The following is a 72,089-nucleotide window of genomic DNA, read 5'->3' as shown; positions in this document are numbered from 1 at the left end:
CTGAAGTCAGTGAACAGGCAAGTCCTCCCTGCTTCTATACCTTAATTCACTCCCAGAGGGACTAAAACTTTCATATATCTGGAGCTGGGGGGACAGAAAAGGGAGGTCACAATGGCTGACCATCCACAAGAAAAACAAAGCTAAAAATGTATTAGGGCATAAGACTAAACAAAATTTTGCTTAATTTACATAAAAACAAGGCTGGATGGACTCAGGGTGTGGACTAGGGCATCCTTCTTAGCGGGGTGGTGATGATGGTGGCTTTGGGGAGAAAAAGGGACTTCCTGTAGCCATGTCTTGCATGGATACTTGGAATGGCTTTTAAAATGAAACAAATAAAGAAAAATACTGTGCAAAGTCCTCAGCCACATTGAGCTTCAGAGATGCTTTCTCCATCCGACTCTTGTCACCTTCACTTTTTAAATCCCAAGTCCAAAAGCGACAAATCAAACAAACAACAAAATAAATATAAAAATAAAGAATAAACAAAACAAAGTTTTATTTGCCAACCTTTTCTCTTTCCCCACCATTCTTCATAAACCATAGCTCATGTACAAGACCTTCAACACCCTAGCCACGTATATAGTCATTGAAGTCGTGCTGTCCCTGTATGCCTCTGGTGATACCATATGTATAGTGATGAACTGCAGCAATGGGATCACCTACACTGTCAAAAACTGTCTAGAAGTGGCTGCAGTACATATGGATTCCTTCCAGACTAATGTGGTTTGATCAAGCCAGACCGCCTGAAACAGAGTACAAGGTGATCCTACATTCAAAACAGCTGGACAAAGCAGCCTTACAGACTACAGCCAAGATTTCTGCATCTTCTTAGAATCCCCCATGACAGCGCCCCTTCCCAGCAGGAAGTAGTTTGGAAAGAACGACGCCCAAATTCCCAAATATTGTTTATAAATGTTTGTTTTCATTTAATTGGACTTTGTTATATAAAATAAAATAAATTAATAAAAGAAAAAAGAAAATCTTGGTAAAGCACATTTCTGGGTGTGCCTGTGAGAGTATTCCCAGAGATGATTGGCATGTGGGTCCGAAAGCTTGGGGAAGACATGTTCTGAGATATATAACCTTCTATAGAATGCAGACCTGCATGAAACAGAGAAAAGAGGTACCATAATAGAGGGAGCCATTATAGATTGGAGGAGAGATCTGGCAGTAGGGAAATGGCCAGAGATCTACAAGAATGAATCCAACTAATAATCTAAACAATAGTAGAGAGTCTACCTTTAATGCCCTTCCCTGATGAGCAAAGGGGTCAAGACAGGCTGGAGAAACCCACAGAATCAGCTGACCTGAACAAGTGGGAGCTCATGTTCCCCTGTGTGATAGCTGCGAAACCAGCATAGGACTGACCCAGACCTTCTCAATGTGAGTGTTAATTAGGAGGACTGGGCAGTCTATGAGGCCTCTAGTAATGGATCAGTATTTATCAGTATGTATCCCTAGTATATGAATGGACTTCGGGGGCCATTTCACATAGATGGATACTCTCTCAGCCTAGACACATGGGGAGGGCCTAGGCCCTGACCCAAATGATATGACAGACTTTGAAGACTCCCCAATGGAAGGACTCATCCTCCCTGGGGAGCAGAAAGGGGATGGAATGGGGTTTAGTGGGGGTGATGGGAGGGTGAAGGAACTGGGATTGGCATATAAAACAACCTTGTTTCAAATTTAAATAAAAAGGAGAACTAATAATAATAATGAAATAGTAATAATAATAAGAAGAAGAAGAAAAAAGAGAAGAGCATTTGCTGGTCTCTGGAGGGACCAAGCTAGATTCATCCCATGCAGGTATATTCTTTCTTTCTGCCATGATCTGGAGACACCAGACTCCAAGTTTCACAGCTTCTCAATGCAGATTTGCTACAGCCTTCTCTACAGAGCTGCAAGGCTTTCAACCCCAGACTTAGCTGGGTCCTTGGTTACCCTTTTTCTGAGCCTTTCTTTTCTTGAATGATGCAGGAACTGGCTTTCTCAGCTTTCCAGAGTCAAGGCAGGCATTATAGGGCCGTCTAGCCTCTAATCATGTGACCCAATGAAGCTGAAAGTGAAACAGCTCCCCTTTCACTTAGTTGTTTTCTCACCATTTGCAGTCTGTGAAGCCCCAACTTGGCTCTGGCAAGGGCCATTGGCATTTGATTCATACTAGACAGACAGACTTGGTGGTTAATTTTTGTTTGACCATTTTTTTCTTTCATTAAAAAAAATCTACTTCTATAAAACAGCAGAATGCAGATATTTTCAGCATTTGACTCTGTTTGAATGCCTTTTCCTCCTAACAACAAGGAAATCATGTAAGGTTTTCTGAATATGTGTTCAATTTCCTCTTATTCCTTAATTTAACATTTACATGATTATGGGAGATGTCATTCTATAAATTTGTTTCTCATAGTGGTTAATGAATAAAGCACTGTTGGCCAATAGGAAAGCAAGATAGGCAGGACTAGGAGACAGGGAAGATTCGAGGAAGGAGTAAGGAGGAGTCAGCATGTAGAGACTGGGGAGAGCACAATGCCAGCTGCTCTCCGGCAAGATGAGACCATGTGGAAATACTTAGATTAATAGAAATGGGTTAATACTTAAGACAGAGCTAGCCGATAAGAAACTAGTAACTGGCAAACAGCATTATATTTAATACAGAGTCTCTGTGTGTTATTTGTGGCTGGCACCGTGGTTGGTCTAGGCCGGCGGGGGGGGGGGGGTGGAAACCTACAACATGATGCAAACCATTAAACTCAATGTAGATCTGCGACTGTGAAAACCTGTGCCAGTTTAATGTAGTGACTGAATACTGGAGAAGCGCATTCTTTTCAACTTTTTTATAATAGGCTTATGTTTTGATTTGCCGACCTGCCCATAAAAAGCCATTTACTTATTGAATATTCATGAGAAACATATTTTATGTGAATATAGTGAAACTGGTGATTAAAAATTGAATTTTGCATCATTGACAAATGAGATTAGAAAATATAAAAGACAAGGGTGGGTGTCAGTGAGTTATCTCTGTGAGTTAAAGGTGCTTGCAGCCAAAAGTAAATTAATGACCTGTGTTTGGTCCCTGGATCCTACATGGTATAAAGAGAACCAGCTCCCACATGTTTCTGATCACCACAGGCATATGTCATGGGGCCTTCTTCCAACTCTCACATACAAATAAACAAATGAATAAATAAGTATATCAAAGCAATGAAAAACACTAAAATAGATAATGAAATTTCACACTGTAGATGTAACCTTTAGCAACAAAACTTTTCACAGCAATAAGCTATTTATTTCCATCACTGTGATACAGCATTTTATGGAACAATAGACCATATCTGTAGGCATAAGAAGTCTTTTTTTCTGGGGTTCCATTCTAACTATTCCCCTGAAGTCAGATGTGGTTGTACACACCTCCATTGTCAGTCACTAGGATGGCGGAGGCAGAAAGACTGTAAGTTTGAGACCAGCCAGCAAACCTATCTCTCCTCTCCCTATATCTGCTTCTCCTTCCCTCTTGCCCTCTCTTCCCTCTCTCAGGTAGATATTGTATATGTGATGTTTGTTTCATTTTAGGCTACAAATGATTTTTCCTCAAAAACTGTTTAGAATTTGCCGTGACTGTTACATAATGAATTCTATAAAGCATGGGTAGATTAGAAATATCTGATTAGAGCAATCTCATTTAATGATGATCTCTCTACATAATAAATGGCAACAGTTCATTATTATAGTTTTAGAGGCTTACTTGTTCACAGATAGGAGAGAAAGAGCGGCATATAATTAAGTTTGAATACAGGATTCTAGGTAATCTAAAAATGTAATAATTTTGAACTTCCATATTTATAGTGCTTGTAGAGAACAGTGAGAATTTGTTGGATTTCTGTTGTTGTGAACATACTAATACGTAAGTGTGGCATAAGATGGAACACTACAAGAGTATAAACAGAAGATGCTCAACTACCACCCCTTTACCTCTTGACTAAGATGAAGTGGGGAGGGTTTACTAGCAGTCATTTTATTATTAATATTGTTATTACTATTATCACCACCACCATTGTTATTATTGTCATTCTTATTTTGCTGCAAGAAAAGCCACCACATAATGGCAACACTCACTGACATTCCCGTACTCAGAATTCTTCCTTTTTTCTTGTTGAGTGGCTGCAACTCTCAAATGGTGTTAACATGACCTCACAGACATTAGTAATACTGCTAGGTACTTTTTTATTGCTGTGAGCAAATACCCCACATAGGTAACTTAAAGGAAAAAGGTGTTTATGTGGATTCAGTTTTTCCTGACAGGAAGGCATGGAGGCTGAAGGGGGCCACGTCTGTGACAGCAGATGGCAGCTCCTCAAATCTTGGTGGATGTGGAAACAATGAGAGATGTGGAAACAATGAGAGAATGGGACCTAAACTGTGCTTTGCATTGCTCAGGTCCAGAACCTTGATTAGGGGTCATGATGAAATGAGAAATGACAGATACACAGTCATAGGAAATCTTTGATGGAGTGGTCTGGGTTCTCAGAGCAAGAAGCCATGGCACCCCAGAGGCTCAGAGTGTTTATTATATGCAGTTGTACATGGAGGCTTGGTTATTACATATGTAGCTGAACAAAGAGGTAGGGTATTATATACAGACAAACAAAGAGGCAGGGCTATTATATACAAGTGAACAAGTAGGCAGGTTTAATTAACCTCAATGGAAGTGGTCTCTGTAGGGGTGCAGACTTTAGGCATTAAGTATGAGGAAGAGAAAGCTACAGTGAAAATTCTCTGTACACACTGTCAACATTTGCACTCAGACACAAGGAAGTTCATCCAGGGAAAGCTTTGCTATTTTTGTGGAGTTGAAGTTTTGGGGTCCTTGATGTGGCTGTGCCAATGTCAATGTCAGCAATACACATTCACTCAATCAATACAAGATTAAGTAGGGTTGTGATATAACCCTCAAAGGCTTGCCTTTGATAACTCACCATCACCATCCAGTCATACAATCTTCCCCAAATAATGCCTCCATTGGTGTTTAGACGGTCAAACACATGAGCCTGTGGGGAGCATTTCATACCCAACTCATAATGGCAACATATTTAAACTACAAACATATGGGACACATGCACAGGACCGTGTTTTATTTATATTTTATCCTTCTGGTCTTACTTTAATGTCTGAGGCATTAGGAGTGTGAAACGCCGTTATGAAGTGAAGAAAGTACATTAAAACAACTTTTCTTATGTATTAATATATGATATTTTATTTAACTTGTTACACTGTTTCACATTATATGACTTGGAACCTGGATTCGATTGTTTCTGGGTCCTTTCCAGTCAACATTTGAAAGCTTCATGATTCTCTTCTTCATTTGATTGTCATAGGAATGGAAACTCACTCCTTTCTTATTTGGTTGTTACCTCTGTAGGATGCATACAAAGGCCACTGGATAACAGGTCTCTTGCGTGTCACAGGCTATTGGTGGATCCTAAAGTTTGATGACAGAAATGGAGGTGGATGTTGACGGAAGAGGCATCTCACAGTTTCTAGTCCTTTGGTTCTATGGTGATTGTATTTTTACTGGAACATTTTCAGCACTTTCTCCTTTTTCTGCTGAGCCTTTCAGAGAGGGTAGAATGCTGAATGGCTCTTTCAATAGGCAGCTTTGTCAGGGAATTTATTCTAAGCTACCTGGCATCTCTTTAGAACTACTGTGCAATGGCTTTTCTCCTGCTCTGCCCTAAGGCTTCAATTTGCTGACTTAAAAAAAAGAAGACATTATATATAGAATTGGGCTAAGTTCCAGTTTTCCCATGACAGTTCTGGTTAATACCTGCTGCATGGCATAAATGTCAATGGTGTCTCTTTGACTTTCTTAATTCACCTTGATTGGGCAATAAAGTGTAATGCTGCCTGTTAATTTGATTCTTTCACTCCTAAGTGTTCTCTTGCCTAGCTATTGAAGAACACTTATTCCTCACAATGCTGTGCGTAGCTATTGACAATGCCCCCACATTCCTCAGTTTGCCTTCCTTCTATGGCAGCAAACATACAGGAAAACTGTCTACTCATGTTTAAATCTTTTGAAGAGAACAAAATCATTTGAATAAATGTTTTAAAAAGAGGTGACTTTTCTCCTCTGAGGTCCAGTAAGGGGTAGAGTAAAAATGATTATAATTATAAGTATATTTTTAGTGAAAAGGAACCTTACTAGTTTCTTGATGTATAAGGATCGGTGTAATATAACTGAAGGCATTATGAAGTACTGATGAAATTTCACTGTTCTGCAACTATCTTTCTTATGCGTTTCCACATGTGCTCTCTTACAGTGTACTTCAGGGATGGCTTGAGAAGAAAAGACTTGAGGCTGTGAAGGTCATATCAAGTGCACACATAATGCAGATGAACAGGAGCAAGGGCAGGGGAATACTGAAAGTAAGAGATACACCAAGTGTCGGAGCATCCTCAGGGATTTGTAATTGGAGGTAGGTATTGAAGTTTGGGTGTAATTTCTGCAGGTAGGCATGTCTGTGGAGGAGGGTGTGATCTTTTATCTTTCAGTGAGCCTGCCCAATTTAAGCCAGAATAGAGAAAGAGGGGAGGTAAGGTGACTGGGTCAGTAAAAGAATTTGAGATTCTGGAAGGTGAAGTGATTTGATCTTGCAGGTAACTGTTTTTCTATGACATGTGCTTTCATATCAGGTGTTTGAATATCACTTCAAAACTCAAATTTCTTTACAAAAGTTTTACCACTAGCGCAGGTAAGGATCAAATTGAAAGTAAAAAGGAATGTAATGATTCTCCAAGTCTCTCCCTTTCCATCCCTCCCCCAACCCCACTGGCAGCATACAAAGCATACAAGAATAGGGAAGAAAAACTATTGTACATTATGTAACTTGGCTACTTCTAGCTTGCTTGTACTGGCTGTGTTCCCATGAAAACTATAGGCTTTGACATAACTTGGAGACTCCAGTGTTAGGAAATGTCTCTGCCTTCTGTAGTAGACATGAGAATTCTGAAGGGACCTTCATTATAATCTGTAGTCGGGGTAGGGAGAGGATGGAGAATGAAAGGCAGCCCTGGGATGCTCCTTTTCAAACGGGCATGTTGGAACTGTTTAATCTAGTCAATTTGTGTAGCCTTTGGGCATTCATGCTGGAGTTTGGATAGCCCATCCCAGTGGACCTACTTAGCACCCAAATTGGGAATCTTATTTTTTTTTTTTTTTTGTTTTCACTACTTATATTTCCTTAAATTTTTCTGAGATCTTAGTCCTGTAGCTTCTATAGGAAAAGTTACTCTGAGCATTCTTGCAGTATATAGTTGTTTTTTTTTTTTACTCCAATTTATTTTATGGTTTTTCTTCATTTATCCTAACTGATGTTACAAACATGGATTAATATTGGCATACATACTAATAAAAAACTATAAACTTCCCTACTCAGCAAATGTTTGGGTAACCCCCATATTCCCATGTCTATTATAGGTGCTGAAAAAAATAAAGCCTAGATTCAGAGGATTCAGGAAGTGTGGAGTCAGGCAGCAAACAATAAATAGAGGAAGTGAATTATGCCTCATGCTAAATCAAGACAGGGGCTGGAGTAGAAAGAACATCTAGACCAGAGAAAGAGGGAAGAGGAAAGGAAAGGGAAAGAGCCAGATATAGCAGTGATTGGTATGATAAGGAGAGGCTCATTGGTGTGGTTAGAGTCAACAGACTGACCAATATGTCACCTCACAGAGAATATAGCAGGAAGATGAAGAGAAGCCCAGGGAGAGTCAGCCTTGTGTAGTCAAAGAGCCACAGGGAAGCCAGGAAGCTGGTGTGAGTAACTGAGTGGCACTGCTAAGGCTTGGAACAGAGGTACATCTAGGGAACCCAAAGACCTTTGTAGGGGCTGTGGCTGTGCTCTGTGAGAAGTGGGAGACATTTCAGAGTTTGTCATCACCTAATCATGCTCAAAAAAGGGCCACTTTGACTTCATGTTGCAGATGGACTGTGGATAGAGGAGGAATAGGGGCAGAGGCTGGAAGACTCATCAAGGGGTCTCCAGTCTTTTGTTGAGAGATATTGGTAGACTGGATTGAGGCAGTACAGACTTTTTAGATTTATTATTATTATTATCTCTCTCTCCCCCCCCCCCTCTCTCTCTCTCTCTCTCTCTCTCTCTCTCTCTGTGTGTGTGTGTGTGTGTGTGTGTGTGTGTGTGTGTGTGTGTGTGTGTGTGTGTGATGGTGCATGAGTGGAGGTCAAAAGACAGCTTGATATTTTCTATTTTCTCGTTTTGCCATGTGGATCTTGACAATTGAACTCAGGTCATCATGCTTTGTTGCAAATGCCTTTATCCTCTGAACATCTCACCAGTACTGGCAGATATGTTTTGAACCTAAAGATCAAATGTGTGTTTTGATGAATTCAGAAAGAAGTCAGGAAACTTTTTAGATTTTCACCTGTGTATTTGAGGTGGTGGAATGGACAAGTATGCTAAATGCTTTATTAATGTAATAACCTGGAAATATTTTAATGAATGTCTTCCCAATGATACTTCTGAGATGGAGACTGGGCCAGAATAAAAAGGTATGTGCAGGAGGGTGGTCTCTGGCTTGCTGAAGGTTGCATTTTTAGGGCTCTTTAGACAGTTTGCACTTCAAATATAAAGACTATGCATTCTTTTTGGTGTCTTTGCTACTGACCATAGTGGCTGTTAAATAGCTTAATTAAGCAAATTATTGATTTTAAGATTTCTATATTGTTTAGTACTTAAGTATGCCATCATTTATTTAAATGATTTCTTTATAATGTAATATGAAAACACAAAGATAAGATGTAATAATACTTTAGTAAATATATTATATTTTTAATATATGCATTTTTATTTGAGTTTTTTATTTTAGTTTTATGCCTATTATCCAGTAGAGATTAAACCTCTAATATCATGAATATTTTTTAAATTTTTATTATTATTATTTTTTCTTATTTTACATATAGGTCCCAGTTCCCTCTCCCTCCCATCCTCCCATGCTCTCTGACCCCCTCCTCCTATCCTATTCCCCATCCACTCCAGAGAGAGGGTGAGGCCTTCCAGGAGAGATCATCAGAATCTGTCAGGTCATTTGGAGTAGGGCCTAGGCCCACCCTCCTGCCTCTAGGTTAAGGGAGTATCACTCCATGGGGGATGTGCTCCCAAAGTCCTTTCGTGCACCAGGGATACATCCTAGTTCCATGGTCAGAGGTCCTTTAGACTGCCCAGGCCTTCTAATTAAGAACCATGTTCAGGGGTCTGGGTCTGTTCAATGTTGTTTTCCCAGCTATCAGTCTGGGGTCCATGAGTTCTGCCTTGTTCAGGCCAGCTGTCTCTGTGGGTTTCTGTAGCCTGGTCTTGACCCCTTTTCTTATCACTCCTTCCTCTCTGCAACTGGATTCCAGGAGTTTGGCTCAATGTTTAGCTGTGGGTGTCTGCTTCTGTTTTCATCAGCTACTAGATGAAGGCTCTAGGATGGCATATAAGTTAGTTATCAATAGCATTATCAGGGAAGGGCATTTAAGGTAGCCTCTCCACTGTTGCTCAGATTGTTAGTTAGGGTCATCCTTGTAGGTCTCTGGACATTTCTCTAGTGTCAGTTTTCTCTCCAAACCTATGCTCCCTCTATTATGGTATCTATTTTCTTGCTCTCATCTATTTGTTCCCCAACTCAATCCTCCCGGTCCCTCATGTTTTCCTCACCCCTCCTCTTTTCCCCTTATCTTTCTCCTAGCTCCCTCTCCACTTACTGCTCCCCCTTGTTCTCCCAATATTCTCAGGAGATCTTGACTTTTCCCCTTCTGTGGGTGACCTTGTATGAATCTCTTAGGGTCCTTCTTGTATCCTAGCTTCTCTGGCAGTGTGAATTTGCTCTATATCTAAAATCCATACCATGTTCCTCTTTTTGTGACTGTGTTACCTCACTCAGGATGGTTTCTTCAAATTCCATCCAATATTTTTATAAATATAATATTTTAAATATATAGATTTATTTGATTTTTGTGTCTATTATCCAGTGATGGAGATTAGACCTCTAACCTCATGAATTCTTAACATGTTTATATTTTTTTACCATTAAACTCTACCTATGATTTTTATTGACAGAGGTGTTTTGAACTGTGTAGACAAGTAGTCACCATTTCGTGTCAATTTTAGGGATATTGCTTGACATGTGAGAGGACATATTTTTTCATGCACCAGAGAAAATCTAATATCTAATATGATTTTATTTATATGCAGGTATCATCATTCAAACAGCAATCAATTTTACTCACCCAAAAATATAAGAATTGATTGCAATTATTCCTGCAGCCATGAGTATCATCTATATTTTAAGCAATCTTCAGATTCTACAGGTATAGTGTTAACCACACACATAACTCATTTGAAAAGACGACAATTGGAAGAACTCTGACTGAGTTCTGTGTAGACTTTGAAGACAGTATCAAAGCTGCCCCCCTGACTGGCAGCAACTGTAGAATGTCATTCATGGTAGGAAGCATTCTGATAACTGAGTTGTTAATGTGTGAAATAATTCTTAGGAACAGTGAGATATCACAGTTGATATACAACAAATGTTGGGCTGCTTCAGGTGTGTTTCCCACTTCCCACTCCTGACCCCAAGGGGCTGTTTTTGCAAACAAGTCATGCTGTTGGCTTTGACACACTAGCTCTCTTTCATTAATATATATATATATATATATATATATATATATATATATATTTTTTTTTTTTTTTTTTTTTTTTTTTTTTTCCTGACCAGAATCCCTTCTTCTGGGAACCATTCTTCCTATCAATGCATTGCCCACATGGCTCAATTTCAATACTAATACTTTCTGAGATAGGATCAGGGAGGCCATGCAATGGAGTCAGCCTATTCCATCAAATGACTGTGACTAGTTTAGGGATAGTTACAGTGTCCAAGCCAGACCAGACCCTGACTTGCATCACAGCAAGGAGGATCTGAGCTTCCTCTGGGGGAACAATAATCTTTTATGGCCTTGAGAGCTGGCAGCTTTGGCAGCTTCCTTTCTGATGCAAGAGCATTCCAGCAAGCAGGACTGAGATCTAGAGAAAGCACACCAGCAAAGCTGTGCTCTATATCTAGTTAACACAGAAACAAGGGTTATTCCTGTTACACAGTTAATGCATTTCTTTCTAAATTAGACAGATCAGTCACTTTAGTAAAAAACTGAAGATGTCCTTATTCACATAGGTCCAGGAACATTTTCTTTTCTATCATGCTCTCCTGCCTCCACAGGAAACATCCCCTGCAGGATATGGGCTGACATTCCATTGTGGTCCTCACTCTGCATGTCTCCAGGCCTTCAAAGTCTCACTTCCACCCTTGACCCATTTCTCTGAATTATTCCCTATTGTACACTGATTTTATAGCTCATTTCAAAACTGGATGACTATGACTCCATCTTTCTTCTGGGCTGGTCCTCAGTGCTTTCTTGGGTCCTTTGACAGAAACAAACGTTGTTCCTTAGAATCACCATGTTTCTTGAGTCTTCCAAAAGGGCTCTATCCCAAAGGGGCTCTATCCCTGGCAGAATGAGCACCTTAAACACTCAGTTCATTTGCAAAGCATGGAGACTTGTGATAGGTATAACATCTCAAGGTCAAAACTCTCAGGTCAAGTTATTCATTCTGGCTCTTTTTCTAACTTTTCTTTGATGATGTGAGTTTTTCCACTGTAAGAATCTTGTTTTTTTTTTTTTTTTTTTTTTTGGAATGATGATAAGGAGAAATTCTGAAGACAGAGTGGATGTTCCTAGCTTAGACAATCTTCTGACTTTCTTTCTTCCTTCCTTTCTTCCTTCCTTCCTTCCTTCCTTCCTATCATCTGTCTGTCTATCTGCCATCTATCTTTTATCTATATATGTTTATATCAATAATCTATCTCAATTTATTTATTTGAAGTTTATCCCTTTAAATTTCTCATCTTTGAAATGAAGTTTTCATAAGTTGTGGTGACATCTTGCCTGTACAAATAAAGCTTGTCTGAATATCAGAGGATGGAACACACTACTAGCTTACCATAGAGGTCTGGAGGTCTGTATAGACAGACAGGAAGTGAAAAGGCATGGTGGAAACAGGAAGTGAGATGGTTGGGTAGTATAGGACGTGAGATGGCTGGAAAGTATAGGAAGTGAGTTGGCTGGGCAGACAGAAGACAAAACAGGAAGCAGGAAGAAACAGGAATTTGCTCTCTTTTCCACTGGGAAGCTAATATGAAAAGGTGGCTTTGGCTTGTTCCTTCTTCAATCTGAACTCTCAGTATTTTCCTCTATATCTGACTCTGGGTTTTTATTATTTAGACCAATTAAGAACTCCCTTTACAATAAGTGGCAATTATCATCAGATAGTTGAATGTCATTGTACTAAATGGTTTCCTGTGTGATTTTATTTTGAGTTTTATACTATTCATATTTGCTTACTATTACTTTTCTCATTTTTCCCATTAGAAAAATGCCCAAACTCAAGAACAGTCCTCCTTAATCTAAGGAGGAAAACTTAGGATCCTTTAAAAACTAAAATCCCTTTAATATTGCAGAGAAATCTACATATTTTTTCCTAAAATAAAAATAGACAAAACTCTGAAGGAAGAGTCAGAATAGAGGAACAATTTATTACCTAAAAGACAGAAGTTGGCCAGGTTCTGCCATCTCTTATAGGTTCAACACATCTCTATGGAATTCTCAGCTGCAGACAATGCAATCTTGTTTGATTTATACAGCCCTGGTTTAAGAAAAGTACAGAAAGAAAGGTCTACACAAATTCTTTATCTTAGGCAGTTTGTTGGCAGTGGCTTTGTGTTCAAAAAGATATAAGCTCAAAAAAAAAAAAAAAAAAAAAAAAAAAAGGAAGAACTAAAGAACTGCTCTCTATATACAGTTTCAATTTGCTCAGTTCCTTCCTCAATATGGGGTGGTATTTGCTGAGCTATATTAATCAAGAATTAAGAAACAGTTTTATTAATACTTGAGAAAAGTGCCAGATTGATTGCCAGGAAGTTTTAGTCTTCTGAATGTAGCATAATTAACTAAATTAAGTCTCTTCGTTGCTTGCGTCTTATACCTACCAGGATGGCACATGCTAAGAAGAACTGTAGCCAGACTGAGGAAGCCAGTCTTTGCATTTCTTATTACTAGGGAGGAGGAGAAAGATGATAAAAGATTTGAATCTGAGTTAAAATTATTAAAAATCACCATCCAAATTCATTCATTACATATCATAAATTCCTTTATCAAATTTATGAAAGCTGGGGACATATCACCAAAATGCAAAAACAGAATTGGGCAAGAGTTTCTAATTTCTGAGATGTTAGGAATCTTTAGAAACTTATTTTGGCTAAAAAACCTACCTGTGTTACAATGACAGTCTTAAAGAGCATGGCAGTAGAAGGCTCAGCCTTGAATTCAAACTCAGTGCTATGGACAGCTGGGTGGGATAATTCCTTGTGGGAGACTATCCCATGTATTGTGCATTTAGCAGCACCCTTCCTCTCACTAGGTACTTCGGTGCAGTAGGGATACACATGGCAACCAAAGATGTTTCCAGTCGAGAACTAATGATGAGACTTTAAATATTCCAACCATAATTTTGATAGCAGGTGACAGCCTGGTCTTTAAGGGTGTGTTTATTAACCACAACAAAAACACTTAAGACTTGAGTTTACAGAAACCCAAGCCTAACATGATGCCTTCAGGGATGGTATGCATTTGGGAAGTGATTTTTGGAAGTGCACATGGGCAAGTGGAGACATGAGGGGAGGAGAGGAGAGCAGCATGTTGTACCTTCATGAAAGGTATGTACTAGACTGTGTACTGCACAGGCAGTTGGAGCAGGGAACTCCTTGGAGAACAACAGAAGCATCACTTTACAATTGTTGTTCTAAAGGGAGATGCTGAGGTGTTTATTCCTCACTGACTGCTCAGTGAATTAGCCCCTAGCACTTCTAGGGAGCAGTTCAGGTGTGTGGTGCTGGCTTCTGTGGTTCTGGGGATGGCTTCCCAGTGAGTGGCAGTGCAGTAATATTTTAAACTGCAGAGGCCAACTTTTCACTGGTCTCAGTGTCACTCAGGGAATGTGATCAGGTCTCTAATAGTCCTGGCAAGGCATCTCCTGTTTTATCTAACTATTACTATTTTATTATTATTTGAGGTGACATTTGTTTTCTTGTAGCTAGGGCTTAATACCTTAGGTTGTCATCTATGGTAGAGGTTTGTCTTTTTAGTGTGTGGGCCAAATCTGGCCAGTCTGTTAGCTGAGAATATCTTTAAACAATTTGGACTGTTAAAAAAAAAGCACAAGAGCTCTGATATGAGGAAATTATATAAAATTTAAAATTCAGGTTTTATAAGGAATTTTTTTTATTGAAAATGCATTGCACATGCCCATTTTCCTGTCACAGTGTAAAAATAGAGTTCGTGAAAGACCCCACCTACCCTTCAAGGCCTAAAATAATTGCCTTCTATTCTGGCCTATTGCTGAAAAAACTGTCTAGGCCATGTTCTGTAGCAACAACTTATAGAGCTATTTTCCTTTAACATGACAGTGTGAAATCATTGCAAGATATTTTTTTCTTCCCTTTCTCTTTCATGATTCCCTGTCCTCTGAGTATGAGTGTGTATAAGTTTCTCTTTGGGTTTGTATGTGACTGGTGTATACTTGAGTATGTGTGAGCACATGTATATGTGTAGAGAAGCCCATGTACACATTTTCATGTAAGTGCAAGCCAGACATTTGGTATCTTCCTCCATTGCTTTCCATTTTCTTTCTTGAGACAAGCTCTCTCACGGAACCGGGAGGTCCTGATTCTGCAAGCCTAGTTGGTCAGTAAGGCTAAGGGATTCTTTTTCTGTTTCTCTGTCATTGGAATTACAGATGTGTACACTCATATACTTGGCTTTTAAAATGGGTTCTGGATGTCTAATCCCAACACCTTCTGCTTGCATTGCAAACACTTTACTAATACCATCTCTGTAGCCCATCCTTCCCTAATTTAAGATAAGCTTCCAAATTTCTTTAAATGTGTATTATGTACTATTAACCCAAGACCCTTCATTCTCTGGGTTGTCTTCCTATACCTGCATTTAATTTTATCAACCTCCTTTAAAATGTAGTTCTCAGAATATAATATGCTTTACAATATGTGACTTGAAAAGTTGGAATAATAGTGACAATATTTTCAGAGTGAAATATTCTGTTTTTTAAAATGCACCCTGACTCCATTAGGGTTTTTGGAAGGCTCATTACAGTGTCAACTTCATAATGAGCCTCACGTCAACCGAAATCCATTTTTGCATAAATTAGTTTCTGTGTATGTATATAATTTCTTATCATTAAGCACTTTTCCCTTTTCTTCCTCAAAAAAAAATAACTATTAACAACCACTTCAAGTTTCTTATTTAGTGATTTTCAGTATTTGTCAAAATTTAATAGTCATTGCTTTAAATGAATTTTTTTTGTGTTTGTATTCAACAGATCCAAATTTGGAGCCCAGTCGGTTTCTTTTTGAACAGCCTTGATGTAGGTTTAGTAGAGGTCAAATCTGGTTTTCTGTGTCCTGTACCATAAAGTCGGGTCCTTCTGCAGATCAAATGTCTGGCTCTGATGCTTTTCTTCTGTAATATGACTGCTTGCTGTTACCTCATGTCAGGTTCACAGTACAGTACTCCTCTGGATTTTGACCTAGGACTTGGCCACATGACTTGATTTGACTAATGGGATAGGAGGAGAAAATAGGCACCAGAAAAAGCAACAAAGCATGGTAAGTTACCCAGGAGGACATTACCCTCTGTCATGGAGCAGGATGAGAAAGCTCACATTTGCACCATATAATTTCAAATTGCCTGGGGGCCACTGATGTGTCTGCCATTTTCTCTGTTTCTGGATTGGAGCGTTTATTGCAGTTATCTTGTGTCCCTTTAATAGCACCAGGAGCAGTCTGTTTTACCTTTTAGATCTGCAGACCGAGTGCAAGTGAGGTAGGACAGAGCTTTGGTCTGATTGTGTGGGTGAACTTTTGAGTGCCATTGGGTGAGAAAGAATGTGTTTTGCTAACAGTAGGTGTCTTCCTGGTGTGTGTGCCAGTAACAGAATATCATACACTAGTAATTTATAAAGAGCCAGAGTTTGCTGTGCATAGTTGTGGGGCCTGGGAGAGCAGGACAATGGTGTTACCGTCTGGTGCCTGGAGAGAGCAGCCGTCCTGATGCTCAAGCTCCCTCACATGGGAGAGGAGCAGAAGGATAAGTAGGACCAATACTGTCCTCACTTGGCTGGAGAGTGAGAAAGAGAAAACCAACTCCCACAGGCCTTTCTACAACAGTGCTAATGCATTTAAATGGGCAGAGTCCTCATACACACTCACTGTTAAAGCTTCACTTGACAAACCATTGTTTAGGTGATCAAGTTTATAATACCTGAGTTTTGAAGGCACATCCAGATCACAGTGCCAGTGATTTTGGATTATTGCAGAGAAGATGAGTTGTGGAGATTAAAGCGGTTTTCCTATAAAAACAAAAACAAAACAAAACTTCCCTGCATGGCTTAATTAAATGGCAGACAAACTATATAGCCTGTGGGTCAAATCCAAGTGCAGCTTTGGTGTGAGATGTGTGGAGTAGAGGATCAGCTAATAATGCTAGTGTTTTTTTTCTGTATAATAATTATTTTATTTAACAAATCATGCATACTTTCCGTATTGCCACCCATGAATATGTATATTTCTTTGTACATATCACATTAATGATAGTGTTTTTTTAAACAGCCTTAACAACTCACACAGAACAATGTGCAGAAGAACTGCATGTTGTTTCTGTCTGGCTTTCTACAAAAAATAGTTGTCCCTGGCTTAGCCACGGTGAAGTGTACTTACTAACCATTGCCTTCTGGCTATATCATGTGACTCTGACTCCTGTTTGTGGTTTGAGATGAGCTCTCAGATGCTCCTGCTGCTGTGCCTTTGCTCCTCCATGATGGACTTTACCCCTCTGAAACTGTATACCTAAGTAAAGACTTCCTTTTGTAAATTGTCTTGGTCATAGTGTTTTGTCATAGCAACAGAAAAGCAATACACAGACAGAATAGATTGTATTTATGTATTTAGGAACACATATACATTTATGTATGTAACAACAATGAAAAAGAGGCCACAAATTTGAAAGAGAAAGGTGAGATGTATGGGAAAGTGTGGAGGGAGAAGGGGGAGAGAAAATGATATTATAATTATATTATCATCTCAAAAGAAAAAAATAATATTATTTTATTTCTAATATTTTTTTTCACACAACATATTCTGGTTATGGTTTCTCCTTCCCTAACTTCCCCCAGTTTCTCCTTCCTTACCCTCCATCCCCTTTCTGCCTCCCCTTAGAAAACAAACAGGTGTCTAAAGAATAATAATAGAATAATATAAAACAAAAGCAAATCAGAACAGGACAAAAACAGAAAAAAAAAAGAGCCAAAGAAAATGCATAAGACCACATAAATAATAGATGCAGTGACATACAGACGTCCTATAAAAACACAAAATCAGAGGCCATAATATAATGTAAAGGACATGTAAGTTTAAAAAAATTCCCTGATACAACATTATGAGACAAAGAATCCTCCAAGATGATGTCATTGGGTTCATTTTGTGTTGCCATCTAGTGAACTTCCATAAAGAAAACAAATTTTTCATTTGGAAGTGTTTATCTATTAGAGATAACTTTTCGGTTAGGGATGGGAGCATGTGTCCTCTTCTCTCAGCTCTAGGGCTTTATTTGTTGCAGACCTATGCAGGCCCTGTGCATGCTGCCTCAGACTCTGAGTTCATGTGTGTGCCAGTCTTGTTGTCCTTAAAAGGCCTTGTTTCCCTGGTGTCCTCCATTACCTCTGGCTCTTAAACTCTTCCCACCTTCTCCCCCAAAGTGTTCCTGAGGGGAAGGATCTGATGGAGACATCTCTGTTAGGGTTTAGTATTTCAAGGGCTCTCACTCTATGCCCATTGGCTTTGAGTCTCTGCATTTGTTTCCATCTCCTGCAGGAGGAAGTTTCTCTGATGATGCCTGGGAAAGGCACTTACTTATGAGAATAGTAGAATGTCATTAGGTATCAGAACATGGTCAAAAGAATGATATACAGTGAACATTGCCTTGGTGAACTGTGAGAGAGGCTCCAGGAAGAAAAGCAGAGGGCCTTTTACCTCCAGTGCATTTGTTCCCTGGATTTTTTTCTTGGATGTGATTTTGTGCCTTATGTGACAAACATTTATATTAAACTTATAAGGCATGCTCATTCTTGTTGTATGCCAGTTCATAGCCGTAGAACCCAATCTGGTCAGTGCCCTGAATCTGGATATGGCCTTCTGTCTTGCTTTCATGCTTTCCCAGGTATAATCATAGTATATGCCAGGCAATTGTGCTTAAATTGGTCTGTCATGAGAAAACCCTGGGAAAGGGCTGCTCTGTTAATATTTAGTATGTGCTTATTCACATTTATTTACATTTTTCTGATTATGTTTATCTAAACTCAACAACTTTCCTTAGGTCATTGCTTTGTTTTGTTTCATTCCTGTATAAAAGCACACTGAAATTGAAGTAAAGTTGTCTACAGCATTAGATTGCAGTCTGCCATGTTTTTTCACTTTCTTAGATCCCAGGTTCACCAGACAACATCTGCACAGGTTGGCTGAAAAGTTGACAATTAGGAGTCATTTGTTACATTTATTTATGAGAACAGTAGTATTTGTTTTTCTCCTAGATGCCCAGCACAAATGGATGTTTCTATTCCACCTGCAAGTTTGCAAATAAACACTCAGGCTTAATATTACTTATAAATGCTTGGTCAATAGCTCAGGATTATTACTAGCTAGCTCTTACATTTTAAGTTAACCCATATTCCTTATTTAAGCTCTGCCATGTGGTGGTACCTTTATTAGCATGGCATGTTGTTAATCTCCTGCTCCCTCTTCATCTGGCTAGTGACTCCTGACTCCTCCTTTCCATCATCCTTAGTTTGGTTGCCCTGCTTATACTTTCTGCCTGGCTACTAGCCAATCAGTGATTTATTAAACTAATTCAAGAGACAAATCTTCACAGTATACAAGAGGATTATTCTAAAGCACCTGGTCTATCTAGTTTTAGGTTCTTATTCATCTGAGTAGTTTCACACATGGCTTCGATTTCATGGAGTGGGCCTTACATCAGATCAGATATTAGTGAGTTCCTTCCACAAACTCTGACACTATTGCACCAGTGTATCTTGCAGGCAAGTCACCATTGTAGCCTGAATGGTTTGTAGCTGAGTTGGTGTTTACACTTCTCTTTTGGTAGTGGGCAGAGTACTTTCCAGTGCATAGGTGTGAAGGCTCTAAATAGCCACCAGCTTGACTTCTCCATGTTCAGTGAGTTTAATGGGTGCTGTCTTCAGCTATAGGACCTTACTGTCAGTTTGTGGAGAGCAACAACTTGTATTGGCAGTAGCCTGGTCTGTGTTTGGGGTTTCATGACACCTCTTTTGCTAAAAACTCCATTAGATGTAACATATTACTGATCCTGGAAGCTTCATTTGTCGACAAGAGATGTGCAGTTGGGGCTCTGTCTCCCTGTTACTTTGTGATTTTATTTAGCTCACCTTTGTATATGTATATATTTTAGAAAATGCTTCTACTGTGTTAGGCATACATGTGACCCCTTAAATGGCTTTTAGTTTTAACCGTACCTTTCTGTATTCCCTCCCTGGTCCCTCTCTTCCTTCCCCTCCCTTTTTGATCCTTCCTTTGCAGTTCTTACAGACCCTGTCTGATGGGAGATGTCATTCTGTATGTTTCTCATACTGGTTAATAATAAAGCACTGTTGGCCAATAGGAAAGGAAGATAGGAGGGACTAGGAGACAAGGAGGAAATAGGAAGTAGTAGGGAGGAGTCAAGATGGAGAGTCTGGAGAGAGCAGTATGCGGCCGCAGGCTCCCGGTAAGAAGAACGCGTGGACATACATAGATTAACACAAATGGGTTAATAACTAAGGCAGAGCTAGCCAATAAGAAACTAGTACCTGGCCAATAGCATTGTAGCAAATACAGAGTCTCTGTGTGTTATTTGGGGCTGGCGCAGTGGCAGGACAAGACCGGGCAGCAGGCGGAAAAACCGTACTCGTTACAAATGGCGCCCACGTGGCTAATAAGAACTTCCACTTAAAATTTAACAAAAGCTTAAAAAAGGGTTTTACAAACAAAAGAACAGAGACAAGCAAGGTTTCTTGGTAGCAGCATTTTTCTTGGTTAAACTCTGCTTTGCGGGAGACAAGCAGATATTCGCACGACTCCTTTAAGGGAAGATTCCTGACTCAGCATAAGCGGAAAAAAAAATGCACAGCTTTTAAATAACTCTGCTAACAATTTATTGGTGTGTATGAGAGATGGCAATGGCAGTGACCACATCTCCAAGCCGGCAGCATGCTTTCTGGGTGGCAGCGCAGACCAAGGCGGTGAGCATAGCTTTCTGTGCTGGCGGTAAAAGTACCCGCCACCATCTTTGGTAAACAGCGGCTGACACAGCTATGACTTTCATTTTAGCAATGTTGTTGTTTACCAGATAAAAGACTTGTGGCCAGACGAAGATAAAGATTTACAGTAAAGACAGATTCATATTAAGAAGAACCTCTAAAGGTTTACAGTGTGTTTTAAAATATACGTAGACATGAAAAAAAAATGGTTTTAAATAGACAAAGAGAAACTGGGTGTTGTAGCACACTCCTTTAATCCCAGCACTCAGGAGACAGAGGCAAGCAGATCTCTGTGATTTACAAAGTAAACCTGGTATGCAGGGTAAATTCCAGGACAGATAAGAGTTACACAGTGAAACCCTATGTCAAAAAATAAAAAAAATAAAAGTAAAATAAACAGAGTAATAAAGGCACGTAAAGATGAAAAGCTCAGAGAGAATCTGGTTACTGTATGCTATTGTGTTGTCTCTACATTGTTTGACTGCTGAGAAAATAACAACTGATAAAGGAAATGCTGCTGGATTAATTAAATTTATATATTTTAAAAATGTTTTGACTCCAACATTTAAGTTTAAGGACAAGTTACTGGGGAAAAGGATTTCTATTTTTGTTTCCACAGAAAATAAAAAGCTGTGGATTCCTTCCAGACTTGTGTGGTTTGATCAAGCCAGACCCCCTGAAACAGGACCAGGTGATCCTACATTCAAAATAGCTGAACAAAGCAGCCTTGCAGACTACAGCCAAGATTTCTGTGTCTTCTCATGATCCCCCATGACAGCGCCCCCTGTCAGCAGGAAGTAGTTTGGAAAGAACGACGCCCAAATTCCCAAATATTGTTTATAAATGTTTGGTTTCATTTAAATGGACTTGGTTATAAATGGGTAATGATCCCAACCAATATTCTTTTTAAAGGTAAAAAGGGAATTATGGTATAGATATGGATACTTTGTATTGGAATGGATTTTCATTTATTGATACAATTTAAGGTCAATTTTGTGATGTATATATTTCTCCTTTTGTTTAGGTATTGTGTTTATATAGTTCATTCAGAAACATATTGTATAATGTACTACAGATTATAGATAATTACCTATGATAGTCAAAGCTTAGAGTTAAGTTAGTTAGGTTTTTCAAGATACACAGAGATGTATTTGAGATAGATAGGCATTCTTCAAACCTTTCAAAGACCTACAGAATATGGCATTTAAAATGGATTAGGGTTTTACTTGACAATGAGACATAATTGCTCCTGGTAACACCACCTGCGTCAAAAAAGGAAGATGGACATTAAAGAAACACGTTATGGAGTTTACTTCCAATATGGCAAGACTGCTCTTGTCTGGACTGTTTGACTTTGTGCTATATAAACTGGACATGCAGGGCCCACAGAAAAGTGACTGCTGATTCACGATGGACATTGCTACAGAGTTCCTGCTTCATGGAAGAGTCTGCGAGACAGTATGCAGGACACAGAGAAAAGTGACTGATAACTGCCAATACAAGAAGACAGTTTAAAGTTTCCTGCATTGCTGAAGAGTCTGCCAGACACACTATGGCCTATGGGCTGAAGATGGAAGATTACAGAAGAACTTCGGGTGACCAGGCAATGAGTTGTCTCTGTCATTTCTAGAGCTTATATATTATCCTTCTGTGGTCTTTGAAGGAGTTGAAGACAGATAGTTATGGTTATAGTTTTCATTAGTTAGGATTAAAGATAAGTTACTTAGACTTTAGACACACAAAGATAGAATAGATGATGAAATATTTTCTTCAAATCTTGTAAATGTTAATGGACTAAATATTGTTAACTGTGATTCTTACTTGATAACTGTTGTATAATATATTTTGCTATGTTAAGGTTAAAACCCTTCTTTTTATTTAGACAGAAAAGAGGAGATGATGGGAGATGTCATTCTGTATGTTTCTCATACTGGTTAATAATAAAGCACTGTTGGCCAATAGGAAAGGAAGATAGGAGGGACTAGGAGACAAGGAGGAAATAGGAAGTAGTAGGGAGGAGTCAAGATGGAGAGTCTGGAGAGAGCAGTATGCGGCCGCAGGCTCCCGGTAAGAAGAACGCGTGGACATACATAGATTAACACAAATGGGTTAATAACTAAGGCAGAGCTAGCCAATAAGAAACTAGTACCTGGCCAATAGCATTGTAGCAAATACAGAGTCTCTGTGTGTTATTTGGGGCTGGCGCAGTGGCAGGACAAGACCGGGCAGCAGGCGGAAAAACCGTACTCGTTACACCTGTCTGTCCATAACTATCTAACATATTTCCCTTTCATAGGGTGGAATTTTTCCCTCTCTCCTAGTTCCTTACTGTATACTTAACCTCTGTGGTTATATGGGTTATAGCTTGCCTATCAATGTTTTAACAGCTAACATTCACATATAAGCAAATACATAACATAATTGTCTTTAGGGGTCCATGAAACCTCATTTAGGATGCTTTTTTTTCTAGTTCCATCCATTTACATGTGAATGTCATGATTTCAGTTTTAAATGGCTGAATAATATTCCATTGTGTAAATGTACCACATTTTATTTATCTACTCATCTCTTGAGGGGCATCTAGGTTATTTTCACATCTGGCTGTTATGAATAGAGCAGCAATGAACATGGTTGAACAAGTGCCTCTGTGGTAGGATGAAGTGTTCCCTGGGTATTTGCCCAAGAATGGTATAGCTGGATCTTGAAGTAGATTGATTTCCATCTTCCTAAGGAACTGCCACATTGGTCTCCATAGTGGATGTACCAGTTGTGTACTTTAATTCTTATCTCAGGCTTCTGGTACTCGAGCTATTTTATCCTTCAAAATGATCAATACCAGCAAATAGACAATGCCCATTTTGGTTAACTGGAATATGAGTAAAGAAATGGGTTTGTTAGAGAAGACACAAATAGATAGTTATTATAAAAATATAGCAATAATTATTGCATAATTTAATTCATCAAGGAGAACTAGGCCTGCAGTACTTAAAAAGACCTGGGAGAAGAAACAGTCTGATTGAAAGACAACATTTAGGTGGTGTGTTCCCTTGGGATTCTGAGGTTGAGGGCAAGTCTTCTGGAAGGGTGAGTGTCATCAGTTAGATCGATCTTTGTTACAATCTTTGTTAAACAGCTTTCTAGATCTAGATTGCATGTGACATATCTGCATGAAAAGTCATCTATCCAGTAAAGCTTGAGGGTAGGCAAAAGTTTGGATTTTCTGCAACCATTTACATATATGTAATATATTTTTATTGGAGTAAAAAATGTTCCCATCACAAATAAGTTGCTAGGTTCATGTTAATGAATCATGGATTAAGTATTAGGCATATAGGGCTTGCTCTTTGCCTGTATTGATTATAACATAATCTGTTCATATTCTTTATCATTTGACTTAGTTAAGATTACTCTGAGATGTAGTGGGGATATACTTGAGTTATGTATGCCTAACATATGTAAGTCCTTGGGTTTGATCTACAGTTTCACATTCAAGAAAAAATTACTACTCTTAGGAACCTCATATTCAACCTGAATATATGTGGTTTTCACTTTACCACAGCACCTTTCTGGAAAATATAAAAATACAAAACAAAACAAACAAACAAAAAACCCCCACATTTTGTTGCATAATCCCTATTCCATTTGGTCTTGGTATCCAGCCATGCTCTTGTTCTTTTTGCTTGGATGCCCTTGAACTTAATTGGATTTCTCCCTCTCTTCTGTACTAGCTTTCCCCCTCCCTCATAGCTCTCCTTCCTTCTCTTTTCCTCCTTCTTCTGACAAAATTTCAAAACTTATTTCCACAGGGAGGTGTTATCCTTATCCTTCAAGATTACCAAGAAAATGTAGTTCTTATGTTCTACTGTATTTCATAATTACAGTCATTTCCTCACTGATCTGTGATTCCACGATATCAAGGTCTGTGTTTGTTTTGGCAATCCTCTAGACTAAGGGTTTGGGCACATATATGTATGTGTGTTCGGTTTTTTTGAAATAGGTTCTCATGTAGGCCAGCTTTGTCATGAATTCTGCATAGTGGGTCCTCCTATCTTTGTTTCCCATGTACTAAGATTGTAGCGGTGTAACTTCAGGTCCAGCTTGTAAGTAATTATGATGTAGTAGGAAAAGTGTACACAAGCATTATATGACTGATAGAGAAATCTTCATTATGGATTTAAGATTGAGCTATTTTGTAAGAAGGATGCCAGTTTTTCTGTTGGGAACTGTGTGGGATGCTGGGAGGACATTTAGAAAAACAAGAGCTACATGTTGGTGGACACATGGGTGAGGGGGGAAGGGAGGTCTAATTGAGAGCTGATATATCAGGGAATGGTAAAACAGGTTTGGAGTGTCCTGTGACTTGGTGTTTCCACTGGGAGAAATTTTATCAACTTTTACAATGTTTTCATGAATATTCGAAGATTTTAAGTAAAGAGATAAGGTCACCTTTTTGTTATAGGAAAAAAGGTTAAAGATTTGGAGGAATGGGAACAGAGTCAGGGACTCCCTGCATCTAAGTGTCACACTCTACTCTGCAGGAATGAGCCCAGTATTAACTAAAAGTAGGGAACATTGGGGAACAAGTAAAAATGCTGGGTTTTCTGAGCTCCATCTCTAGGATGTGGTGGCTGATGGAAGGCAAGGAGAGTTGTGTAGATACAGGTAGCTCTGGCTTCTGCCCTGTGGAAGGTGGGTGGGGTATATGCTAGAAAAAGCCAGACAGGAGAGGAGTTGGCTCGGCACTGGGAGCCTTGCACATGTTATAAATGCTTGTCACAGCCTTTCTTTTATTCTAACATGGCTTTGAGGCATAGGAGAAGGGTCACAGAATTGAGGCAAGGAATACTTTTAATTTGGAAAAGGGCACCACAAATAGATTTCACTTTAGGCATTTTAATTTGGGCTAGAGTTGTCTTTTGTCAGGAAAGCATGTTTCATTACAAAGAGAGATTTTCTATATATTCTCTAGCCATGCATTTTCCAAGGAGAATGAATGCATTATGGAAAGTAATTGGTAAGTGAGGCTTTACGCTAAGTTAAAACAGTGGCTGAGATGCTATGGTTAGGGGTGTTGGAATGATGTGTTTTCTAACTTTGGCACAGGTACTTATGCTATGACAACATGTTCTAAGGGCCAAAAGCTTGGTGGAGGGCTTATGGTATTTAGACTACCATAAGATAGCCATGACAGTGCTAGTAGACCCTGGATGAATGACCATTGTTACATCCCTGTGCATGGCAGACTTAAATATTATGGCTCTAGTTTGAAATAATAGGCACAACAAATTGATTTAATCCATCATTTCCAAAGCCTCTGTCCTTCTGTAGTCTCAGAGAGTATAAAAGTTAAGCACATTTCAGATACGAGCTGGTTAAGTGCAGTCTCTCCCCATGCTGCAGACACACAGCATGGTATTTGTAATAGGCTTCTTTCATTTCTAATTCAAATCCTTCAAACTGATATAAAAGCAGTTAATTGGCTTTTAAAGGAATATCGCCTTAAAACAAGCTCCTTAATAAGTAGAAAAGTAGCTCACTACCTACTAGAAAGTAAATTTTCCTGGGACTCAAAAGATCTGAGTTATTTCCCTGGCTCTCCAGGGACTGGAAGTAGAACTTAGATCCATCTCTAGTGGCTTTATTTGCCATTACCAATGCATAATCATCCTCCCACTGGCATCCCTCATCGGAAGGTTGGGAAGACAGATGTTATATCTGTAAAATGCTACAAAAGAAAATCTTTTCACGAATACAAAGAATATCTACCTCTGTCTTGGCCCACATAGTTCTACTTCACTATTTGATGCAATATGATTCCTGTACATTCTTTCTCCAGTGCACCTAAGTCTCTAGCTGAAAATGGTAACCAAAAAAGGTTTGCCCCTGGAATGACTTTCTGATTGTAGGTGTCCTGGCAGGCTGTGAGAGGAGATGAAAGCACAAAGTATTCATGGAATGAGAAGTCTGTGCTAGTGTCTGCCTGGTGCAGAGAAGCAAGAGTTTACTAAGTGACAGAGCCACAAACAGCCTATTGAATGAATGGCCAAGCAGACTCCACATGATTGTGAGTATTGCTATGCCTACTTACCAGCTGTGCTCAGCTTAGAGCTAATCCATCTGCCTATGTTCAGCATTCCGGTCTTGGATTTATGGCTAAGAACTAGGAAACCTTTAGGACAATGACAAATTGAAGTGAACCTTCATAGGATTAACTGATGCTGGCCTGTCAGGTGACCATAAGCAGGGTTGCTCAGGCTGGCAACAATCCATCCATGCAATGATAAGTGAAAGCAGTTAATTGAATACTGAGATATGATTGGGATGAAGTGTCAAGGGGTGAGTGAGAATCCTAAGGCTGCTGATCTGCTCAGGCTGACGTCAGTTATATGCTGCTGAGATCTGTGGTTTAGCATGCTGGATTTGGCATTAAAATGTAGTTTAAAAGCTTGATAGTTTTAGCCATAGACCCAAACTCTAATATGATTACATCCTTTCCTTAGCTTGGCTAAGGAAACCTTTCACACACAAAAAACTTACTTGTGGAGACATTGAAGTTATAGCTATGTATACTGTATTTATCGCAGTATGACTTGCACTACTCAGTGAAACTAAGGAAGAAATTTTAGAATGGTACACTTCACATTACAAGCAATTATTTTCCTTTGATTACTTCACCAAATGTATAAAAAATTTAAATGACACTTTTATTCTTTAAAAATGGGTGGCTCCAGTATGTGAACATTTTGGATGATCTACGTATTGAATTTATATTGATATTTAGTCTTGAAGCACTTCAGATAATGTATGTGCCCATTAAGATGGTCTTCAAATTACCGGGATCATTTCTAACTCCTGGCTCATTCATAGACCTTCCATTACAGGGGAGGGAGGGCTGTTGCTACACGAGAATAGGGTCCTTTCTCTTTTTCTGCTTTAATAGCAAACTCTGAGAAGTTTTATTTATTCTTATGCTTATAGCACTGCTTAGATTGGACGTGATAAGAAAGAAAGTCTTTCAATTTGTGCCTGATTTTACAGCACCATTTATACTAAGTAACATTTGGGTATAATGTAGTGATTTTGTTTTAGAGGAAAATAATCTCAATTTGAGTACTCAACAATAGCATAAGTGACTGTTAAATAACAAAAAGTATTTTTTTACGTTTTCTTTCTATAAATTGAAGTCTTAGGCAAATCATCAAGGAAAGAAGTTAGTGTTGTCTCAAGTCAGCTTTTCAGGTGTACTTACACATTGTCAGGTGTAATGTCACATGTGTGGCATTTTCTAGGGGGCATTGGAACAGACACATCTTCAGCCCAGATAGAGCACTAACATTAAAAACAAGTTTGCGGTAATGAATCAATGTATTTACCAGGTTTATGGTGGCAGGGGTGACTCAATGGCAGCTGCATCTCTGGATAGCCCACTCCAACATAGATTACAGCTCATGAAAGTTGCATTTCTTAATCCAGCTTCCTCCTGTCACCCTACACCAGTGGGGCTGTAAATTGCATTCCATGAACTCTCACAGTTACTTTTGAGCACAGTGACATTGACTAGAACTCTAGGGTTTTCATTTTTTTACAGCTTGCTATTATTTGAGATGCTAAATATAGTATTTATGTGATTATTATGGTGGATGTACAGTAGGTAGTTTCTCATAGTCTGCACCCAAGAGTTTAGATGGGTTCTGTTTAAGATTTGACAGACCTTCATAGCCAACAGCAGAAGTGTCAGTGGCATCAGCAACAACAAACAGTAAAATGGATCAATAGAATGTAAGTAGACATAGTTCTTTTCTAAACTCCTTTTCTCAGGAGGACACTCAGCATGGTTTACCAACATAAATAGACTATTCATTGGTCTAGAATAGTACTAAACACAAGAGGTATCAATCAGAAGTTCAGTTTGGGTCCATTTTTATGAAGGGACAAGATGAGAGTGACTTCCTTTTGTGAGTTTCTGAAGAGGCAGAATTGTAGCAGAAAGTAGTTCCTGCTGTTTGGAAAAACTAAAATTTGTAGGGAAATAGTTACAGAAGAATAATTATAAATGTAAAATAATTATTGTATTCTTTCCATGTAGTAGATGCATAATAGGTGTGGATACAGCTCATCTAAAGAAATATTAGTAATAGTAGAAGTAATATTTTTTGTACAGAAACATGAATACTGAATTTTGGTTATTTGTAATTGGATATTCTGCACAAAATATTGGGAAACTTAACAGTTAAGTTCCACATACACAATTCTATATCAATGATATATTTCTATCTTGTGCATGCTGGATATCAGCCATTCTAAAACAGCATATTTTAGTATATAGTAGCAATTGTTGTCTTTGGTTTGGAAGCAAATACCTTTGCAAATATTTTCATCTGTTTTGCTGGGAACTTAACGGATGGAAATATAGAAGGGATTTGTCAGGATGCTATTGTGGGTCACAGCATGAGATTTTATATTATCATACAGCACCATGTTCAGCCCTTCTCCTGCATAGGAAAGAGCAATAATTACTTCATTAGTTACATAAGGGAGTCATAGGTCTTAAGCATAAGCTGATTTTGATTCTCAAGGATATTATTAAGCTGTCAAAACCTGTCAATATGCACTGTGACAACAACATGTAAAATTCCATTAAAGGGTCATTAGCAAGGTCTTCAAGCTCATGACTAGCATTTTATCTGAGTTCCTAATGGAACATTGCTCAGAACAGGAATTAAGTCAGCTGTCTCATGAACTTTACTGCTATAAGAACTTTGCTATTGGAAAAAAGTATTAGTTTTTTTTTCTTTCAGGTTCTATGTGAGCCAAAATGAAACTGCAGTTAAATACAGTCATTGCAGCTTCCAAATCTTGACATTTAAACATGTTATATCTTAGAAACTGGTGAGCTCTGAAGATGGGTCGCAGTTGATGACATATTAGTTTGTATGTAGAGATTCAAGCACTACTTTGATGCCAGCAGTCTTTATTAAATTTTGCTTTTACTTCAGCAGAATTATTTTTCTCTAGAGGAAAAGGAAGGACAATTTGTGATGAAAACTTACTTTTTCTTTTATTACACTGTCAATTGCTAAGATTGGTGATATTTTCAACTAACAGTGTCCAATGAGAAAGCTAGTGGAACACACACACACACACACACACACACACACATTTTGCTTTCTGTAGAGATGTATGACAACCTTAGAAAGAAGTGAATGATTACCATTTTCCTAACTGCCATAAATATAGCTGAAGGTGCCAAATTGATGGGCTCTCAGCATTGTAGGTGATAGCAGCTGTGATCCACACAGCTTAGTTCTTCATTTAAATGGCAGACAGGCAGATATTAGAGCCATTCTATCATTATAATGAATATCAAAGAAAGTTATTTGTGATACATGGGATCACATGTTGTTTCTGTTTCTCTTGAAAACAATAGGAGTTGGAAATGCAAAAAAAAAAAAAAAAAAAAAAAAAAAAAAGAAAGAAAGAAAGAAAAAGAAAAACCCCACAAAAAACAAAACAAAAACCACCACCACCACCACCAAACACCTCTGTGAAACTTTGACTAACAAAATGCAATTTAATGCTCAGTCCTCATATTTCCAAAAAGGCAACTATGGGGGTAGACTGAAAATAGATAAACACCAGGTGAGGACATGTTCTGGAAATTTCATGTGGGATCATCCAGATGGAAGAGACCCAGGTACAATTTATTTGATAAGACTCTGAGAGTCGAGACCGTATTCACCCGATGGAGGGTAAAACTGGGAAGATGTGTACACTTGCCAAATAAGGATTAATTATAATTGTGGGTGCTGAGCCAAGTGCAAAAGTAGAAGTTGCAAAATGACCTTGAAAATCAGCATGAGCAGAGCCTGGAGGGTGATGGTACTATACAGGAGTTATAGCAGGAAGGACTTCTAAGCAGCTAACAAGATATTTTATATGACATAGAAAAATTACCTGTTATTTAGAATTCAAGTCAAAGGCTCCTGTTGGGCTTAAAAACAGAAAGTGATTTTTTAGCCTGAATAATATCTAATAAAAAATTAACTGATTTATTTGAGGAGTCTGTGCTAGTCCCCTGACCACTGATGCTTAATTAGAAGCTGATTGCTGATTATGCTGAACTTTTTTTTTTTTAACTTTGGAAGTTTCTAATGGTGTGCTCTGTAACTTATTTCTACTTTGTTATTGATAATATGTATTCACTGGAAGGTTGGAAAGAAACTGGAGTAATAAAAGTACTTATGTTCAGAAAAGAGGGGATACCTTTGGCACTGAGTGTTTATCATTTGGGTTTAAGGGTAACTCAGAGAAGTTGTCAGGAAGTTGTCAAATCTGTTCATGTGATACTGATTAGGAAGATCTGCCCCAGATGATCATGTGGCTTCAGGCACGATGTTGATTATGCAGTATGCTTCTTTTTTTTTTTTTTACATTAATTTTTGTTTAAATTAAAAACAATCTTACTTTACATACAAATCCCAGTTCCTTCTCCCTCATGTCCTCCCATTCCCCCCACTGATTTCCCCATCCCAACCCCCATCCAATCCTCAGGGAAGGTGGGGCTTCCCATGGGGAAGTCTGTTGGGGCCAGGCCTAGGCCTTCCCCAGTTTATCTAGGCTTAGAGAGTATCCCTCTATGGGAATGGGCTCCTAAAATCTGTGCACTAGGAATACTGGATCCACTGCCAGAGGCCCCATAGATTGTCCAGGCCACCCCAACTGATACATGTTCATGGGGCCTGGTTCGGTCTTATGCAGGATCCCCAGCTGACAGTCTGGAGTCCATGAGTTCCCACTTTCTCAGGTCAACTGATTCTGTGGTTTCCCCAGCATGGTCTTGACCCCTTTGCTCATCACTCCTCCCTTTACAACTGTATTCTAGTAGCTGATGGAAGCAGAAGCAGAAATTCTCAGTACGCTTCTTAAGTAATGGAGGTGAGCTTCAGTTTCTCAGGCTCATCCAATATGCTTTAGAACAGTGGTCCTCCTAATGCTGTGTTCCTTTAGTACAGTTCCTCATGCTGTGGTGACCCCAACCATAAAATTGTTTTCATTGCTACTTCATAACTGTGATTTTGCTACTGTCATCAGTTGTAATGCAAATATCCAATATGAAGGGTATCTGATATGTGACCCCCCCCCCATAGATTCAAACCAAAGGGCTCCATACTTGGTTGGCCTCCTACCACTTAACAGTTTATCTACAGGGTGGCAACACTATGTTCTTTTAATTACCATGGGTTGAAATTGTTCAATGTATCATGGTTTCTGGAATAATCCTTTTGAGACACCACTGGCCAGCATAAGCCTACTTAGTGTCATCATCCAGTTTCCTGCAATAAATTGGGCAAAATGACTGCTTCATTTAGTAGATTAAAGAAAAATATTGAGTCATTTTTGCCCAAACTTAAAACATATGTCAAGTAAAAAATTAAAATATCCATAAATTGTGTACCTATCTGCTCTTAGACTAATAATGCTGGGAGACCATCATCCTTATTTTTATGAATAAGGGGAGGAATATTAATGAATACTGGTGGTTTGTACTGAACTTTGAAAAATAAAAACTTTGAAAAAAATAAAAAATTTTTATTGCTTAAAAGAGTGATTTGAGGATTGGGAATATAAAGTTGTTTCTCATGAAAGGAGCTGAGAAAGATGAGAGCAACAGTCGATACCTGTAAGATTGATGAACCTGAAAAATAATTATTCTGGAAATGGCTGAATGCAAGGTTTGGGTTTTCAGGAATCAGAGTTTCTGGGAAGCCACTATTTTAGACTAGTCTCCCCCATGACAGTCTCAGAAGCCCAGGTTAACCAAGTGAAGCCATTCAAATACATTGAGGGGGCAGTTGATCTAATAAACTAAATTTTCTGAAAACAGTCCCATACCAATCTCCTGGCCTCGCAGGTTCCATGTAATGAAGAATGTATTTCTGTTTGAGCCCTTGTTTCTCATAAGAGATAGCACCTTATGTAAACCAAACCATTTTTATATTTTAATAATATAATATATAATTATTGTCACATGAATAAAAATAATTACACTTTTTATTTCATTCCCACATTGTCTTGCCCAGTGGAATATTTCTCCTTTGCAAGATGAAGTGTCATCAGATTCTGAAGTCACTAGATAAGACTGTCACACTAAATCTCTTGTAATTTTTGTCTTTATACAATCCAGGCTCTACCCTTCACTGATATTCTGAAGAGACGTCCAGACAGGGGTGGTACTGGCTTCTTGTGGGGACATGTTTTCCCACACCATACTCTTAGGTTAGCTGAACATCCTGAAGACCTAGGTGACTAAGCTCATCATTGCTATGTCTGAGACTTCATTTTGAGAGGTAGAACCTATAAGCAAGAAGAAGAAAGCTCTATTTAGGGAAGAATCTAATTGGAAGCTTCTCCACAGGATGTTGTAAGTTAATATGTTACTCTCTGCATGGTGATTTTGTTCTAGAAGCCCAGCTGCCTTTTTGATAGCTCTTTGATACTCTTTAGGTATTGAAGTTTTTGGAGTACGATAAGGATTTGACCACAGTAGGTATCCGCACACTGAACTCTAAGGACCAAATCTAGACCCTGGCTTGTTTGTGTACTACTATTTTAGAAAAATTACATTGAGAGACAAATATGTAGTAGACTTGTAGGTATCTAATAGTGTGTAGTGTCTCAGCTTGTGTGGGAAAGTTTGCCAACACTTCCTCTACAGAATAAAGTTCAGATGACTTGATTTCTTATCATTTCATAGTGGCTTCTTGCATTCCTTGTGTACAGTATGGTGAGTAGAGATGTAGCACATAGTCTACAGTGTCAACAAAACTGCATCTCTCTCTGTGTCTCCATGCCTGTGTGCTGCTGGGGTTTAGAAAATCATGCCCTAAATTATAATGCTTTGGATCTCAGAGGCAGGTCTCAACACCAGCCCCTCCAAGATTCCTCCTGTCCTTCTGCCTCCCATTCTCTCTACCCTCCCTGCCCCATCATCCATCAGATAAACATTAGGAACTAGAATTTCTTTCCCTTAATTCAGCTCCAAGAAATGAGAACCCCCATTTTATTTTCTAGAAGAAACTGGAAAGAGTAAAACTGCTACTGTAATATGCCTCTACTTTTCTGTGCTGAAAAGAAATTCTAGCAATAAAGGAATTAGCTTAATCATCTTATTCCTGTTTTAGAAGGGATAGTTGGAAATAAGAAATGCTGTGTAGACAAGTCAGGAAGATTGGTTTCCTCACTCAGTCCAGTGTAGTAGCATTAGATCAGACTCTTTTGTAAAATTGTATTTCTATATGATTACCATGTGTCAAAGAATATAACCATAAGAATGATTATCCACATTGGGTCACTGAGTCTCCATTTTAAGGGACATTATGAGATTGCATAACTTTCGTTTGGTTGATGTATTTTGTTACAGAGACGTCATCCATGACCCCTATGGTTGAGGACAAGAATCATTTCTTCTTTCCCTATGGTCTCTTTGTACATACTCTTCCTTCTTTCTGACATGTTGAACCTTGAAACTTTTGTGAATTGTACGATTTTTGGAAATTTCCTATTTTATCTTCTCTGAAAATGATAGTATGTAAAATACTGGCAACTAATGAACATGATGTAATAAATAATGATAAATGGTTAATATCTACTCAAACAGAACATTATTGATACCAAAAGCAAAGCCAGTGAAAAAAATCTGTGGCACCTGTCATTACTAGCTATATTGTTGTTGCTGACATCTCATTCCACCTGAGTGACTTACTATCAACACAAGTAACACAGTGCTCATTGTTTGATCTTTCCTTTCTCCTTGCACTATGTATGTATGTATGTATGTATGTATGTATGTATGTATGTATGTATTTGAAAGCACAGAAAAGAACTGGATCTTAGGAACTTGAAGATTAGTGTCTCAGTGCTCTAAGTAGTGGTGGTGAGCAATGAACATAATACTTCAGGAGAAAAAAAAGCAACTTGGAATAGCAAGTCATATAGCACAAAAAATATGTGGGTTACATAATGTATATGCTATTTAGAAGAATTGCTATTGTTAGCCACAATTTGCCAGTTTAAGGTCTTGAGTGTCACTAAGGTTGCATTAAGAAACCTTTGTAGCTACCCCTGTAGTATAAAGTTAAAAGAATTTTTGTGTACTTATCCTCAACTGTAAATAGTAAAAAGTTTGCTTTCAAATTGAAGGGAAATTAATTTGTTTTGGCAGTTTTGTAAACTACGGGATTTAGAGACTGAAAGGAAGCAAAAGTATCTGATGTATAAGTTAGGCTACAATAAGATGAGGTAATTCATTTTTAATCTTAAAAAAAGCCTATGTAACATTCTAATATAAACTCTTGAGAGAGGTGCTAAATATTTATATTAGGAGGAAAACGCCACATGGGATGGAGTAAATATGGCACCATAAGATAGAAATGCAAAAACCATGTATGTATCCTACTACTGGGCACAGCATGAAGATTCTTAAATGATGGCCTAGAAATGATACAGTAACAAAACAGACACACTCTTCCTTCTCATCCTGAAATCTGCTATTGAAAATACTCATCATCTTAAGCTGTTCTAAAGGAGTTCTAGGTCACTGCCTACTCCTCCTGACCTTACAGATTGGAGGTTAAATTCTGTGACCATTTTTCCCTTGTGGAGATCCCCAACAGTGTTCTTCTTCAGTGCAGGTCATGATGTTCTCATTTTGTATTCTGATTTGACCTCAATTTTTTTTGTGATCCTTTCTCAACCTCTAGAGAAACCTATTTTAAACTCTGACATAAGACTTACCAGTTCTGAGGATAAGAGCAGCAAAATATGAGGTTGTGTTCCTCCTACTCTCTTGGAAAACACAGCCACCTCATTGGTTTTCATCCTTCAAGCTGGAATATGCATTGTAATTCCTTAAAAAATCACTTTTCTTGCTTGTTTCAATAGCATGTCAAAAGACATGTGATACTCTTTGGAGGCCTGCAAGTTGTATATGGCTGGCACTTTCTGAAGCTGCAATTATGTCAATGACCTGACTTGTCAAACCTCTTATCTCATTGGGGACCAAGGAGGAAGTTATAATAAGGATTACGAAATACATTTTTCATAACATTTTGAAGTTCACATTTAACAAAATAATACCTTTTAATTAAAAAGGAAAGTACATGTAGGTTTTGTTTGTTTCAATTTTGTTCTGATACTGTGTATTACTTGTATTAGTTTTTCCCTAGCGACTTTAATTTTGACCATTGCATTTAAATGTGAGTGTAAAGTGTGGGTGGAAATTAGGGAATGTTTCCAAACCCATTAATCAATTATATGTACCTCTTGACAGCTGTTGCTCGTGATAGCCACTGGATTTTGTGAGGCAGGAGATGCCAGCTGTTCTTCTATTTTATTTTCAGGGGTATTTAGGTAAAGCAGTTGGAAAGTTTCCTCATACAGCCATGACTTATGGTCTGCTGTGGTTTATTGATCTGTCGCTCCCTATCCATTCTTTTTCAAGTGACTGATCATTCTGATCCCAGGTCATCTGAGCATGGTAGTAGTCCTTATATAATATCTAGATATCTATATGAGTAGATAAATTTGGAGCTTCAGATCCTCTTGCAGCTTTTCGCTTTAGGGAATACAACGATCGTAACAGCAAGAAGAGGAGAATTAGCCAAAAATAATTACAAAGAAGGGAGTCATATCCCAAGGTTAAGGTCAGGAAGATTTATAGGAAACAGGGACAATTACCTAATACATGTCCACAGAGATGTCAAGGAACTCCATATGACCTTTAGACATGGCCAGGAGGACAGATCTTGGAGGTGACTCCATGTTTAACTATGGGCCATTTTTTTTTATTTTATATAACCAAGTCCATTTAAGTGAAAACAAACATATATAGACAATATTTGGGAACTTGGGCATTGTTCTTTCCAAACTACTTCCTGCTGGTAAGGGGCACTGTCATGGGGGATTCGAAGAAGATTCAGAAATCCTGGCTATAGTCTGTAAGGCTGCTTTGTCCAGCTGTTTTGAATGTAGGATCACCTGGTACTCTGTTTCAGGTGGTCTGGCTTGATCAAACCACATTAGTCTGGAAGGAATCCACATCTTTTCATTTTCTGTTGAAACAAAAATAGAAATCCTTTTCTCCAGTAACTTGTCCTTGAACTTAAATTTTGGAGTCAAAGCATTTTTTTAAAAAATTAATTTATTATTTTACATGTCCATCCCAGTTCCCTCTCCCTCCTTCCCTCCCTCCATCCCTCCCTCCTTCCCTTACTTTTACCCTCTCTGCCCTCCCACATGCACCCTAACCACCCTCCCCTCCCATCTCCCCCACCCAATTCCATATGTAGGGGAGTGCCATCCAGTAGGGGTCATGTAGGTCTGACAGGTCATGTGAAGTAGGGATTAGGGCTTCTCTCTTGTCTCTAGATTAAGGCAGTTATCCCTCCATGGGGGATATGTTCGTAAAGTCCTTTTGTGCACCAGGGATACATCCTGGCTCCACTGTCTGAGGTCCCTTAGACTGCTCAGTCCTTCTGGCTGAGACCCATATTCAGGGGGGCCTGAGTCAGTCCCATGCTGGCTTCCCAGCTATCAGTCTGGTGGGCCGTTAGCTCCTCCTTGTTCAGGTAAGCTGTCTCTATGTGTTTCTGCTGCCTGGTCTTGTCCTCTCCCTCTGCATCTGAGTTCTACTTCGACTCAGTGTTTATGAATGGGTGTTTGCTCCTGTTTCCAACAGGAATTAGTTGAGGGCTCCATGGATAAGTTAGTTGTTGATTACACTCTCCGGGAAGGGCATTTATGGTAGCCTTTCCACGGAAGCTCAAATTGTTAGTTGGGAGCAGTCTTGTAGTTCTCTAGACCTTTCTTTGTGTTCAATTTTATCTTCAAACCAATATTGGCTCCCTCTTTTATGTTCTCTCTCTCTCTCTCTCTCTCTCTCTCTCTCTCTCTCTCTCTCTCTCTCTGTGTGTGTGTGTGAGTGTGTCTCTGTTTCTGTCTCTCTTTCCTGTCTTCTATTCCTAACAAGGCTCAGTCTTCCTGGTTGCACATGTTTTCCTTTCCTCCCCCTCGTATTCTCCTACTTCTCTCTCCATTCGCTGCCCCCTCACACTTCACCTGAGCTCTAGGGGACTTGTCCCTTACCAGTTCTGTGAGGGAGTTTTTATGAATCTCTTAGAATACACCTTGTATCCTAGTTCCTCTGGTGGTGTAAATTATAGGCTGGTGATCATTTTCTCTGTCTAAAATCCATACATGAGTGAGTACATACTGTGTTCCTCTTTTTGTGACTGGGTTACCTCATTCAGGATGGTTTCTTCAAGTGCCATCTACTTGCCTGTGGATTTCAAGATACCATTATTTTTTTCTGCAGAGTAGTATTCCATTTGTAGATGTGCCACATCTTCATTAATCATTCTTCAACTGAGGAGCATCTAGGTTGCTTCCAGGTTCTTGCTATTACAAATAGTGATGCTATGAACATAGTTGAACAGATGTCTCTGTTGCATGGATGCGAATCCTTTGGGTATATGCCTAAGAGGGGGATTGCTGGGTCCTGTGGTAAACTAATTCCCATTTTCCTGAGGAACCGCCATACTGATCTCCAAAATGGCTCTATGAGTTTGCACTGCCACCAGCAGTGGAGGAGTGTTCCCCTTTCTCCACATCCTCTCCAACATGAGTCATCATTGGTGTTTCTAATTTTAGCCATTCTGGCAGGGGTAAGATGGTATCTCAAAGTTGTTTTGATTTGCATTTCCCTAATAACTAAGGATGTGGAGCACTTTCTTAAGTGTCTTTCAGCCTTTTTGATTTCCTCTATTGAGAATTCTTTCTTCAGTTGTGTACCCCATTTTTAATAGGGTTATTTGGTGTTTTGTTGACTAGTTTCTTGAGTTCTTTGTATATTTTGGAGATCTGCCCTTTGTCGGATATAGGATTGGTGAAAAATCTTTTCCCAGTCTGTGGGCTGCAGTTTGGTCTTGTCCATTTCTTCCACTTTTTTTGTTTGTTTTTTCCTCCATTTCTTTAAGGGATTTTCTCACATCTTCTTTGAGGGCCTCTATCATTTTTATGATGGTAATTTTTAAGTCGTTCCCTTCTGCTTCCTCTGCTTTGTTGTTGTGTTATGTTCTCGTTGGTGTAGATTCCCCTAGATTCTGGTGATGTCTTGCTTGTCTTTCTGTTGTTAGGTGTTTTCTTGTATTGCCTTCTTCCCATAGCTTCTTCCAGTAGGTGTTGGTGGGTTCTCCCTCTCTCTCTATGGTACTTCCCCAGTGGGCTTATGTGGGTCAGAGATTCAATATCTGTATCTCTGTGTGGTCCAAGCTCTCTATGAGGTCTCTCCACAGACAGGGACCCAGGGATGTGCTCAAGATGAGGATCCAGTAGAAGATGCCAGCAGGAACTCACAGTGGTCCTGCAGAGATAGGCGGATCTGTGGGAGGGGCCCGGGACTCCAGCAGAGGACTGGAGGTGGGGTCAGAGACCAAGCAGGTGGAAATTACGGGTGGTCCCTCGTGGATAGGCAGGTCTCCTTTGTTCAGTGTTGCTCAGAGAAGCCTCCGAAGTAGGGTGGACTGTTGGCTCCATCCTCTGTCCCAGTGCCTAACCAGAGTGGCAGGACTGTGGGTAGGGTAGGGCACAGGGTAGTGGGTGCAGGCTCGCGGTGGGGATGGGTGGGGGTGTATCAGAGCTCCAATGGTGCTCTAGATGGGGACAGGAGATAGGAGCCAACTATGGGCCATTTTCAATTTCTGCTTACATATATTAACAATCTTTTTATGTCTGATGTTTTCCCCCTGAGTTAACTTGAATTCTTTACAGTCGAAAGATTTGGCCAGATACAAATGAATTTCTTGTCATTTGGACCTTCCTCCCTGAGTAGGAACGTCACTGCTCCATCCATGATACTCCTCAGTGTATGCTCTGAAGGCAGATCTGACAGCCAGCCATTATCCATTTAGGGAGTGTCATGCTTTCTCTGCTTCCCCTTGGACAGCTAATCCCCAAAGAATTGTAGCACTGTCAAAACTTAACCATTGCCAAGTTTTCCTTAAATGCACATCTGTGAGAAACACAGAGCCTGGTTGACTTAACAGATGCTTGATCTAGCTATTACAGGAATGAAATTGAATTGTCCATGTGCTACACACTTGGTTTTCCCCATGTGAGGAAAGTAACACCAGCTGAGCTTCCTGTTGGTTGGTTGAAGATCAAAGGCCCCCAGCATCCTCATCTTGACCTCCAGATGCCAAGGGTGCACTTTATCTGCCTGGAAACTCTGTATAGATGAAGACACTTGGAAGTGTTTGGCGAGGAGTAGTTGTCTCTGCTAAGGTCCTTAGGACCTGAACTTGCTGACCACTCCTGTCTCCTGACATCCCCTGGCTTTTACTAAGGCTGCTTTGACTTAGGCCTCACGTGGTGAATGTCTAGAATTTCCCAATACTGTTGGATACATGGCAGATGTACCATGAATGAAACACATGGCAGATGTACTATAGATGAAAAGTTAGTCAGTGTTTATGTAGTATGAGTTTTACTAGATTCGTAAACTTCACTTAACTATGTGAACTTCATTTTTCTTATTTAAAAGAATCTCATTTTCTAGTTTCATTTATTTCATGGAGGCACCTAGCAATACATAAATAGTGATATAAAATTGCTTTTAAGCTTGCTTTGTGTTTCAGCTCATTTAGTTTTTATAAGAATTCTGGGAGGTAGATATTTTGACTCACATTTATGCATGAAGATATTGAGGATTGCAGTCATTAGTGGACATTGCTCAAGGACTGTTAAGAGATAGATTGGAACCAGTATCTGATTTATTCCAAAGTCTATAATTGTTCTGACTTGTCATAGAAATATTGGAATACAAATGAATCATCTCAGCGTTAGAAGTTCCTTTAAAGATTCCATTTAGCTTTTTTTCTTTTTCCAATTGATTTAAAAAAAAAAAAAAACCTTATCCTTACCAATGACATCTCATTTCTTAAAAACAAAACAAGACAAAAGCAAAAGCACTTCCAAACTTGGAGGCATTGGTTCTAAAGAATGGCTAGCTTCGGAGGATATAATTTACTGTTCTTCATCAGGTGCTCAAAAGGATTTTACTGTTGCCTTGGTTTAAAGTAATTTCCTATCTATTTATTTATGTGAGTGATTAATCAGAGACCCAAGTAATCAAAGCAGCATCCAGAATTCCCATGTTGTATTTCCATGTTACAGTCACCAGTTCACAGCACTTTAAGTGATTTCTTACCCAAGGAGTCTAAAACCACATGAATCACATGACTAAGCAACAGACATACAAAGGATGATTTACCCATACTGGGGAGGGCATTCCCGATGACTGCACAGGAAGTAGAAAAGAAAATGATGTAAAGTTAAGATATTTTTAACCAGAAAGCATTCAGTAGCTTATATCCCTAGCATAACACTGTTGGGCCCCACACTTAGAGTATAAAGATTATGTTTCACAGAGCAATGGAAATAACATCCAGCTATATTAATAAAATAAACCCTCTGCATGACATGTATTTTCTCAAAATGTACATTTCTTTGCATGGCTCAGAAATGGCATCATGGCCACTTCCTTAGCTATCATTGGGTTGATAGTGGAAAAAAAAACTCAAAACAATTAGACCTATGGCTTCTAGGAACTGAGATTTGGAAAAACAGAACTGGCTTTGACAAAAATGTCAAGTGCCTGTTTATTCTGAAAGGGATGCTTTGGTCAGGATGTCAGGGTAGAGACCAGAATGAGTTTCTACACTAGCCAGTAGTTAAAGTTCAATTATCCATTAGTTGATTATGACATTCATCAGGAAGAGATTGATTGAGGTTCAAGGAACCTGACTTTTGAAAGCTGGGTGTATAACTTAAAGGGAGAATGACTGGCACTTACAGGTATAGAATTTGATTATTTCTAGATCAAAACTTCATGGGATGTCATATAAAAGTCAGGATTTTGGGTCTAGAAAGCTGGCTCAGCAGTTAAGAGCACACTGGCTGCTTTTCTAGAGGACCTGGGTTCAATTCCCAGGTCCCAGTGGCAGCTAGTAACTGTCTGTAACTCTAAGATCTCAAACCCTCACACACTTATATATGCAGGCAAACCACCAATGCAAATAAATATAGATTATTTTTAAAATGAATTCCAGATTTGCATTTTAAAAAGTCAGGAATGTATGACAACACAGTTCATATTGTCTCTTTCTGTAGAGATGTAGACAAATTCTCCCAACTGATTTACTCATTGAATTATCTGACTGGGTCTTTAGGTATTTGAATTTCAATCTATATTTAAGGCATGCTTAATTCTCATTCCCCAAACACATATTTATTCATTGCTTCTGCCTTTTTATGCATTTTCTTAATCTTCTGGAGATGATTATGATTAGTATTATAATGTGGCTTTTATGAATTCCTCAGTGACCTTTTTAAATTATAGACCTTAAAATAATAGCAGTATTGGCATGAAAAAGTATAAAGTGATGATGCTAAAGTCATAAAATTTTGCAGCATTGTCTGTTGTGGCATTTGTATGCCGAGAGAGGGCTGGAATATAAGAAGAATCCAAAACAACCTTAGCTAGGAAGCCATGGAGGTGAAGCTGGTAAGGTGACAGGTATGTAATTCTCAGGAAATAGGGGAAGCAAGGGATCCTGGGAGAGAAAAGAGAGGACATTGAATATAGCTTACAGGCTTCAGTTCAGCTGACTGGGGACCTCAGCCATCCAATACAGTGATGCTCATATGTCAGCTAGCTAGGAAGCCCACTCCAGCGCCTTTGAGTAAGGAGACACTCCACACAGCTGGGTCCCTGTCTACTTTCATCAGAGATGATTTACATTTAAAAGCTAATTCATATTCCCTATTTTCTATCTTAAGGAGTGGGCTTTTATTATGTTGGGTTGCTGTCATGCTTTAGGGTTGTCTAAAGTTTGGGGTTACTTTCTCCTTTTAATTGCATTGAAAAGTAATGAAGTAGCAGAGAAAACCTGATCAAACAGCTCCATATGACATTAAATGTAGCTCTAGAAGCTTGCTTTCAGCTCTCTGCCAGAAAGTGGAAGATTTTAACTATCTGAGGACCCACTGCTGAGATAATGATAAACGCTAATGTTTGCAGTGGGAAATTTGAGGGTGGTACAAGAGTTTGCTACTGGGACATTATGGCTGATTTTTTTTTTTTTGGTTCAGCTTTCTCCAGCACTAGTTATAGTGTCTATAGGTTCTAGCTTTCTAGAGAGAGCAGAGAATTTGAGTGAAGAAATCTTTTGGAAGCTTTCTGAGCCTTAATAAAGTCACAGTAGAATTGAATCTATTTCCATTTGTATAGTGATTGTTATCCCAAGAAAAGTTGTCTAAGACTTCTATTATTTCCTACAACATGTTTATATGTTCTCATATAAGACATGAGTAATATTCCACAAACCCTATGCCTTGACATACATACTTCAACCAGCTGCTGCTTTTTTCTGATACAGATGACAGAGCTGGTGTGCAGGCTGACAATTTCTTCACTCTATAATTAACTCTATTTTATGAATGAGAAAATTGAAGCTACAGATGTCAAGGGAATGTGCTTAGGATTATATTCCTAGTTCATGTGGATAGTGAGGATTAGAGATAATGTCTAAAAGTCTCCACTGTGGGGACTGGCTCACAGAGATGCTCAGTAGGTGATAGCTTCTATAGTGTCTGCCAATAGGCAAGGGTCCCATCTGTTTGGCAAACAGAGCATAGTGTTAAGGAAGTGTGGCTAGGGAGTCCTACACAGGGGTCTAGTTGGTATATGAGATGGCAGCCAGGTCAGAAGAGTGTATAAGATCTCAGCTCAAGGAAAGCCTGGACCTACCAGCACTTCCTGGCAACATTGAAAATCTCACTCTCAATCCAGCGGTGTCCCCTGTAAAAAAATATTAAATAATTAAAAAAAGTTTAAAATAACTTATCTACTAATAAAACAATCCAAACATTTCTTAAAGTCTAGGCATTTAAGACATGGGGGAAATAGGGGGTCACTATTTCTTTCTTTTTCTTAGATCATGATTTGGATTTAGAATTGAAACAATTTTTAATGTTGTAATCACAACTACAATTTTCTCCAGTTTTTTTTTTAATTATGCAGTCTAGTGGAGGTTTGACACATTTAAAAAGTGATGATGTATGACAGCAGCAGGAGCCTTTGTGTGTGACTATATAACCTGTCAAGGAATTTGCATCAGGTCTGTGTGAAGCGCTGTCATTCTCATTCATGGTAAAGGCCCTCCAGGCTCCGGCTGTCCTGTCATCCAGTCAGCAGCAATTTCATCTGCGTGTGATACTGCTGATGCGTGTCGGGCTCTTGTTAAATTTACCGTGGGTCAACTATCTAAATGTTTCTTCTCAATGACTGAATCATAAAACATAAGGCCCAGAAATACCTGCGCAAGTGTGACAACTGGCGTTTTTATGATAGCTGCATCAGGTACCTGACAGATTCAAGTAGAGTCTGAATTGAGTATGAATGTCAACAAGAATGAAGTGAAATTTCTGTAAATTAATTTTGTATATTTAAATGTTATCCAAAAAGCATTTGGTCCGATGAGTTAGTTACAGGATCTCTACTTATTAAAGTGAATGGTTTAGAGTCCAGTTGAGAAGATTCAAGTTGTCATTCATTCATTTTGTCAAACTTTCCTTGTGCCAAGTCCTGGCTCTGAGGATAAAATGAAAACTTAAGATCTAGCATCCATTCTCCAGGGCTTCACAATTATCAGAAAAAAATTATTCTAATTTTTGAAAATTTCCTTTTTCTATGATTAAAAAAAAATCTTGGTTTTGCCTCAAAGGGGCATGCAGCACATTAAATACAGAGAGCTTTGGGGAAATGCAGAAGGGCTGGAAACTGTTCTTTCCAAGAGGTTCCTCGTCTGTGTTGTGCTGTTTTCTTCTATACATTGTTGAGCTCACCTGTATTTCTGAGTGCAGTGGAGGTCTGTCTACACCAGGGTGGTTAGCTTTGGAGTCTGCTTTTGTTTTTAGTAGAAACTGTACTTGGTATATGTTTGCTTCTCCTCTCTGGCTAAGACTCTTCATTTGTCATTTTCTAATTGTAAGACTTATTGGAATCCTTTGAAAACTAACTCTTGCTCCTCTAGGACATAAAACTACAATTCTGAGGAGTGCTGGGGTCATGTGGGTGCTTGGGAAAGAACTCAGTTCCTCATGTTCCATTTTCTGTACTATGTCCCCAGTTCAGCCTTCTGATTTTGTACAGCTCTTGTGCTTAGTTGTCTACTGGTTGTCCATTACCTATGGACCTACAAATGCCTATTTTGGCTCAAGATTTAAAAATATTAATTTCTGAGTTTTACTTCCAATTCTCTAGGATGATGGTATTTTTGCTGAGGTATGTGTTCACTTGTCAATTACTTTTCTATTATAAATGCACTAGAGTTTTCTGTCACTTTTTCTAGTTAGAGCATGAGCCTCTTGTAAAATAGCCTCTAGAGCAAGGATATACCTGGATCCTTTTGCTAATATGTCCACAGACCAACACTCAGTTCTCACTATCTTCTGTGTAACTTCTTAGGAATACAGTTCTTGCCTCCACAATTGTTTAGTTATTTTTCCAAAGCTCTCTGACCAGGAACTCTGCAATGAAATTACTAGGTCAGCAAGACAGAACTCAGGATCGCAGGAGAGAAGTTAACTCAGAGACTTACAGGCTTGCCCAGCTGAAAATGGTTAGAGGATCAGTGATCAATGGCTACAAAGACTCTTCAGGAACCAGGTTTTCTATATAGAGAATTTACATTGCACAGCATTTGGTTAGACACAGGTCTTTTCCAAAGTGAGCATCCATCTCTATTTGCGTGTTTGCATCTCAGAAGTACTCCATTTGTTTAAGAGTCCCTGTTTTTTCTGCTAGAGGCTGTAAGCATTTTCATAGAGTAACAGCCACTCCACCTTTGAGTGACACACTCATGTAGGCCTGTGTGCTGCGAATGCTTTTCCTGGCAGACAATGGCAATATTATGCTTCTTGAAGATGTCTCTGTATGTTTTTCTGATGCTCCTGCAGTTCTCCTTGCTTGATGTCACACTCATTGAAGCTGCTGAACCACAGCTTCTCTAGATTTGGCTCTCATCCATGCTCCTGTAATATCTACCCTCTGATGGTGAGCTGCAAGCGAGCAGGGCTGTGCTGTGAACTGGCTGTGCGCCAGGCTTCAGCTGCTGATAAATCTGCCTTGGCATTTGATGGTATGTATAGCTCTCAGATGATGACTACGTTTTTTTTTTTTTTTTTTTTGAAGCTGCATGCAGTATTTCATAGGCTGTTATTATAAGCCAGTACCTAAGACTACAAGTAGGAATGGGAAGGAATTTTCCATGCTCAGAAGCCCGTTAGCAGTGGTTGTCCTTTTCTGCACTCATTAATGTAGAGTCTAAAGATTTTTAACAGACTTCGAACCCAAAATCAGAAATGACAGGCTAAGGCACAGTCACCCTCAGGGCGACTTGAATTTGTGGCCTTGGAAATCAACATTATCAGAAAACTTAGATAGCCTTTGCCCTAAGATGCCCTTGAAAATATGAACAATGTCTACCAAGCATACCTTCAAGGGGAAGTGGTACCTGAAACAAACAGAGGAAACAAAGATGCAGTTGATTCCAGCAGGGACCAGTATTGGTTGCTTTTACTAACAGAAGGTCAACGTTTTTCCAAAATGTTCTAACCTTAAATCTGAATGTGGACAACCTTCCAAATGAGTTCTTACTTATTTTTTGAACACAAATCTTACCATATCACAATATTTTAAAAGTTATAACAGGTCTTATAGTAACACAACCTATTTAATTTTGCTTAAGCCAGCATCTTTAAACAATGTTATATTTAGGCTGTACATGGTTGGTGCACACTTTTTATTCCAGCACCCTGAAAAGAAAAGCAGGGAGAGAGCCCTGTGAGCTGGAGACAAGCCTGATCCAGTTAGCAAGTTTCAATCCAGCCAAGGCTACATAGTTGAGATCCCATCTCAACAAAACAAAACCGAAACCAAAAAATATTTCTTCCCTCTGTCAGCATTTTGATAAAAGTATGTTGAAAACAGGGCTTCCCTTCTAATCCCACATTGTTCCTGTCATCTCCTGGGGTAATTTTTAAATTCTAGATGGTTCCAGAACTGCTTCAGGGCATTGAGTCCAGAGCCATCTCAAGCCAGAACTCTTTCACTGATAAATTTTTTTCTCTTGATGAAATGATAGTTTTCTCCTTATTTTTGATTTTCATTAATCTTCCCATGTTTGTGTGTGTGGGTTTGAGATGTGTCGCATTCCTTTAGCTCTGTATATGGTTAGGTTGTTATTGTTAGTGAATTTAGGGAGTATATGATCAGTCTTTCTTTGAATTTATTTTCTTCATGTACTCCCGTTTCCTGGTACTTCCAGAAAGACCAGATTGATTCATGTGCCTAGTGTTACAACACATCAGTAAAGCTCTGTTTCTTCTCTCTGCTTTCAAAATTTCCACTGATTTGTCTTCCAGTGTGCCAATTTCTTTCCTGTGAAGGCCCTTGTTGATTTTTAAAAACATTTTATTCATTATTTATGTGTTTACTTTTGTGCTTTTGATGTAGAATTTTGCTATGTAGTCTCAGGCCTGGGCCTCCAAGTGCTGGGATTATAAGCATTGGACTCTTGCTCACGCATTGTTTACAACGGTAAACTCTGTTTTTTAATGTGAGAGTTCCATTCAGTTAATTTTATAACTTTGGTTTTGTGCTGATAGCCTTTGAAGCCATTGTCAGTCCTAGAATGGACTACACATGTAAGTCTGGCTTTGGGATGGGCCAAGGACAAACTCTTCTCTTAGTGACACCTGGCTCTAGAAGCTGAGCCACTGGGGGAGGGGCAATCCAAAGCCCTCGACTTTCTTGGCTTGCTTTTCCTGGCATGGAATAACTACTTCCAGAGTTGAGATGAGAGCCGCTGGGATCCCAATATTTTAAGTGCACCCAGGGCGGGACTCCATTTTGTTTCTGATGATTGGGCAGAAAAAGGGAAAGGCCACGATAGTCTCTGGCATTCATCCTTTGCAATAGGTAGTTGGGATTACAAGGAGAAATGCTAACATTGAACCCACTGGAGCTTGATTCGTAACAACTCAGCCACTTGATGTGGGTACTGGGAACTGAACTTGGTCCTCTGCAAAAACAGTATGCACTCACAGCCTCTGAGCCATCTTGTAAGCCCCTGAATAAGTTGTATTTAAAAATAACTTTCTCCAATCTTATTGACGTGTAAGTCAGTGGGTCTTCTCATTCTGTAACACTGGAAGCCAGTTTCCTCAGATTCAATATTCTAAGTACATAAGATCAAACACATAGGATTACAAAAGAAACTGTATTGAAAAATAATCAAAATATTTAAACATTCTTGAATATAACACTATGTCACTATGTAGATATAATATATTAAGTTAGAATATATAGCCATGCTTCTTAGTGCTCTATTTCTATGATGAGACACTATAAGGCAACTTATAGAAAAAAGTATTTAATTAGGAGCTTCCTTTCTGTTTTTGAGGGTTAGTTTGTGTTCATCATGGCAGGAAGTCATCAGGCGTGGCACTGGAGCAGTAGCTGAGAGCTTTCCATCTTCATCTGAAGGCAGCAGAGAGAGAGAGAGAGAGAGAGAGAGAGAGAGAGAGACCAGGCCTCAAAGCACACTTCCATTAATGTTTTCTCCAAAAGGGCTACACTAACTCCAACAAGGCTCTAACCCTTCCCAAATGGTTCAAGTAACTGGTGACTAAGCAGTCAAATATATGAGCCCATGGAGGATGTTATCAATTAAACCACTACACCATGCTTTCCATAATAAGTACAATTTAAAATAGAAACAAGCATAAATGGAACACACATCTTGGAATATATATTTACAATAATAATGCACTATGAAAATATCTCTGATTGCTACTGATGAAAATTTGAGGGAATTACTTCTATAGTGGTTTGTAACTTATGTTCATAATTCTAGGAAATGATAAATTTCAGTTAGAAGTTGTGGACAATAAAACTAGGTTTGTCCAGTGTGAACTTTGTTGTCCACACTATCATTTGGGGCCTATCGTTTGGGGCCTATGCATCCGGGAGAATTGCACATGTGTCCAACACAGCAGAATCTTTTTCAGTTTCAGTTCCCATAGTTTGGTACCTCAGGGACTGCTCTGAGTTTTCAAACCCATCCTCTTGGTGTCCATTTTCTAGCCAACAAAGACTGAATATTTGGTCTTTCTTTCAGATTTACTTTTATTATTTTTAAATGTGTATCTGTGGATGAGCATCTTCTGGGGAGCCATGACCTCTGTGGACAGGTTTGTCACTTCTCTACAGTTTGTATGAACCTGGGCAAGGATGGCAAAAGCTGGGACAAGAATTTGGTAAAAGCTGTACTACTTTCATTGGAGCAACAAGACAGGGCTCAGTGAATTAAAAAAAAAAAAAAAAAAAAAAAAAAAGAAAGAAAAAGAAAAAAAAAAAGTGCTGACTTGGGAGTATGCAAATTTGGATTCTTTAAACTGTAAATACCAGGTGGAACAAACCTAAGGGGATTTAACGTTAAATCATTATTTTAAAAATTGCCTTCTAAAATTTCAGTTCACTGAACACATCTATGTGAGAATATTGTGCTCTTTGAAACTGACTGTAATTTATCTGCAAAGTCCCTTTAAGAGGAAAGTTTATCCAAGTTTTTACAGATGAAGAAAAACATTATTCTGTAGTCATGTTCAGTTCTGTCTTTTATTTACATCAGATGTGGCTTCAGCTGCTAAATGTAAACATTTCTATGATACAGAGTTGCCTTTAGAGGAATGCTAAGGTTTTAGGTAACAACAGGGATGTTGTCTGGGAAGCTTAGTGCCTAGTCTTTGTTATATCCCCTTAACCAATGATGTGATAGCTTTAAGAGATACTATCAAACAGTTGGAAGTAGAAAAGTTCCACAAGGTGTGAATCATATACATTGCATATGTATGAGATTGTATCACCACAGTCTTTAAAGACCATTAAAAAATATTAGCACCATGGTTTGAGAAATCAAACCAAAGTTCTAATCCTGTTGTGCCCTTGTACTTTAGATTTGGCATAAAGGGTAGATTTTACTATTTATTTATTTAAGTCTCAGGATTGCTAAATATTAGAGGGCTCCCACCTCTCCACTAAGTGTTATTTAACAATTCTAAATGTTACTTAGCAACTGGGAATAATTTGAAAGTCTCCTTCTGTGTGAGAATAGTGGATTATAGTGAATTCCTTCTGAGTGTCTTGGCTGGCCATTTTGTTTATGACTCTGGTTTTGATGTTCAAAGACTTTGGTATGTTGTACAAATGATCCAGCTTGAAGAAACCACATCAAAACACTTTCTGGTTCATTATTTTTCTCACCTATGGAAAAGAAATCTATTTCAGCGGGGGAAGGGACAATTATTAGTTTCTGCAGAATATTTCATGAAATGAAAAAAACCATTAAGAGCAGATTTCCTATTTGCTGTTGAAACTTTGTTATGTGGTTGTATTGGCAGGTTGTTCCTCCTTTCCCTTTACCGTGGAATTTTTATTTAGCAACACTGAAAGCAGGGAATAATTTTGATGCTAGTGCAGGGAGAAAACCACCCCCTTACCCCCCATCCTTTTTTTTTTTTTTTTTTTTTTTTTTTTCTGGGACCAGGATTCTAAGGTGATTACTGCTCCTAGGATGCATGAAACCAATGTAACGGTTAACGTTTCCGTGAGAAATCACCTCTTCCTTCAAAATCTGAAAATCCCTGCAGAGTTATGACTCACCTGGCACACTGGGAGGGCAGTGGAGAGGACTGCATCACACTGAGAAGCAGGGATAATTGTGGGCCACTGAAGCTTTAGAAGACAGACTGCTTGGGTGGAAAGGGAAACATTAAAGAGAAATACAATGGAAGTACGATCAAAGGCTGTCTAAATAAATTGGATAATAAAATAATATGGCCTAATGGCTCAAGGCTCAGAAAAAAGACTGAATAATATTCCAACACGGTAAATTCGGATTCTGTCATCGAGATTAGCTCACCCTGTGTGTATCTGCGTGGCCTGTGTGTGAGACTCAGTTGCTCCAGTGAAACAAGTTCGGAAGGTGATGACATACCTAATGGGTGCATGTTGCTCTTCACTTAGGGATTCGCTATCTCAATAGAGAAATCAGGAGAAATACCACTACTTCCTGGCAGCCTTTTCTGCTCCCTGACACTGCTTCTCCCTCTCTGCTCTCTGCAATTAAAATCATAAGAACTGCAAAGTGAGACCCTGGACAGAAGTTATTGGCTAAAGCATATTCGCCTTACTAAGCAGGACTAAAAATTGCCATTGCATTCAACCATCTCCACCTTTGAATTCTGAGAGTGACCTGCAGACAGCCCCTAGGATAGGTTATCACTACATGGCTTTCCAGGGGCCCAACTCAGCTCTTGGCATGTTGGTTACTTTATTTCTTCTCAAGTTCTTAAAGTAGAATAGTTCTTTGGTACTATAAAGTTGCAGCTTTTTCATGATATCTGGAAACTCAAGTGGATTGAGCTAAAGGTACCCATGTGCCTTTCTGCCTTCATATTCTCACAGATCAGCAATACTTGGCAAGAGAAAGTAGAATCAGGACGTAGTGTAGAAGGGGTAAATCTTCATCTGAGTATTGCTGATAACTTCCTGTCCTCCTGGTACCCCCTTCTTCCTGTTCATCAGTCAGCTTTCCAAAGCACCCTCCACCCGCAGACAGGGTTTCCTTGTGAAGCCTTGCTCTATAGGGCAGACTTGCCTTGAACTCACAGAAAGTCTGCCTGCCTCTGTCTCCTGAGTGTTGAGATTAAAGCTATGAACCAAAACCAAAGTTTTTTTTTTTTTTGCATCTACTAATTTTTCTTACTTTTAAAAAGACCATTAAGTTTTTATTTACTTGTACTAAATATTATTTAAAATGAGCCCTTTTCTTGTGATCACTTTTATGCCATAGTCCTTCCATTAGAGTTTTAATTTTATAGGAGCCTATGGTAAGAGACTTTGGACTTTTAAGAGCTGGAATTTTTAAAGACTGGGAATTTTTAAAAGTTGGACTCTGTTTCCTTTGTTGATATTCACATACAACATTGTAGCTTAAAAAATTTGGTTATAATTTAAAAATAATGTATTTATGTGTTAAGGTGACAAGGCATAGAATGCACTAAAGTTCAACTGTTGACTTTTACACAGCCTAGCGTCACTGGAGAAGGGACTCACAATTGAAGAGTTACTCAAACCAGATTGGCCTATGGGCCAATCTGTTTGGGGTTATCTTGATTGCTAATTAATGTAGAAGGACCCAGCCCACTCTCTTATTCCCTGAGCAGATGGTCTTAAAATATTTGAGAAAGGTAACTAAGCATGAAGATGATGGTCCCATCAAGCAGCATTCCTACATGGCTTCTGCTTCAAATTCCTGTCTTAACTTCCCTCATTGATCCTTTACTCCCCTCCAAAGCAGAACAAAGAAAGAACCAAAGCAGTATGAATTTCTGGAACAATGATAAGTTCTCATAGCACAAAGATTCCCTCTTGGAAATCATAGAAAATGTCTGTATATCATTTGTACTTATTGCTATATTGACTATTTCTGTAACTATGACTGGATTAATCTACTAAGTATACTACCAGGGATAAGTAGATCATAATCTACTAACTTCCTTTCAAGGATAACCTTTTACCCTTTTACTATGTTCCCAATGACCCGATGAAACTTTAAGCTTCTTTTGAATATTTACTTATTTTTTTAATTTTTGTTTTTCCACCCTGACCACAGTTTCCCTTCTTCCCAGTCCCTGCCCCACCTCTCCTCCATGCACGTCTCTTCCTCCGTTTCTCTTCAGGAAAGGGCAGGCCTCTCATAGATATCAGCCAGCAATGGCATATTAAGACGCAGGGAGACTAGGCACCTTCTCTTCTATTAAGGCTGGACAAGACTATTCAGGAGGAGGAAATGGTCCCAAAAGCAGGCAACAGAGTCAGAGACAGCCCTTACTTCCATTATTAGGAATTCCACAAGAAGACCAAGTTACATAACTATAACACATATGTAGAAGGCCTAGGTCAGACCCATACAGGCTCTCTGATTATTGGTTTGGTCTCTGTGAGCTCCTATGAGTCCAGGTTAATTGATTTTGTGGGTTTTCTTGTGGTATCCTGACCCCTCTGGCTCCTATCATTCTTACCCCTCTTCCACTGGATTCCCTGAGTTTCACTAATGTTTGGCTTTATATCTTTGCATCTATTTCCATCAGTTTCTAGGTGAAGCCTCTCTGTTGACAAGTGGTCTAGCCTACCACCCAGACATACATCCAAGTTTGAGAGTTGGTCCACCCTAAAATCTACACCATCTATGACATGCTGGTCCTGCAGAACCACAATTGCAGGGTCTCCATGACTCGTGGCAACTGCAGGAAATGTGAGAAGAGTTCTGGTGAGGGTCCAGTGTTGATGGTATATCAGAATCTAGGAACATTAAACCCAACCAACAACACATTACGCAATGAACATTTGCAAGTAAAGCTTTTTGAACAAAAGGGTCTGCTGCATGATACACAGCAGTTCCCAAAGCCTCTAAGACAAATGAAGAGATGGTGGAGAGGCAGGTAAGAGGGAAAAGCAAGGTGGTTTTGTTTGTTTGTTTTTTAATATTTGTATTTTTATCTTGCTTTTATTATTTCTTTTATAGTTTTCATGGGGGGGGGAAGGATGCTAGGTGAAGGGTAGATATGAAGGGACTTGGAAGTTAATGGTTAATGAGAAATTGGGGTGCATGATGCAAAATTTGCAAAGAATCAACAAAAAATTCTGTTAAATAAAAATGAAATAGAGTCCCAATGAAAGAGACTACAGAGAGACAACTGGTCCTCTCTGCCATGGGAGGCAGCGTGAGTAGATACCATCTTTGAACTAGAAAACAGTCTCTTACAGACACTGACCTGCCAGTACATTTATCATGGAATTTATACTCTTCATGTTTGTGAGGAGTGTCTGTTGTTTGTAAACATTCTAGTTTATGGTATTTTATTACAGCATCTCAAGCAGATTGATATACTGGGGTATTTATTGTGTGTACCATCCAGGCTTACTCTCCTACTATCTGACTATAACTAGTGTTTATCATTGATGAATATCATACAAAACCAAATGTAGATTTTCCCCTCAATATTATTTCTGACTTAATAAAACTCTCATCATGGTTGATTATGCCAAGTCTACTGGTCAGATCTTTGAATAGCAGCTTAATATGTTTTACACTCATACTTATTCCCATTCATTCCCAAGTTGTTAATCATTCCCAGCCTCAAATGCTCGTCGGAGTTTCATCCTTCATTTTAAACTGAGCATATCCTGCTACGTATTCTGCAAAGCCTTCAACCAGGGTAAAAGCATCAAATTTATTTTATTTTGTCTGTTAAAATTTCAAAAAGTATATCTTTGATTTGACATATTATCTTCAAAAAGTATTTATTGGCTCGCCATTGCCCACTAAATTATAACAGAATGTCTAGAGTATGCTCAAGGCTCTACATGATATATTTCAAGTCCTTTCTCTTTCATTGCTTTTCATCATATAATCTGTCCTGAATATGAAGCAAAGAGACTGGAATTTTACATTTACCGCACTATCCTAATTTCATCATTTTGCTCCTTCTTGTTTGTTGGTCTTGGATTCTAAGTCATTCTCCAATCTTCTATTATAATGATTCCCTCTTGCAGAATTTTCTCAGTAGGCTGCATGAAATTTCTGTTCCCCCCTTTTCTCTCGAAAGAGAAATATTGTCTTTTTTTTTTTGAGATGCTATATTATAGTATTTTCTCTTTTATTCTGTAATACACATGTGCTTTAAATATTTGTACATATATACTGGAAATATATTCATATATAATAAACTTGTAAAACTTTCTACAGTTTACATATATATCTTCAAAAATATTTGTGAAGTTGCATTTACCTCTTTAAGTCCTCATAGTTTCTTACATCTGTTCTTAACTCTGTTTTGATTCATAAATATTTTAGTTTATGTAGTTTGAATTTAGAAATAAAATTATTTGAGGGTCAAGTCTTGAGAGTCACACACTTGAGGGTAAAGTCTGTGATCCAATAGCCAAAAAATCAGGCTGAGTGTTAATGAAAACTATGGTTAGAATAATGGTCTCAAACAAGCGACAAGCCAAAAACTGAGTAAAAGAGAAATGGCTGTGCAGTAGCTATATAAAATGTGCTTAAGGATTTGATTTATAAAATTTAAGTTAGTTAGTAGTATCAGCTATTCAGCTTTACTGTTTATTAGAAGTCATACTTGGAAAAGTTGCTAGATTTCTTAACATCTTAAATTTCATGAATTAATTAAATACCATTGGGCACATGTTTCCAGAAGTCTTTTGTTTTTTCCTTTTGATAAATTATTTTTTCACTAAGGAAGAATCTTGTGTTAATTTTCCCCCTTACCACTACCTCTGGCATCATTGTCTGGATAAAATCTTATACTGGCATGGACAGAACACTGAAGTGTCAGCAGCTGAACACGGGGAGCAGGTGGTTTGACTCTGGTAATCCTGTTTTGTGCTATTGCTTTTATAGTTCCACAGTTCTTTCATGCTACTAGATCCTCTTTAAGAACAAGAAGTGAGGGTTTTAGTACCACAGCCCTATTTTCAACATTGAATCTGACTTTGTGGTACCACTTATTTAGCATGCATTTATTCTCAGAGATATCCAAACAGCAAGGCAATAGCTCTGCACTGGGGCTGAGAACAGAGCTGGCCGGTTGTTGAACCTGCAGATGTGATACTCATTACTTCCCGATTGCAGAGCTATTGAATGTCTCTGTCTTCTGATTTAAGTAAATGTTTTCTTATTTATTCAGTGTGCGTGATATTACCTTTTCCTCTAAAAGCTTAAATTATCTTATTAAAATCTCCTGTCCAACAGAGAAATAGCTATGTACTCATAGGAAGCCCAATGAGTCTGATGTTCAGACAAACTTTTCACTGTAACCTGAAAGAAGCAGTTGGGTCATCTGGCCTTTATTATTTTTCCCCAAATACCCCTTTCTGATTTCATTTGGAACACTCTCTTCTATTTTCATGGAATATTTTGTATAGGTAGATATAATTCTGCAACACCATTGGGTGAAGAATAAGAACCTAAATGTGACTGATCACATTTCATCTGTATCAGAATCCACTAAACATTTGTTGAATAAAAAATTTAAACACTTGGGTGCTTTTATTTACAGGATTATAAAAGTGTAGTTCATTCATTGTACATAAAGGATGTAAAGTAACGGGAATGCTCATAACTCCCCTATACTGTAATAGACAGACTCATATACTATGATACTGCATGGTTTTATATATTCAATATAAAAACCATAATGAACTATTGTTTCAAAATGTCATGTCTTGTGGTCTTACTCATATACTATCACTTGTTTTTAAACTACTATTTTTGTATCTGTTGCTGCAGTACTAGGCTAGTACTTTATAGCTGTTTTCTGTACAAATCCAATTATTTTGAATTGGTGGATCTACCTTCAAGCTGCCTAAAAGATCTTAATGTTTATGGGTCTAAGACCTTTCTGAGAATCTATTCAGAGTGCATGACTTCTTTGAAAATTGCACTCAGTCCCACCCTCATATAAACAAATGAACATTTTGTATGAACTGCAATAGGGCTTAGGAGTCCATGCAATGTGTTGACCCCTAAAAGTACATTTATCATGTCTATCTCACCCATCCATATATTTGCCCATCTCACGTTTTGAATAAAAACTAAGCCTCAAGTACTTGCAATACATTCTGGAAATACAAAAATAAATGGGAAATGAGATTTTCAGAATAACTCATGTCTAGAGTAAAGGAAACAAACATGCCCCATGTGCAAAATTGTGCTCAGGGCACTTGTGAGCTACAGGATAGGCCCACACAAAAAATATCTGGTTCTGTTACAGGTTTATTAAGCAAGAACTTTAAGAACCAGGTGATTTTCCCAAAGGTATAACTTTGTTATTCTACTCTTATACTAGTATACTCCAATGATAGTTCATTAGTAATTTCGATTTCAGAGCTTAAAATATAAGCACTTGTTAACTCAATTTTAATCTATTTTGAGGATTCAGTTACATAACTCTGTTTTTTGGATTTCAGTTTTCTCACCTAATGGCAACAACATGCACAGATATTTTACTACAAACTTACAGTTTTTAATCTTTGTTTTATTTAAATAGCTAAGCATGAGGCCTTTGGGTTCTTGATGTATCTGTCTTATTTGGTACTGATAATTTGATTTGCTTATTAGTTCACTCATCAGTATGGAAGGAATAATGAAACACGTCCTCAGAGGAACAATTGAGACATAATTGTTCAATGCAAACAACATGAACACAGTTTCCAGTTGGTAGATAATATTACCATTGCCACTGTGAAACATAATTATTACCTTTTGTAGGTTTAAAAAACAGCCAAGGTGCATATGACTTTCACATATAGGTGATTGTCTTAGCTCCATTTATGATGCTGAAAGAAAATACTATAACAAAGGCAGTTTAAGGGAGAATGAAGTTATTTTTAACTCACAGTTCAAGGTACAGTCCACCCCAGCAGGGATGGTAATGCAGCAGGAGCTTGAATCAACTGGTTTCTTTATGTCCTCAGTCAGAAGAGAGCAATCAATACATGTGTGTGAGTGTTCATCTTCTTTCTCCACTCTCCCATAATCCAGGACTCCTGCCTAGGGAATGAATGGCCATACCTTCCTACTTCATTAACATGATCACAATGATGCCTCAAAGTAATACTAAAAAGTCCATCTCCCAGGTGATTGTATGTTTTGGCAACTTGACAATTAACATTAAACATCAATCATAGATATGTAGACTTTGAACTTTTAAGTTTTGATTGTAGGCTCTCTGATTTGAAAGACCATGGACTGTTTTGTACTAGTGAGTTTGTGCGAGTGTGTGCGTGCGTGCGTGCGTGTGTGTGTGTGTGTGTGTGTGTGTGTGTGTGTGTGTGTGTGTGTTCGTGTGTGGCATAGAGGCAGAACAAGAAAGGAGACAGTGCTGGTACAGTGATTGGTACACAGTTAATAGCTTCCATTCACTGAAGATCAGAATGCAAAGCCAGTTACACTAGTTAGTCGTAGAGGCTGGACATGAATGATGCACACCTTTAATCACAGGACTCAGGAGAGAGGCAGATGGATCTCTGTGAGTTCAAGGCCACTGGGCCTACATGAGAGTGAATCAGTTTAAAAGAGAAACAGAACTCACAACTTAACTCCTTGCTCTAGAGAGGTGTATAAGAAGGAGGCCATGGTCTCAGCAGTATTCAGTTTCAGGGCACTCATTCTTCTACCAAGTTGAAGACAGGAAGGTGATTAGTCTCCATCCATGTTGAGGACAGGATCTCTCCAGCCTTGGTAGAGGTTAGAGATCTCTGGTGGCTTGGCTGCTGTGCTCTTCTGGTCTTCTGCTTGAACCCCAGGATCTGTCTCTGGGATTTTATTATTCGTGCTACATGCTGTGCTGCCTGATATATACATGTGTTTTTTCCTTTCTTTTTTACTGTGTCATTGAGGATCAAATGCATGGCTATATGTATGCTAGACTAGCACCATACTGATGAGACACTGTTAGCATGGTTTGTTTTAAAAGGTAACTTTAAAAGATAGCTTGTTTCATTTTGAACAGAAATGAAATCATAATTTCAATAACAGGGAAAACAAGCTTCTGCTTGTTGAAAATGCAGCTAATGTATAAAGTAATGAGTGTGTGTTTGTTGTCGTAGTTACGAGACAAGTGAAAAGATAATAGTGTGATGGGTTTATAGACAACCATGGCATCGGAGAAAAATATGACAAAATCCTAGTTTGTTTTTTTATTATCCTATGAAAAATAAGTTAGTACAGAATTTTGAGTTCCCCATAATAGACTAGGTAAAATTGCAGTAACATTTCTAACAGTGGACTACTTATTTGCCATATATATATATATATATATATATATATATATATATATATATATAATCAGACAGTGGCTAAAGTTCTCTATACAGAGTTGTATGTCATTCCTCATGCATACAACACCATGCTGTGTGATACAGGGGGAAAGTATCTAAAGGTAAGAGCTAAAGACAATACTTCAATTAGGACTATTTTTTTGCCCTTGGGCTAGTGCTCTTGTAATTCATGTTCACTTACTTAGCTACCATCCTTTCATTTTCCTACACAGAAATCATTTTCTGCAGATTGTGGGAAGTCTTATGGCAAAGAGAACTGAAGTCTGCTGTCTGACCTCAGCAATCAGGCTACATTTTGCTTGCAGGAAATGCCTTCATTGAGGTAACTAAGCATAGGGCTTCTTTGATCTTGCCTTGTTGATTTGGGGAATCAAAAAAAAAAAAATAACATTTTCCTCCATGTCAGAATAAAAATAAGTTTCCTCAATAGTTTTGTCCTTAACCTTAAGAGGAAAAAGATGAGATTAGAAAACTTAAATTTATATGTTTGCTATGTCATGGTTAGACACTGTCTCATAAGGCAGTGTGGCACTGTTGTCGTGAAATAATGCAATTTCTCTGTTCATTTGCTTTTCAATGGAGAGTTGCATTCTCCATCTTATTTGATCTCTCAGAGCAGGTGGCACACTCGTGCCACCCATTTCTTCTAGGACATGATTCTGTGGTTTTCATCTCACTGAGCTGGCTATTTCTTCTCAGTCTCATTGATGGGTGCTCCCCTTTCAACCCTGTCCTGTGACTGAAATTCAGCACCCTGACTACCTTGGCAATGGTATTACACTTATATACTCAGTACGTGCTAACCAACACCAAATTTATATCTCTGGCCCAGAGTTCTGGTTTTAAACTATGGCCATTAACTATTGAACTTGATTTGCCATCATCTGGATTCCTTCATCTTCAGCTGGAGCTTTCCCAAACTCCATTCCTCATTTATTCCATCCAAGGCTGTCCTGACCCATTTGATAGCACTTTTAGAATTGTGACTGAGTAACTAAAAATGAAGGCTTTTTTTTCCTTTTCCTCTGTCTTTTATTTAACTGGTCTCCAATCCACTATGAAATCCTCTTAACCACATGTGGACATGTTCAAAATACATGCTGATTTTTAAAATTTTTTACTCCTTCCATTATAATGCTTTGATCTAAGTCATCAAGTCTTGTCTGGATAGCCAGAATCATATCCCAAGCTAAGTTGACTTTCTATCTATCGCTACCCATGATGGTTCAGTCCAAGCAAAACAGCTAGAATTATCTTTCTGAAAAGTGGGTCATCTCATGCTGATCTTTGCTTAAAACACTAAAATAGTTTCTTTTTCTATATGGAGAAAGACTACAGGCCTCATATGACACATGACCTCATCTGTTCCTTGTCTGCTTTTACCTGGAGCTGTCAGAAGTTCTATTATTTTAACATCACTAGACCCTACTTTTTTTTTTATTAACACAGTGGTACATTCCAGCATTTTCCTCCATCTCCAACACTCATCTGTATGTATCTTCTTTACCAATTTACCAACTAAAGTCTTCCAACCAATTGGCTCTACATCAAGCTTATGTCTCTTGATAGCCCTGTTTAGAATGACAACACCCCCTTCCCACACCAAACCACCCAATTCTCCATATTTACTTTATTTTTTTTCTTTTAAATATCAAATGTGATATTTGGGAGTACCATATAATTCTCTCACTAATAATACTTATTATTTATTATGTCTTTAACTGTTGCATTGAAAGTTTCATATGTATATGAACATTTGCTCAATTTGCATTGTTGTGTCTTAGGATACTAGAAGCTTCAGGCACATGGTTGATATCTATATATCTATATCTATATCTATATCTATCTATATCTATCTATTGAATGAGTGATAGAGCAACTCTAGCCTGAGAATCTTCACCACTTTGTATTATAGATTTGTTTCCATCAGAGGGAGTTTTCCATCATGGCTAGTAATTGTGTCTTTTTAAAATTATTTTTTATTTTTAAAACAATCTCATTTTACATACCAACCCAGTTCCTTCTTCCTCCCAGCTTCCTACTCTCCCACCTCTCCTCCATCTACTCCTCAGAGAGGGTAAAGCCTCCTATTGGGGACCAGCAAAGTCTGTCACATCATTGAGGCAGGATCAAGGCCTTCCCTCCTGTATCTAGACTAAGCAAGGTATCCCTCCATAGAGAATTGTCTCCAAAAAGCCAGTTCCTACACTAGGGATAAGTACTGGTTTCACTGCTAGTGACCCCATAAACTGTCCAAGTCTCCCAACTGACACTCATGTTTAGGGTGCCTAGTTTGGTCTTATACAGGTTCCCCAACTGTCAGTTCAGAGTCAGTGAGCTCCCACTTGCTTGGGTCAACTGTTTCTGTATATTTCCCCAACATAGTCTTGATCCCTTTGCTCATATTATCACTCCTCCCTCTATATGACTGAACTCTGTGAGTTCAATCCAGTGCTTAGCTGTGGATCTCTGCTTCTGCTTTCATCAGTTACTAGATAAAGGGTCTATGATGACATTTAAGGTAGTCACCAATCTGATTACAGGGTAAGGGCAGTTAAGGTATCCTCTCCATTCTTGTTTAGATTCTTAGCTGTGGTCATCCTTGTGGATTCTTGGGAAATTTCTCTAGTGCCAAGTTTCTCAGTAGCTCCATAATGGCTCCCTCTATCCAGGTATCTCTTTCCTTGCTCTCCCTCTTTGTCCTTCCTCCAACTCGACCTTTCCAATCCCTCATGTTCTCTACCACCCCTCCTCTTCTCTGCTCCCCAATTTCCTCCCCATCCCCTCCCTCATGCTCTCAAATTACTCAGGAGATCTTGTTTATTCTGTGTCTAGGTTACCTCACTTAGGATTTTTTTTTCTAGTTTCACCCATTTGCCTGCACATTTCAAGAAGCCATTGCTTTTTATTGCTAGTTTGATGTTGGCTGTCGGCTTGCTGTATATTGCCTTTATTTTGTTTAGGTATATTCCTTGTATACCTGAGCTCTCCAAGAACTTTATCATGAAGGGGTGTTGGATTTTGTCAGAGGCTTTTTTTTTTAGCGTCTAATGAGATGTGAACTTTCCTCTTAGCACTGTTTTCCAAGTGTGTCATAAATTTGGGTATGTTGTGCATTCATTTTCGTTGAATTGTAAGAAGTCTTTAATTTCTTTATTTCTTCCTTGACCTAGGGTAATTCAGTTGAGCATTGCTCAATTTCCATGAGTTTGTGGGCTTTCTGCAATTTGTGTTGTTGCTAAATTCCAATTTTAAGCTGTGGTGATCGAATGATGTTATAGGCTGTTTTCCAATGTTTTCTTTTATCTGTTGAGGTTTGCTTTGGTACCTTTTGCTTTGTGAAAATCTGGTCTGTTTTAAAGAAGGTTTCATAAGGTGCTCAGAAGAAGGTATATTCTTTTTTGTTTAGGTGAAATGTTCTATGGATATCTGTTAAACCAATTGATCCATAACTTCGGTTGGTCCCTTTATTTCTCTGCTAACTTTCTATCTGGCAGATCTGTCCAGTGGTGAGAGAGGGGTGTTAAAGTCTCCCAGTATTATTCTGTGTGGTTTGATGTATGATTTAAGCTTTAATAATGTTTTTTTTAGAAATGCTCTTGTATTTGGGGCATAGATGTTCAGAATTGAGACTTCATCTTGAATGGATTTTTCCTGTGAGGAATAAGAAATTTCCTTCATATTTTTGATTAATTTTAGTTTGAAGTCAATTTTTGTTAGATATTAGGATAGCTTACATCAGATTGTTTCTTAGGTCCATTTGATTGGAAAAGCTTTTCCCAACCCTTTATGCTGATGTAATATCTGCCTTTGAATTTCTTGTGTGTTTCTTGTATGCAGCAGATCCCGTTTTTCATTCATTCTGTTAACCTGTTTCTTTTTAAAGGCAAATTGAGATCATTGATATTAACAGATATTAATGACCAGTGATTGTTAGTTCCTGTTATTTTTGGTTTTGTTGTTGCTGTTGGCATTCTGTTTCTGTTATCCCCCCCCCCTTTTTTTTGGGTTTTGCTAGTGTGGAGTTATCTATCGCCTGTGTTTTTGTGGGTGTAGCTAACTTCCTTGGGTTGCAGTTTTCCTTCTAGTACTTTCTGTAGGACTGGATTTATGAACAGACATTCCTTGTCTTATATTCTGTTGGTTATGCTTACATCTATAGTTCCTGATAATTTACCCAGATTTTTATTTGCAGAATTCCCTTGTTAGTATTTTCTTTATTGCTTCTATTTCAGTTTCCAAGTCTTAAACAGTGTCCTTCACCTGTTTGCTTGTTTTTTCTTTCTTTCTTTTTTTCTTTAAGGGATTTGTTGATTTCTTCCAATTTTTCATTTGTCTTTTTCTCCATTTCTTAAAAGGAATTTTTCATTTCCTGTTTAAGGGCCTCTATCATCTTCATAAAGTTATTTTTAAGATAGTTTTCTTTTGCTTCATCTACATTGGAATGATCAGGTCTTGCTGATGTGTAAACACTAGTTTCTGATGGTGCCATATTTCTTTTTTATGTTGCTGAATGTACTCTTTCACTGCCATCTACCCAGTCAACCCATCTCTTCCTACAGTGGGTACAGAATGGGCCTGTACTTCAAGGGGTTCCTGTTCCTCCAATGGTGTAGGTGGGGTCTGTGGGTTAGGTGATCACTCTTCCTTCAAGTGCAGGTAGGTCTGTGCCTCTGGTGGATGCTAATTCAACTCTGGGGCTTCTCCAGGTGTAGGCTGGGCCAAGACTCACATGGTTGCAGATGCCATGGGGATTGGATGGGAGTGAGGGGAGGCTGCTCCCAGGTCACTGGGAGTGAGGGGTGGGACATGGGATGTGCCTCTGGGAGCTAGGACCTAAATAGTAGGGTGCTCTAGCCAGGGATCCAGACACCTACTTCTCTAGGTATATTCAGAGCCAAGCATCCAGTATGATTATTATGCCATTTAAAGCATAGGGTCATGAGGGATAACTAGGCTTTACGTGTAAAGATAGGGTATCACTGGCATGTAACTTGCTTTGCTTCTTGGAGGGTTCTTTTTTGTTTTAATCTGCTCTTCTTTCAACTTTCTGGCCAGAAACTTTCAAATTTCTTGCCAGCAACTTTCAACTTTCTGGCCTTCATCCTTTGAAAGTATAGTTAAAGTGGTGTGTCAGTTTCAGAATGGACAGCACAGTGTTGTTATCTTTCAAAACATGCCTGTACTCTAACAAGATTTAATATTATTTTTTAGGGGGAAAGAAAACAGTATATTAACTAAATAGTAATGTAGCTACTAATGCAGTAATGGACAATCTCATCTCATCTGTAGACTGAGGGAAGGTCTTCTCCTTTACTACTTTCTGTGGGTTAGCAGGTGGCTGATTGACACTGAAACAATCCAAGTTTATAAAGTTCTGGTAACGCAGCATAATTTTCACCAATATTCCAATGAGTACTGTTCTTAGTGATTTTTTAGTAATGTCATTTCTGAGTACAATTAAGAATATACTCCTCCTTTCTAAGTTCAGAAGCTATGTAGACAAGGAAGAAGAAAGACTTTAAAAGCCAGAAGTTGTGTATGACTTCAGGGAAGTACTGTTTTTTAGATGTAATGGAGAAGATACATGTCTGAACTCACAGATAAGGTGCCAGGAAGCACAATATCAGAGTAGGCTCAAACCAGACAAAATTCCAGCATGTAGAACATGACAGCATGATGTCCCATACTTAGCCAAGAGCTATTGGCAATTTACATCGGCAGAGACACAGAGGGTCACTTTTCTTTAACATTGGACATATCAATTGTCCTAATTATGGTCACTATTGATGTGGTAAAACACCATGGTCAAAGCAACTTTGTGGAGGAAAGGAATTATTTGGTTTACACTTACTTATTACTGTTAGTCATCGCAGGAAGTCAGGACAGGAACTTAAACAGGTTAGAAACCTGGAAGCAGTTGCTGATATAAAGGGCAGAGAGGGGTCCTGGTTCTTTCTTGCATTTTATTGCTTCTCCATCATACTTTTTTATAGAACACAGGATCATCAGCCTAGGGATGACTCCATGAACAATGGGCTCCCCTATAAATAAATAATTAAGAAAATGCCTTACAGGTGGATCTTAGGGAGGTATTTTGTCATCAAGGTACCTTCTTTTCAGGTGACTCTAGCTTTTGTAAAGTTGACATAAAATTAGCCAGACTAACTGATCCCTTGTCAAGTTGACACACAAATTATTGTCAAGCTAAAACTTCTCCTTTTTTATTCATCTCTAAGATCATACATTAACATCAACATCACAATATAAAGCATTTTACAAATTTTAAAAGTCACATCATCTTTACAAATTCAAACACCTTCATATTCAGTTCTTTTTAAGAACCTGAAGCCTCTTTTAAAACCTAAAATCTCTTTAAAAGTTAAGTCTCTCAAGTGTGGACTTCTGTAAAACAGTAAAATAAGCCAAATACTTTATTTCTAGAGGGAAGAACCAGAGCACAGTCACATCACAACCCAAATAAAATGAAAAAAAAAAGTTCAACTGCAAATATTTCAGTGTCCAGTGTCTGGGATCTACTCACGGTCTTCTGGGCTCCTCCAAAAGGTTTGGGTCACTTCTGGCTCCACCCTCGAAGCACACACAGCTTGTCTTCCAGGCTCCAGCTTGTTCTCCAGCTTGATCTTAGTGATCATCCCATGCTGCTGGCATCCCCAAAATTAATGCTGGGATGTTCTACTTAAACTGGGCTTCACTTTTACCAATAGCCTTTCCCAGGCTGTCTTCATGGTGCCCAGCCTCAATTTCTTTGCATGACCCTGTTAATCCTGGACCTTCAACTACTACTGAGACTGCACGTTCACCAATGACCTTTCCTGTCCTCTCTCACTGCCAAGCTGCTCTCCATGACCCCTTCATGTGTTTAAAACCAGTACCACTGAATAGACTTAAACAGTACCAAATTTGGCTATGAGCACAAGGAACAACCTAGGCCACTTCTAGAATGCAGCTTCCATGTGCTGACTCTCAGTAAACACTTTGTAGACTTCACCTTAGTCACACTGGTCTCTTCTTAATAACTGCTAATTTCTTGTCCCTTGCCGATGAGCATTTATTATCCCAGCAATGCAAAGGTTTTGCTTGTGTGGCTCTGGTCTCATGTTAATCAGGGCTTGAGCTGACCAGAACTATGGATTTTTCCACACAATGGCACCTGTTGAGTTTTTGCTTAATTCTGAAACATCACAAACGAGGGTTCCATTTCCTGTGTCATCCTCAACATTCTTATGTGGAATAGCCCACTGAACTCTCAATATGCAATGGCTTTTCTAGTCTAAAGTTTCAAAAGTCCTTCCGTAACCTTCTAAAAACACATGATCAGGTCTGACACAGTAACACCCCTCTGTCCTAGTACCAATTTGTCTTAGTACCAATCATACTTCAGAGCTGCCCTCACACCCAAGAATCGTTGACCACCACAAGCTGGACTCCATGTTTTAATTTTTAAAAATTTATTCTTATGTTTTGAAAGAGAGAGAGAGAGAGAGAGGAGAGAGAACATGAAATTGGGTGGATTGGGAAGTAGAGGAGGATCTGGGAGGAGTTGAGAGTGGTGAATTATTGTGACCAAAGTATACTAGATAAAATTTGCAAAGGATAAAACTAATTACAAAAGTCACTAAAAAAAATCTTATGATGGCAAAAAGTTATCACATTATTACTATTAAAAACATTTGCTAATTTACTACATAAAGAGGTCTGCTTACTTATATGAACTTGCATTTTTGTTTAGATCTGTTCTCCCATGTCCAAATGAACATTCCACTTCTCCAACCCTCTGCTCACACCCTTATCATTAATTTGAGCCGGCCTTGTGACTTTCTTTTTTAATAATACGGGTCACATTGCAGCTATTGATCTGTTTTCTTAGAACCTTCCTGCCATGAAGTCTAGTCACCACATGGGTGGAGACACCCTAGAAGATAGGCTGCTACATGGAGAGAGATGACACCTGAATAAAAATCAAGGTTCCCAGTTGAACACATTTCTGGCCCCAAGTGAAGTCTTTCACATCTTAGAGCCCAGCTCAGTTACCACTCAGCACTTAACAGTGGCATAATCACTCATCATTTAACAGCTGCATGAGTGACCCTAGCCACTGAGGCACATTAAACCACCCCTTTTTACATGTTGCTGTGGGAAGTAATAAACATGGCTGTTGTTTAAGCAACTAAGAAATTTTGGTGAGGTTTGATAGATTGCAACTGACAACTAACTCAGTAGGCTCTCAGGGGAGCAGAGAATTTTCCTTTAACTTCTGAGTTTGGATTTTGCTTGAAGCTATTTGATGGATTTCCATAAAGTTAAAGGATTCTAACTGGGTGGTGGTGGTGGTGCATGCCTTTAATCCCAGCACTCGGGAAGCAGAGGCAGGTGGATCACTGTGAGATTGAGGCCAGCCTGGTCCAGAGCTAGTTCCAGGACAGCTAGGGCTGTCACACAGAGAAACCCTGTTTTTGAAAAAAAAAAAAAAAAAAGAGAGAATTTTAGTCCACTTGGGAGATGCTCATGCTCATACTGGGTCACTGGAAAGTGGACAGACAGTACCGATGGTTACACCATAAGCTCTTAGTACTTGCTTTATAGGACTGCCCAACTCCATGCCCACAAGATGGCCTGTGACTAGGGGGAAGGATAATAATGAATGAAAGGAGAATGACCAGAAATGCCACTCCTTCCTTAGGATGGGGATAGGTAAGTTACTGCTGTATCACTACATTAAAACCACAGTGAAACTGGTCAAATGTAATCTAGATATAGCAATGCCTTATTTTCTTATTTGCCTTAATTACTGTGAGTCAGTGGCAGATGTGTTCACTTGATGGGTTTGGATAGAAATAGTAAAGTTTTCTTCCCCTTTAAAGATGTAGTGATATATTGGAAATTTCTAGATATATATTGTTGAACTGTTTTGAAATGTCCTTAGCATTTTTATCGATTCATTTCAACTCCATATTTGAAATAAGATGGGTATTCTTGAACTGTAAGCTAAATCATGCAGACATTAAATGTAAGTGCCCTTATCCATTAGGCAGTTGGTTAGTTCTACACCTTTCTGCATGACCTTCATGCTAACTGGTTTTTGATTGCTATTTTTTTTTTTTTGTTTTCTAGGTATTTTTTTTTATTGATATTTTTCATGCCATTTGGACTAGGTCAAAATCAGGAGTAACCTGGTATTGCTTAGGTCCCCTAGATGAAGGGATTACCAGCACTCTATAATCTTAAACTGTAAAGAAACAATCTGAGTTATCATCTACATGGGTTGACAAGTGAGGGTTTTGTGAGCTACAGTTGGTAAAACAAAGACTTTTCAAGCTGCGAAATGCACTCAAGAGTAAACAGCAATAAATGACAAGAGGCTGTTCTGTCAGATATGTTTTTGATGGTTGTGCAGGCTTCTGATTATGAGGAGAAAGAAATCTTGTTTCCAACTTCAGAATAACAGGTCTCTCATGCTGGGTTATGTTGGTCTGACTGCAAAAGAGAACAGATGAGAAACGTTTTCCTGTACTAGGGCTACTATATTTTTCTTAGTTTACAAAAATATTTATTTTTAATTGTGTGTGTGTGTGTGTGTGTGTGACCCTGTGTGTCTATGTGTCTGTGTGGGCATGTGCATGTGAGTGCAGGGACCTATGGGGATCAGAGGCATTAGATCTCTGTGGGGCTGGAGTTGCAGGTGGTTGTGGCTCACTGACCTTGTGGCTGATAACTAAACTCAGGTCTCTCACATGGCAGTAAGTGTTCTTAGCTTCTGAGCCATCTTTGCTGCTCTATTCCTACCCCTACCTTATATTTTTAGAAGTTTGATTTATTTTATTTTATATTTTTAAAATCCCTTTTTAATTTTCAACAACTCTTTTAAGGTGATGGTCTGTTTAAAAACGAATGAGCAAGCAAACAAATTATATACTATACTACCTTAGAAATACAAAAATGTCAAAAGTTGCAAGAGTGAGTTTTAAAATGTGGTAAACTAGTTATCCCATCATAAAAAATGAGTTGAAGAGATTTCAGAGAAGTTCAATAAAGTTGTGGGCCAAGTTCAACCAATGTTAAAGCTTTTGCTATTGATATCCCCCTAAGTATTCTTGAGAGAAAAAGCTGAGGCAAAATTATTCCCTCCTTGCAGTTATTTACTTCAGAGGGAAATAAATGAAAATGCTGGGATTAAATCCTTCATAGTGAGGTGGAATAAAATGCGGTTGGCTGCTGAATATAGAAGTGGAAGTTGCATATGGAATTAGGGGAAAGTCTTTATGATTGGGCTTTTCGTGTGAAGAAAATGAACTATAATTCTATTTAAATTTAGCGAGTTCTCTCTCATTACCACATCTAAACTCTGTTTACATGTCAAGGACATTAACTTCTACTAAAACTTTTTCTTTTTGCCTACATTAAAAAATTACATCCTAAAATGGTGCTGTAATTTTAACCTCAGCAGTTTTACATAGTTTTCCCATTACAAGCACAGAGTCGAGGAGACTCTGTGACAACTTAATTGATTTCTGTTTAGTGTTCTTTGGCTTATGCATTGGGACTAAAAATGGCTTTGAGGTGATTTCATTTTAACTGTGCAAGGCTTCAAGCACGTTGCCTACGTGGGTCTTCATGTACATTTAAGCTTCAGAGAATTATTGTTGGTGATTGCAGAATTTGATTCTGATATTTTTTGTTATCATTTCACTTCCTGTCAGAAAGTAGATTTAGTAGTTAAAGGGGGAAACATCAATAAAAGTTGCTTGCTTTCATGATTTGATTTCATCTATCAGAAAGAAATATTAATGCTTGTGGACAGAATCTACTTAGATTTTTCTTCCTGACCAAATGAGTATGAGGTGACATTCATTACTCTAATGGATAAATGGCCCAGTGCCGATCAGTATTAGCCATCTCTTTGTGCATCATGCAGGGCATGTACTTTATTTATTTCAATATGGTTTCTGATATAGTAGTCAATCTGGCATCACATTATCTAAAGGAGGTAAAGTTTTATTCTGTTGTTCTACTAAAAAAATATTGGTCACTTCAAATATTAGTTCGGTTTTAGTGTAAACTAATCTAATATGTATGTTACATATTAGATTAAGATGAACTTAAACTCTTTGACATTCCCATTGGCATAGACTATGGGCAGGCATACTACTATGCCTATGTGGTTTTTAATAGTTATGTATTATAATAAAGTTTGAAGATGAGATGCAAAATTTAATAGTGCATGGGTTTTTTTTTGTTAGAATATTTGATGGAGTATCACAAAGGTGGCACAAAATAGGAAGTGAGACTAATGTTAAGAATTATGAAAGAACTCCATGACAAGAACTTTGCAAACTTGAAGAAATTAAATGATATTCACTCATCAGATAAGATATCACCAGGGCGACTCATTTCTCACAATGTTAGTAAGGGAATTCAACATGATATCAATGACATGGACCTTAGTTCTTTTGTCTTTGATGATAGTACTGATATGGAAAAATCAGGAAATATCTATGGGAGGGAATTCTACTTAGGACTCAAACTTTAAGAGTAAGAAATAAAAGACTGATAAATTTGACTAGACACAGCTTTTTAATTTTTTAAAATTTATTCTTCTCTCATATAATACATCCCAAATACAGTTTCCCGTCCCTCCTCTCCTCACAGTTATACCCTCCCCCCCACATCTTCTCTCTCCCCCTCTTCACTCCTCCTTCAGTTTTCCTTCAGAAAAGGGTAGGCCTCCCAGGGATATCAACCAAACACAGCATATCAAGTTGCAAAAAGACTAGGTACCTCCCCTTCATATTAAGGCTGGACAAGGCAACCCAGTAGGTGGAAAAGTGTTCCAAAAGCAGGCGAAAGTGTAAGAGACAGTTCCGACTCCCACTCTTAGGAGTCTAGAAAGGAACAACAAACTACACTATTATAGCATACATGCACAGGGACTAGGTCAGACCCATATAGACTTCCTGGTTATTGGTTCCATCTTTGTGAGCCCAATGAATCCAAGTTAACTGATTCTGTGGGTTTTTCTTGTGGTGTCCTTGACCCTTCTGGCTCCTATAATCCTTCCTTCCCCTCATTTGCAGGAAGACCTAATGTTTAGCTGTGGCTCTCTTCTGCATCTGTTTCTAGTAGTTGGATAAAGCCTTTCTGTGATAATTATGTTAGGCTTTGGCTTACAAGTATAGAAGAATATCAAGATTATCATTAGGAATCATTTCATTGACTTTTTCTTTTCTTTCTTTTTTTTTTTTTTTGTAAGTCGTATTTGTTTCCATCCCAGGTCTCTGAGATATTCTGTCTCTGGTTCTTAGCCCTCCAAGCAGTGTCAGGGGTGGGATTCCTCTCATGGCATAGATCTCATTTCGGACCAGTCATTGGTTGACCACTCTCACTTCTATGCCACCTTTACCATAGCATGTCTTGTAAGCAGGACAAATTGTATGTTAAAGGTTTTGCGGCTGGGTTGGATAGACATAGCTTTTTTTTTTTTTTTTTCCCCAATCAGGAAAACCACCAGCAAAATAAAAATATAGATGACCAGTAAGAGAATTATATGTGCAACATATATAACAGACAAAAGGTCAATTTGTTTAATATAGAAAAGCAGACCACAAGAGCTTGGAATTACTGTGATGTGGAAGTCACTGTGAGTAGCCTCCTATGAACTGCCATATTGTGGTAAGGTATCAGTGTAGTGAGAAACTGGCTAATACCAGCAACCAAATAAATTTGGAAGTGGGTTTTGCCTCAGTTGAAAATTTAGATGATGTTGGTTTGGACTGAAACCTTGATTGTAGCTCCATGGGGGGACCCTGGGCTGTCACAATTAATTTCTCAAGAGTCTCCAAAACAGAGGCTTCCCGACCTCAACTGTGCCAAATTCCCCATGCTAAGAAATTGTTTGGTGTCAAATTCATATTAAATTTGTAAGTTTTATGGTAGCTAGCTATGTAGAAATAAGTAATAAAATGAATAGTGCATCTTTGTATGACAAATAGGTAAAATAAAAGTAATAACTAAATTTAAAAGTAAATTTTACATGTAAAATTCTTTACATGAAAGGAGAAATTAGTAGAAAAAACAAAGTGTGCTCATTTGAAAAATTATGATGAAGTGAATTCAAATCTTGTATCATGAACATCTCCTAAAATACCTTTGTATCTTTTAGCCAAGTATTCAAATGTGCTTGGCAGCATAGTCCCAGTTATATGGATATGCAGTATGAGTCTGCACAGATATTTCCTGAAAGTCATCAATTCTTGTTTTTCCATGGCCTGAAATGTACATGCTTACTGATGAGATTTGGACCTTCAACTCTAAACAGTATGTTGTTGAAGGTCTTAGTGTGGCTTCTTTTGCTTTGTAATGACTTGAATTGTGTCACTGAGAAAAAACTTGAGTCCTTAAAACTCAGCTTTTGCTTAGCCATTTTCCCCTGAGAAATTGACCAAGTCCCT

This window comes from Phodopus roborovskii, unplaced genomic scaffold (genome assembly GCF_943737965.1).
Source record: "Phodopus roborovskii unplaced genomic scaffold, PHOROB, whole genome shotgun sequence".
NCBI classification, from domain to species: domain Eukaryota; kingdom Metazoa; phylum Chordata; class Mammalia; order Rodentia; family Cricetidae; genus Phodopus; species Phodopus roborovskii.
The sequence above is the reverse complement of the archived record's forward strand: the minus strand, read 5'-3'. Positions refer to the sequence as shown.